At 29.1% G+C, this 72089-nt stretch overlaps 2 protein-coding genes and 1 pseudogene across 4 annotated transcripts; all 3 read left to right on the forward strand.

The window, feature by feature from the left end:
* Positions 1 to 19689: 19689 nt before the first annotated feature.
* Positions 19690 to 21628, forward strand: LOC140672020 (uncharacterized; annotated as a pseudogene).
* Positions 21629 to 22215: 587 nt separating this feature from the next.
* Positions 22216 to 35280, forward strand: LOC140671908 (proto-oncogene tyrosine-protein kinase ROS-like). 3 transcript variants are annotated; one of them, XM_072903624.1, is made up of 18 exons: positions 22216 to 22279; positions 22528 to 22561; positions 22770 to 22985; positions 25332 to 25575; positions 25798 to 26073; positions 26155 to 26352; positions 28451 to 28804; positions 28918 to 29087; positions 29178 to 29538; positions 29653 to 29919; positions 30011 to 30316; positions 30777 to 30879; positions 30995 to 31630; positions 31839 to 33256; positions 33413 to 33496; positions 33654 to 33868; positions 34166 to 34636; positions 34822 to 35280. In XM_072903624.1, exons 3-18 carry the CDS (start codon positions 22851 to 22853, stop codon positions 35182 to 35184), a joined length of 5601 nt encoding a protein of 1866 aa, XP_072759725.1. In that variant the 5' UTR covers positions 22216 to 22279; positions 22528 to 22561; positions 22770 to 22850; the 3' UTR covers positions 35185 to 35280. The 3 variants fall into 3 exon arrangements, with proteins under 3 accessions (XP_072759725.1, XP_072759724.1, XP_072759726.1); XM_072903623.1 differs by lacking the exon at positions 22216 to 22279 and adding an exon at positions 22297 to 22416; XM_072903625.1 differs by lacking the exons at positions 22216 to 22279; positions 33654 to 33868; positions 34822 to 35280 and having other exon boundaries at positions 22312 to 22561; positions 34166 to 34401.
* A 3360-nt stretch (positions 35281 to 38640) lies between these two features.
* LOC140672021 (uncharacterized) lies at positions 38641 to 58776 on the forward strand. The gene is given in 27 exon segments (XM_072903817.1): positions 38641 to 39543; positions 42347 to 42590; positions 42813 to 43088; positions 43165 to 43368; positions 44485 to 44844; positions 44956 to 45125; positions 45216 to 45576; positions 45692 to 45958; positions 46050 to 46346; positions 46742 to 46844; positions 46962 to 47594; positions 47803 to 49241; positions 50532 to 50732; positions 50792 to 51019; positions 52066 to 52419; positions 52531 to 52700; positions 52791 to 53151; positions 53266 to 53532; positions 53624 to 53649; positions 53651 to 53933; positions 54281 to 54383; positions 54501 to 55136; positions 55373 to 56793; positions 56950 to 57033; positions 57191 to 57405; positions 57701 to 58171; positions 58361 to 58776. Coding segments are annotated over 27 exon segments (9726 nt in total). The 5' UTR covers positions 38641 to 39366; the 3' UTR covers positions 58736 to 58776.
* Positions 58777 to 72089: the final 13313 nt, after the last annotated feature.

Raw genomic sequence — 72089 nt, forward strand, 5'->3', positions numbered from 1 at the left:
AATAATATACCTAAAAAATACATACACGTGTAAATTATTGTTAGTATAAATAATAACTGTCTTTACAATTTAATTAACGAAAAATAGAAAACCGGAAATATGAATTTACGCTCTTTATATACGAATTACGCTCTACTATGTAATAGTATTATTCGATGCGTCGTCAAAGATCAATAACGAATAATTATTGCAAATATATCATACAGTTTGATTAATTTTTTCCCGTTTACACAAAAATAATAAATAAATAAATTAGTTTTAGCAATTTCTCTTAAATTAACTTTTGCAGTGTAAAGTAACATGACATATGTATAAAGTGACATTCTACTTTTGAATTTTTGACATCCACGAAAGTGGTATTTTATTTTTGCGATGAGAACCGCTGCGGTATCAGCTGTTTGAAGGATAGCTTGCGTTCCACCAACGCTCATTCACGTTCTCCTGGTAGATTGCTTTACTTGATGGAAACTTGGGCACTCTCTATAATCCCCGCCGAAAGAACCGGCACACTTCTTTCTCGTTCCTACATATCCTGATTAAGATTTAATTGCGATCCGGCCTACCCGACCGGTTCAGTCTGCCAAAAGGCATAGGGCACTACGTGTATGGGACACTTATATTCTGCTTGAATCTTCCTTCAAAGCGCAGTGGTTGGCATACGTGTATGAATAAATTCCTTTTCCTTCAATTTGGATCGTATCGTTTATTACGTTATCGATTATTTGTTCGTTCTTATTGCGACTACCGAAAGACGCAAAATTCATAACTACACAGACGATATTTATGATAAATAGTCATAAATACTTTTAAATTTATTTTTTTAATGTTATTTTAATATTTTATACATATTTTATATATATATATATATATATTAAGGGAAAAAAAACATAAAACTGTATTCAACATTATTAAAATATAGATTAAATATTTTATATATAATATTTGTATAATAATATTTTATAAATATGTCTTAAATATACTGAGATATTTATTATAAATCTTCATAATCTGTTTAATTTAAGATTACGAAAATATTTCTTAAATAATTATTATAAATATTATATACATATATATGTATTTTAGAAATATTGTGTGCTATCTGAGTAATCTTATCTAATCATCTTCGTAATCTCACCAATCGTGAAATTTATTTTGCAAGTAAAATATTAATATATCATTAATATCAGGATTTAATTGCGTCAATTATTATTTTCACGCAGTTGTGAATCATTTGACAGAAGCGTCGATTTCGCGAAAGTACGCGTTTGGTTTTCGACACATAATATAGCTCTTTATCTTTCGTACTTGCAAAGTTTCGCCATAAAACATTCCTACGAGATGGGGGACAATAAAGTATCTTTTCCAAAGTACGTGTTATTTATATAGTGCAATTCGCGCGTCTAAATCTCGCCATTTCCTGCAGCGATGCGTTACGTACGTACATAATTTGAGAACCACTGTTATAATATATACAAGCAGCACCAAGTGCACATGCCAACTCGCTTTCCTGACCGCCGGATTCCGTGCAGGCTGATATTGCTCAACAGGTTATTCTCTATGTGACTTTCTAAGCGTCGAGTCGGTGACGTCACGCTCATCCATTTACAACCACGGTTCTCACGCACAAGCATTATGAAGCGAAAAAAATTACTTACAATCGCTTACGCAGAATCCTATCTGACAGAATTTCGCGAGCGGGCAAAGTTTCCATAATCTTTTTTTTAAACGCTATCTGTCACCTTTTTCTATTTTATTATTTTTTGTATTATTATTCCTTTGTTATCTTGTCGTGAGGGCTTTCATCGTAGTGAGAGACACTGCGCCCCAGTGAGGTTTACAATTTTATACTCGCCTAATAATATCTCGGCGTTGTCGAACATTGCGCACATCCCTCGGATTCATCCGCGCGCGCATATCACGTTTGAAGCTTCTTGCGCGTCTGACCACGTTCTTCCTACATCTACTGCATTACGAATATACTTCAAGTTTTGCAAAAATGTGACTTACTAACGCATAATGACCCAGATTCTCGTAACAAGATTTATAATTGCTTCATAAGAAAAAAAAAAATAGTTAATCATAGTTAACAACAGTTAATAGTTATGATAGTTAATAATTTAATAGTTAAACATTAATAAGTTAATAATAGTTGATAATAGTTAATAAAAATTAAAAATAGGTAACAATAAGTAAGATAGATTAACAAATATATTTATATATATATATTTAATCAGGTTAAAATTGCACATTGCCAAGAATTCTTCCTGGTGAATAATTTTTCTCAACTACCGTTCCTCTATTATTCATGAGATCCCGGAAGATCCTCCGAAAGTAGTAACCGGCTTTATCGAGATATTCGATTAAGAGAATGACGCTGCTGATAAACGGGATTCGAATACTTGTGAAAGAAAAAGAAAGAGAAAGATTCGACACCGCACACTCACTTTGCCGGCGAAAGCATTATACATATGTATGAGTGAGCGCGAGAACAGTTATCCGGTGCGAATTTGCGAATCACTTCCTTGCCCAAGATGCTACCTTGCTACGGAGTTCGCCAATTCGAAGGCCTGACGGTGTTCCCGGACCCTTTCCATGTTTCGCACATGGTTCGGACACCGGCACCGACATCCAAAGAGGAGAAGGAGAAACGGCCGGTATATGATATTATATGCTTGTGACTGCCCAGCTCACGTGGAGGTGGATTCGAGCCGAAGAGCCTCTTGACGTAGAATAGTACAGACGTGACACTTTTCAGCTGATCAGCTGATGCCTCGCTGATTTATATTTCTGTGTATATAATATCGTTTCTCTGGCGCATGGTTATATGATTACTACATAATGTGTACGCGTAATAATGATAGATATTGAAATGTCAATATGTCATATACGCGCGTGTGCGCGAATTTAGTTTTTTGTAAAAATAATTATTATTTCCTTCTTCCTTCTTCCTTTTTTTCGGTTTTCCGAATAGATCTGTAGAGATGTTACCAATATTGAATTAAAAAATCATTCAAGTTCTGATTAATGAAACGATAATAAGACGTGCGTGATGCAGCGCGTCAGTTACGAACGTGGTGAGTTCGCGACGCGCACGGTGAGTTCGCTTATCAGGAGAGCAGATTCGTGTGGAGGATTTGGAGGTGACGGTTCTCTTATCATTCTCTTTCTCACAGTTCCGACATTAGATAATTGCAGTGGCGTAATAATGGCGTATCTCAGAGAGAGAGAGGGAGACAGAGAGAGAGAGAGAGAGAGAGAGAGAGAGAGAGAGAGAGATGCGATTGAATATTCGTATATAACATGTGTATAATATGAAAGCATTTAATTATAAGTGCATAAAAGAAATAAATATCACATGATATAATATATTGTATGAGAAAGAATTAAAATTATAAAAATAAACATTCGTAATTCAATAAGAGGACAGATCCGATTCAAGCCGAGTCTCTCTGACATAAAAACGTTAATATTTCTAATATCACATGTTACAAAGTAATCTTCGAGAATGTATTACATATTAATATTTGCACGTGTGTGTGTCTCTTTTCGTCGGACGAAATAATAAATTATAACTATTAATTAATTATTATTTTATTTTATTTAGAAATTAAGATGTATTTTCTACTTGACATAACGCAATACCATTCATCAGAAATACGAATCTATGCAATAATCTATAATATTCACTTATCATTATGTAATATATTATTATATATTATAAAATGATAATGATATAAATTAGTAAAAATGATTAAAGTACATAATGTAGGTTATAAAATGTACTACTAAATATGCAGTAACAATGTGTTATTTTTGTGCAATTTAGAGATAATCGGATAAAAACAATGGAAATCACTTAATTATATAACATATATACATATTTTTTTTGAAAGACTAATTCAAATACTATATAATAATCAGATAAGTCAGCGAGACGTAGGGCGGGAAATTCCATTTTACTACGTACTGTTATGAATTATTATACGTCAGCAAAACAATAACGCGACGCGGGATTCTCTCGAGTGTCTCGTGAGAAGGATGAATTTTTTTATCAACACCGATCTCCTTGACTCTTGTTTTCGTAATGCAACAACTTCTCGATGAATCTGATCTCCTAGTGACGTCGACTGGGTAACTTCAGTCAAGTGTGACCATCTGTATAAAGTGCCGTTAATCATGGAGAACGCATTTTCTTACGTCACTCAACGAGTCTCAAACAATTACACGTCAAGTCCCGCTGTAAAGTTACACGGTTCAAGACGACATTCCCGACAATTTGCAATTTACCGAATGTACTTCTCGAATAATCGTCGCTCGCAAAACTCTAAAACACTTATTTTGCAACATAAAAGAACTTTTAAAAGATAAGAACTTTAAAATAAGTATTTTTAGATGCTACGCAGAGTATGCGTCATTTTTTTTGTAGATAAATTCTTCATATATTGTACCTAAATAAATATAATGTATTTATATCTAATAAATAAATAAATATATATATATATATATATATATATTTATATATATATATGTATGTATATATTTTATACATATAAAAATATAAATATAGATAGAGCATATGTTATAACATTATTCTCGATATATCACATGGAGCAATAAAAATCAGTTATATGCATACTCGTATATAATTTATGAGATTATTATAAATATTTTATTAAATATTTTAAGTATTATAATTCAGAATAAAGTCCGAAATATTTTATTTACATTACGTTATATAATAATATAAAATAAATTACTATCGCAAAGATACATAAAGAATAATTATTTTTAAAAGTAAATTAAAAAAATAAATTTTAAAATACTTAAAAAAAATTTTAAATACTACTAGTCACATAAATGCTACCTCGTAATCAAATGCCTCTTTAGACCTCCTTTTTCCTTCTTGTTTCTTCATATTTAAATATATAAAAGTGTTGTACAATTATATATATTATATATATATATACACATACACATATATATATATATATATATATATTTATTAATCAGATTAATACTACTAATTAATCTACTAATTAACGGTCTATGTAATTACTATTTTTATTTGATTTACTTGATTATGTTATTGTATGTCGCTTTTAATTTGAAACTGACGTCACAATATATAAAACTCTGATAAATAACAATAATTGTAATACTCATACGAGTTTTTTATTGCGATAGTTACTTAATTATACAAATTGTTAATTATAATCATTAATTAATATATATAAGTTTCATAAAATTGCATTTTATGTGAAATGTAATGCGACAAATCGGTGATAGAGGATTATGAATTATATTATTTTCGGATGATAATTATTGCCTTAAATATGCTTGAAGAAAGAGATTCAAATATACGAGTATTTGCTGTTTGAATTCTTTTCATTTAAACTTAAGTTGCTAATCATTTATGCTTAATAATATACGATTAAAAATGCAGAGTAATATAATACGAATCGCAAATCACATTGAAATAACAACCAGCATCACACACATCAACATTAATGTATATTAATTGTTGATTAATAATTAATATTAAAAAAATAGAATATTCTGTGTAAGTATATAATTATCTGCATAAATCTTTAGTAATTACTCTCGAAATGAGATTATGATCACTTATAACTTTTATTACGCAATTAGCGATTCACGCGATTAAACAATTCCTATATAATTAATGATTTATAATTGGTTGATTACAGATATATATTGTTTTAATTCGATATTTATGTTATTAATTATTTTTTTATATACAAATATATCTTGCATTGTGCTTTAAACTTTCTATTCCAGTTTAAATATATAGTTTATGCTCATAATCAATTACATTCACAGTACGAAATAATACATATATTATGAAAGAGTTTAAATAACGGAAAGTTGATATTTATACCTTGTAAATCTCTCATTCAATGTAATCTGTCAAAATGCGTATTTCGCAAGATTTATTTGATCAAAATCTGTTGCCTAACACAATTGACAAAATTCAACTATATTTTTAAATACTGCACAGTTCGTGGAAATATTTTTATTTCAAATTTTAACTCTTATATGCATATATTTATTCATTTATTTATATATATTAATAAATTGTGATACGAGATGATAGAGTTGTTTTAAAAATACAAATATATTTATTAAAAATAGAGATGACATTTTCGCGATATATGTATCGTGTGAATTCGGTCGCGCAATTTTAGGCAGTCGTCGTTTCTCTTCCGTCATAGTATAATAAAGTATGCGTTTTTTATATTTGGAAGTGTCGTACAAAGTATCGCGCGTATTAACTGTGTCGTTTTCGTGAATGTCACAATACAAAAATAAATAAGAGAGGAGAAAGGAAGAGGGAAAAAGGTTTGGCAAGATACTGGTGAAGCAACCATGGAGAAGAAATATATAATTTATTTTATTTATTATTTGCAAAATTAATTACTTTAATTAAGTATAATTTAATTTATACTCTTATAATACGTAGAAAATATGTTAGATTTTATATTTTATATATTTATATTTTAGAAATTGTTAAATGCAGGAGTCAATTCCTAGAATTTTTTAAAATATATATTTGTGTAAAAATCTCAATTATTATGTTTTTATAATAAATGTAACATATATTTGTTGTAATATAAAAATATATTATATATATATATATATATATATATATATTTATATATATATATATATATGTTTATATATATATATATATGTTTATATATATATATATATATATATATATATATAATATATATAATATATATAATATATATGTACATATTTTTTAGATGAAATAAATATTATATATAACCATGTACTGTAACGTTAATATTTTTCAATATATATAGCCAGTTTCTTATAGTTAAATATAAATATTTCCTGTTTTTGTTTTTTCGTGTGCCTTTTTAATATATAATATATAATAATATATAAAATGTATTATTATATATATCTATTATATGTAGTAATTTTTATTTATCTTGACTCTATAATTCTCCAACTCGAGTTACGTGTTTTTTTTACATCACGCTTTCTTGGACATTTTGTTAAATCTACCAAAATTACAAGCTTTTCCCTGAAAAATTTTATATATCGAAGCAGGAGAACAGAACTTCGCTAAAGTCGTGTAACATCGATCCAAATAATTTCGTGTGGTCGTCACCTCTGTTTAACAATAAAGAGAAAAAATTCTCAGCAATTGAACAAAATATTGCAAAAATTTATCTCTTTTGTATGATTGCGAGGCATATTGTGGCCTAATAAATCCTTAAAAAAAATAACAAAAGCATCAAATACACGGATAAATGCTTTCATTTATATTAATGATAATTAACGCTAAATTAAATCATATATATATATATATATATATATATATATATATATATATGTATAAATATATATGTTATCACGTTTATGTAGCGCCTTAGACATGACATTTGAATCACGACACAAGTATTACCGCAAATAAAAATAATTGCAAACAAACGGTTTGTTGTAATTTTTCTGTAACGACGATACAACGTTAACAATTTTTCGCGAGGATGTAAATAAACGCGAAGGCGAGCCTCAGGTTTCCGAAAACGCTCGTCGCGTTCAGTGATTATTTCCCAGCGTCTTTATGCATATATGTATAACACCCACCCGTTCCCTTCTACGATCCGAACGCCTATAATAAGGGTAACGCAGTGTTAATAAACGGCCTCGCGGTAAAAAGCCGATTGACAATCAAGTGACAATACATTTCGTCGGCGATCAGGCCGGCATGCCGTCGATGGAGCTTCGTGGGTCGTCGTGGCCGTCGTGGGATTCGCAGCAGTCGGCACAACTTCGGAGCTGCGAGGTAGCAGGATAGCATGGGATAGTTCCCTCCGAGAGTTTTTCGCGAGTAAAGGAATTTATATCTCTCCCACGCGTCGCGGGATATAATTTATAGCACGTCGTTTAAATCGGTCAGACTGGCGAATGCGCGACAGTTCTCGCGAGTGGAAAACGTTTTATGAGAAGGAGAAAAATAGTCCTGATAATACATTAAGAAAATTTAAGAGATAACATAAAAGAGATTAAGAGAGATAAATTGAGCTCCAAGCTAAAGGGAAGACACTCTGCATTAACGGAATTTTAATGTCAGGCTTCATTATTAAAATGTCACAGACATTTCAGAATTTTATAAAAATACGATCTATCTGACAGTTGGACTATCTGACTATCGGACAGTTTGGTTGACTGTTAAAATTTTCAGAGTACGATCTATCTGACAATTAGACTGTCTGACTACCTATCGGACAGTTTCGTTGACTGTTGAAATTTTATAAAGAGCAACATCTGTATACCTTTCATTAATTCTAGAAATTTAGGTCTCATCATCTCTCGATTCGGCCGATCTGTTGGATTAAATATCAGGCATCTTCGGATTTGCCATTCATCTGGCGACCACCAGGTAATCGCGAAAGGGCGTAACGTAGGAGTGTCTCGAAGAGGCTCGACGCGATCCGCAACGCGGATTCCAACGCACCTGGTTACCTAAGGAGGAAGCGTCCGTGGCCGAGGCCGCGCACAAGTCTGGGTGGAGTTACCCGCGGCGTTGTACCGCCTTTGACAAATACTTGGAAACAGGATAGCAGAAGGAGAAGCCGGGGAAACGGGAGAGAGAGAGGGTGAATCGCCGTCAGGGAACGGAGAAAACGCAGTAACGGATAGTGACTTGACATAAAATTGGAAAATTAATAATAATAATAATAATAACAATCATCAAATTTCTCGTTCATTGCTCAAAATTTTGCTATAATAATATCTATTATTTAAAACATTAATTATTTTTGTTATGTAAAATTTACGTTATATATCTATAACTTTAATGTGATTGTTTCGATTTATCACATTTTCTTTTAACTTTTAATTATAATTTTTTTAATGCGTATTTGAATGGTTTTTAGTTATTTACATCATTGAGAAGAGTAGGATAGATTGGGACAGAAACATTTGGTTCGTAAAGTTCATTTATTGTTTGGGTGAGATTTTATAATTTGTAATTCATTTGTTTCGAAAAGATTATATAATATGTCATTTATCTACTACATTGAATTTGTATTAATTTGAAATTTGTTGATTGTTTTTAATGTCTGATTCATTTGTGTATTAATATTATTAAACTTAAATTACGTAAAATTAATCTGAAATAGTACATTTTCTTTCATCACTTACAATATAACTCGCATCTTATTATAAATTTATTAATTATAATTAATAATAATCAATAAAATATATATAATTATTTATAAATAATATAAGTATAAATTACATACATAATTATATAATAATCAATAAATAATAATAAATATAATCAAATTTTGTAAATATTTCATCTAAATTTATTATCTAAAATACACATTAATATGTATTTTCAAATTTAAATTAATCTTAAATAGCTACATTTACATTTTCTTTCGTGCATAACATACATTGCTTTTTATCATAATTCAGTAAATTAACAGTAATCGATACATTATATATAATTATATATAAATCATTAAATATAAATATTATATATAAATCGTTAAATTATTATAAAATTATATATTAATAATCATAATAATAGTAATCTTTTATTGTCCAATTTCATTTGCCATAAACCCATCTGAATCCATTACATTATAAAACATTAATTTTTAAATTAAAATGACGTTAAATTAATCTTAAATAGCAACATTTACACGCTTAGTTTTCATAATTCTACGATTTTCTTTCAAAATTTCTTTAAAATTCCGAGGAAGAAGTGAGACGAGGTGTATCGAGCCGCCACTGGCTGGCAGTGGAAAGAGAAGGCGCGCGTCCGGCCCACATCTCTCTCGCCGGCGAAGCCGTTTATCGAGCGCGGCGGCAATACCACGTGCCCGGTGTCTGATCGCGCCCCGTGCATGTTCCCCTGCGAATGCAAGACTCGAGTGTGACCCGGCCTGGGGACATGGGCACGTCCTCGGCGAAGGTCAACGGACTTCTACGTTGTGCTCGTATCTCGCGTCTATTGGCGCGGGCGGGCGCTCAGACGACTGGCGCGGCGTCCGCGAACCGTCATCGGGCGCGCGCACGTGGTTAGGAGGGAGGGAGAGAGAGAGAGAGAGCTTGCGTACTGCGTACCAACGTGCGACACGTGTTCTCCTGTTATGTTGCGCGGCGTCTCGACATCTTGCAGTCCACGCGGATTCCTTGCCGCGCGACGACGACGCGCAGCAACGACCGCGTCGGAATGTACGCGTTGCAATGCCGGAGGAGGCTGAGGTGGCTACCTCTAGATTAAATTCCGATTAACTTAATCGGTGATATACTCATCATCCAATATTTCTGCAGTTTTTATCTTAATACAGATGGCATTATTTACTTTGTTTTTATTCTGTTTGATATGTAGAAGAAAGGATTAGGAACGATATATGAATTTTGGTTATTCTATTCTAATTAAATTAATTGAAAGCTTAATCGGAATTTGGTCGCGTGTTAAATGATTTTTTCTTCTCGATAAATTTGAATAACTTATTATATTCTTTTTTAAGTGGATTTTTTACTATTTCTGCTTTTGTTTAAGATCAAATTAGTCATACATTCAGATTTTGAATGAAAAAAGAGAAAAGTTAATAAAAAATTACAAAAAATGTCATTAAGAAATCAGTTTATTTATAATTCCTTATAACTCACATAAAAATTTCATGAATGTTGCAAATAAATAAAAATGTAAAATGCTTTCAAATCTTTTTTTTTCAAAGAATTAATAATGTAAAAACAAATATAAAAACAAATAAGAATATATGAATGCATAATTAATAATTAAAAAAAATATAAAACAAAACAATATATATTATATATATATATATATATACTGGGTTTCCTGTAATTGATGAAAAATCTGCTAATCTTGCACAATCTTGAAATCATTTGAAGTTGATTTTTCCAGCGAAAATATCGAGAGACGCCATCATTTTTTGCAAGTTTCCAATTTTTATTATTATATATCTTTGTAATTAAGCCTTATATTAAAATTCTATTAAAGTAAACTCTACCTGAAATTAACTGAAGAATATAGTTTTAATAATTTTTTAACTCCAAAAAGTTTAGTTTGCAAAAAGCACTTTTTTTCAATCGCTTAGAACTCGGAAATTATTGATGCCTCGACCTTTTCAATGAGAAAAAATCATCGCCAAATGATCTCAAGAATTTGCTATTAGCAGGTTTTTCACCAATTACACTCTATATATATATATATATATATTAATATAATATAAAAGAAATCGATTAAAATGAAATTAAGGAACATTTTCAAAATGCATATTATTAATGTTTAAACTTTACATGTGTGGTAATCGTGGCGCAGTGAGTTGTGTGTCTGTTCTCTGTACCGAATATCCTGGGTTTAAATCTGATAAAATATCGAATTTGTTCGATTTTATTCGATTGCCACCTCTCGAAAGGCAATGACAGCCCCATCGAAAGTATCTTGCCATGAACTCCATTTAATCTAAATCGTTCGGAGTTGACGTTAAAAATTGTAGGTTCCATATAGCTGCAGAAAGACATACTCTGCAGGTATATGTAATTATAAACGCTGCAGATACATTTTTAAAAGTATTTGGCTCTTTCCTGGATGATATGTTTTCAGAAAACATTATTAATGTAATGAAGGCAATGTTAAAAACACGATAATTACTAATAACGCTATAAACAATACATTTAAATTAGCCCAATGCTGTCTTTTTGGATTATAAAAATAAATAATTTATGACAAATCCAAAGCCGAAGATAAGCCATTTTTGATCCAATGGTAGAATTTAAATTAATCAAGTAATAAAGTTAAAAATAAAAGTAATAGTAGGAAATAAAGTAATAAATTAAGTAATAAGATTAAAAATAAAATACATTTAAATTAGGTCAATGCTGTTTTTTTTTGGATTATAAATATAAATAATTTATGACTAATTCAAAGCCGAAGATAAGCCATTTTTGATTCAATGGTAGAATTTAAATTAATCAAGTAATAAAATTAAAAATAAAAGTAATAGTAGGAAATAAATTAAGTAATAAGATTAAAAATAGAATGATCCTCTAACAAGAGGATCATCAGATCTGTTAAGAATGTATTTTGATGAGTGTTAAAAAATAATAATTATTGGTTCGAGGAGAATTATGAAAATCGGGATTCATTATCGATTGTCGAAATAGTCATGTGAAGTGTTTTTTAAGCTTTGTCCATTTATGATATATGTATACTCATGACATGTCTTTAAAATAAAATCAATTTTACATTTACATATTAAAAGCAAATGATACAGATTATGACTTTTTTAGTTTACACAGTATATAGGGTTTTCCATTTTATTTTGACAGTAAAATATGTGGAAAATATGTGGGGTAGAAAAAAATATCAAACAAATATATGATTTTGAGAGATATATTGATCAAATAATAAATTGACAGAGAAAAAATTCCTTCTTGATGACAAGTCATCAATTATAATGAATCAACAGCTGATGAAAAAAGAGAGACACACACGAATGATTTGGAGTCGTCTGTCAATAAAATGCAACATGTTTAAAGAGGATTTAACTAGAGACGTTAAATTATAATTTGACCAATAGGTATAAATAATGTGATATTCTCTTCGCTTTACAATCTTAATCGTCACGCGTCAGTCCAAGCTGTTGATTCGTGCACGACATTTCTTTCAGCAGCTGTTGTTGAAATTGACAGCTTGTCGTCAAGAGAGAGAGAATCATTCTTCCTCTGTCAATCCGTTATCTACTCGATCGATGTTCTTCCTTAAAAGCATACAACGTATAGGTATTATATAAATTAAAAATTATATTTTTTACATTTATTATTTACCTTTCAAAATATAAATGTGCAATTGTTTTATTTTAATTAATTAAAGATAATTAAATAAATTTTATTTTAAATACATATTAAGAGTATAAAATTTAAAAACATTTTATATGACTATTTTAACAGTCAATAATGAATTTTGATTTTTATAACTTTTTCCGGATCCGATAAACAAATAATTGATATTGTCTGTTTGTAGAAGAATCCATAAATAGTTTTGAAAGATTAATTTAGACTCCATTGGACAAAAAAATGACTCTTTCTACATCTTTTTCTAACTATGTATATAATTATTATATTCAATTAAAAAGTGAATTGAAATGTATACGGGACAAAGACTTTAATCTACGTCTACGTTTTAATTCGGTGTACCATATAGTATTGTCTATATAGTACTTAAAATATTTTATGCTATAATTTATTCCTATTCTTGTCACTAATTCGTACGCAAGTTAAGATTGGATATTTTAGTTTGATGTTTAAGAAATCTCTCAGATGTTAAATCTTTTGTGAGGAACAAATCAATTCCTTATAATATTTTTATGATATAGTGTAAAAGGTGCAATTTAAGCAACTAGTTTTCTAAAACATATCTATACAGTGTCCAAAATTTTCTAATATCTTCTTTAAAAGTAGTAAATTTGCAAGTAAATATTAAAAAAGAAATATGAATGAAAAAATAAATTATTTTCTAATATCTATGTATATATATGTATATATATATATATATATATATATATATATAAAGAATAAATAAAGAAACATGCAATATATAATAACTAAAAAATAACATATATTTATATCAATATTAATTTATAGCTTATAGTAAATCATATTTTATCAATAACAAATAAGAAAGAAAATATTCAACATAAAGTAATTATTTTGTGTCATATTAATAATAATTATAAAGTAATAATTGAGACAATAATACATTTTTGCCTATTTTAATACAAAATTTCCTTAAATTGTACTGGTATCGGATTTAAACTTTCTGGAGATATATTTAAGCAAACATATGATTATTTATAAATATTGATTTAATCTTTATAATAAATGTAATATACATATGTATATGTAAAATAAATGTAAAATATTCTACAATAAAAATCTACTTTTAGAATAATAAAAATCTACAGAATAAAACTACATTGTTAAATTATTATCAGTTAAAATAAATTGATTACATCAATCATAATTAAATTTTTTTAATGTTTATAGCACACACAAAATAAGATGTAATCTGAAAACTTTTTGTTTATATTTTTCATTGCTCATTTATTTTTACCATTAAATGTAGGTTTTTATTAATACAAAGAAATTGACGAAATACGATTAGAAGATCAGTACAAAATAGCTCTTCTCAAAATATATATTAGTATGATAAGGAACATTTTTTATTTGAATATATTACCTGTACGCATTGTGACAATTGCGATTTTATGATGTCTGTAATAAAACACACACACACACATATATATATATATATATATTTTTTTTTTTTTTTAAGTAAATTGAAGAATAAATTATTATTTTATAAATATGTGTATGTATTTATAATAATTTCTTCTTGTTCTTCTTTATTTATTTAATGTGTTAAAAACCGTTATTTTATATGATTAGTTAAAATACTTTGAAACAGCTTTAAAATTCAGAAATTTATAATTAATATACTATTTTAATTTCAATTGAAAATTCTCTTCTTTTAAATTCAATTGAATGCTAACTGCGTTCTATTTGTGTCAACTGTTAAAAGGAATAATTTAAAAAGAATTTAAAAAGGAACCATCAAAAATAACTGCGGAGAAAGAATATATATTTTAAAATAAAATTCGTGATTTTATAAATAAGTTTCGAATTTACTTCAATAATGTCGACTTCCAATTTTAAGGAAAAATTTTTGTGTGATATTTTCAGCACTTCTTCGCAATAATTGAACTTCGATTGCAATGCTTTGGAATAGTTAATATAATCGATGATGGCACATTACTATTTAGTACACTTCTACTTGGGTCTCTGCAAATGTCATTACAAATGTTGTTATTTATCGTATAGAAGTGACAGCAATTGAGAAGGAAAGAAAGAGCAAGAGTTGATAAATTTTTTTTCGTTATTTTTCTTGAACTTATGCTTTACTATGTCTGGCTTGATATCTTGAATTTAAATATTGTTCTTTTACATATACAGGTGTATCATTAGTTTTCTACTGGAATGTTTTTAAAATATTATATGATCCAAAAATTGTATAAAATTTTATATGATCTAGAAATTGTTTAAATATTAATTGTATAATAATTTAATAAAAATTCGGAACTTAAAAGTAAAAAAGAATTAATAGTATAAAAGATTGAATATAATTTATTGTAAATTAATAGAGAGCAAATTTATAACAATAATTTTAATATTAACAATACGTACAACGTATAAAATTATTAAGTTTCATAATATTAAATTTAAATATTTATTTGTAAACATATTATTTAATGTATTATTTAATAAATTATATTAATGTATAATTTAATCTTTATAGTATAATGACATAATTTTTAACATATTGATAATATTTATAATAGTATATTATATACCAACAGTCTATGTGTACACCAATAATAATATTAAAAATATTACAATAATATTACAATAATAATAGACAATTGATAAAAGATAAAAAGATAGAAAGCATATACATATATATATAATATTTGACAGAATAAATATTTAATTTATTTGAAAAGTAAATGTTAATATCTGATGGATATGGTAATACGAAACGTTTTTCATACCCCGTACGGTGGTGCCTCTACATCTATTTTACAGCCGGCTGGAACTATATAGCCACGTTTCAATGCTCCTGGTAAAATCGACATTTGGTGCGTGTCCGTGCTACATCAATAAATTATATGGATCAAGAATATACGAATATTTATAGATTTTACGCATATGCAATAAAAGAAAAATAAATGTTATTTATTACAATATAGAAAATATTTGCAATAAATTATTTTCAGTTTTTATTATTGCTGGAATAGAAATATCAAGTTATATCAAATAATGCTTTGTTACAAATTTTTCAATAGTGTGCATTAGTACTTGTTATAGACTGCTGCGTATAAATTTCTCTCTCCTCAGACATGGATTGAGTAAGGTTAAATTTTTCCGAAATGCTAATACAAAGAAAGAAGCAAAGCCTCTTCCTCGCGCTTACGCGTTTGATTTGCAACATATAAGTAAATAAATCTGTTAAAAATTCATTTTATAAAATGTACAGTTTCGAAAGTTACATGTAATTTATGAAAATTCTTTTGTTAAACTCTTTTAATAAATAATGATCAGCGGTTAAAATCTTTTGAAGGTTATTTATTAGGGTCATGACCTTGATAATATATAATATATAATATATAAGATAATATATAAGACAGCAGAATAATTAGAAATGACCAAACTAGCCAAAAAAATTCCTTTATTTAATAACACGACGTTTCGACCACCTGATTGTGGTCCTTTTCAAGTGTCAATTCAAATAAAAAAAAAGGATATAATAAAACGTGTTATAAAAGTAAAAACAATTAAACATTTCGCTCGTTGATGTGAGATATTAGTAAGATAAAACCAACACAGTGAAGAGACACGTCTTGTCAAGACGAATCTTAAAACTAAACCTTATAGAAGTAATTTTTTTCATTTTTTTTAGTATAATGATGCTATATATCTTTATTTTGAATGGAGTTTAAGAAAAATTAATTATTTCCATTTATATAAAGCATGAGATAAGTAGCTATTATTTGTTTTAATACAAATACTTTAGAAATAAACAACTTTGATGAAAATTTCACTAAAATCATGTTCTAGGAAGGAGTAGGTTAGCTTCCTATTCGCTGGATGGCACATTTTTTTAAAAATGTAAGCAATAAGAGATATTTAGTATTATATGTATTTCTTCTGTTTTAAGTGTGTAAGTATATAAACTTAGAAATTGAGAATACGTAAATATTGCAATAAAAAGAGCAAAAATTTCTTAAATAATTATGAAACTATTTTACTAAAACTCAGATTCAAAAATGAAGTTATGGAAAACTAATCAGCGAACAGAATTGTATAAACTTAAACTAATTTTGATTACAAAAATAAAGTACGTTTAATCTTAAATTTAACAAAAATATTACAAAATACTTTTAAAAAATATTATTACATTTGTAATGTATAAAATATAATTTTATTATTGTTATTTTATAATTGTATTGCATTTATATTATTTTATAATTGTTACAAAAACTGGTTATAAAACTATGTAAAAAAAATTAGATTTTTTGTACAATAGGAAAATAAAAATATTAATATTATAATTTGATACCAGTTCGTTATATGTTGACGATGATCCATTTATTTTATTCATGATAATTCAATACAACCTCCGACGATTGCTTTAAATAAAATATAGAAGAATCAATGTGAAATTCGAGACTCTCTTCTTTGTAATATATGTTACAGATATAAAATATGGTTTTTGACCTAATTTGTAGTGAAGCTCGTTCGATATTTTAATTATATTGTGTCACGTTTACCACGGGATAGTATAAATGTTTAAGAAAGGTATTATTTTCATTTTAAATTAATGTCAGTATATTTTGGTAATGTATTATGTGTAATGTCCGATAAATTATCGAGAGTTGTTCCATAAGTTGATCTGGAAAATATGTTAAGTTTGTAAAATTTTACATTGATGCAATGAATACCACACAACATTGATTCACATTAAAAAATATAAAATTATGATAATTATTTTAGTTTTTAATATAAAATTTTTCTTCAAAATTATTGTTGAAAAAGATATAGGTTTTTTATGTCTAGAAATCTAATTTTTACAAATACTTTTTTTTAAAGATCAATTCAAATAAATGATTTAAAAACTTATTCTCTTTATATTATTATTTGTGTAATTATTTACAAATCTTTTCTCTTTGTAAGTTACAAGATTAATAGAAATTAATAGAACAAAGAAGATGTTTACATTTTTTTCAAAATATTTAAAATTTTTAAAAGTTAAGTACTTTAAATTAGTCGTCACAAACTCAGGAGTTCATTATTAAGAACAATAATATTCATAATGTATTAAATTATATGTCCAAAATTATATTTTTTAGTCTATATTCCATTTTTGTTTTTCATGAACTTTTATTTTTTAATAAATTCTTTATAAACAATGAATGACGGCGAAAAATTTTTTAAAAGTTACTCAGGCGTATGACTTTAATAAATATCAATTTTATCACAATAGAAATCTTTTTAAAGCTGATTATGTAAAAATAAAATAATTTATTTTAATTAAAATAAAAGGTTTTTCGAATAAATAATGCAATAAATAAAAAACAAAATTATTAAAAATGTATTTTTTTGCTTTTTTTTTTTATTACGTAAACATTGTTGCAATGTAACAATAAATAATAAGTAAATAGTAAATAGTTTAAAAAAACACGCATATAATGTTTTTTTATTTACCATAGCAACAATAAAAAATTTTTATAACTTTATAATTTTATAATATTTATAACTTGACATATCTATATGTCTATGACAAGTGAGATTTTCAATGGGCATATCTTTTACCTTTCTCACTATAATAAAGTAATAAAAAAAGGAGAGGAAAGAGGAAATATTATGACTGCGTATAATTTTCATTATATGTATATAATTAGTACGCAAAAATCATTAGCAAAACTAAGTTTGATCGTATACAATTAAATACGTCGACATCTAATTGTATAAGATTTGTACAATATTTGGTCTCAAATATGTATGTGTTATAAGCGTGAATGCACCGATAATTAAAGATATAAAAAGTACACTTTATTTAATTACATATACATATTGTAGATATTACATTTAATGTGCATCACTTAAAAGTAACGGCGCTAAAAAACTTAATGTTATTCACACTTTGTGTATGTGTATATTATAATTAACATACTGTTAACGAGTGAAATGCTGTTTCTCGATACATTTAATTAATATTTAATATGTAGAAAAATATTTTTTACATGTACATGGTAGAAAATAATTTGTCTAATTATAGATTAAATATTTTTTTACCGCCACACTTACATGTATACATATATGTCAATATTTTTCGCTCAATATTATTTTGTATACCAGACGACTTTCGTGCTTATGTTTACTACATTTTATCGCAAGACAAATATATATTATTTTCTATATAAATAAAATTGATAATCAATATATAATTAGGTATAATTGAGAGAATTAAACATGACCAATTCTTCAGTTAAAGAGTGTTATATATATCTTTTTTATACACAATATTTGCGTATATATATATATATCATCTTAACGCAAAAGTGTAAGTTTGTGCAAGATTCATAATATCATAAATGCCATATAATTTTGTTTTATACATGTTATACAGCTGTAACAGTAAATATTTTTTATCGAAATTGATTGTATTAGTTTGCTTTATTAAATTGTCAAAAATGCAAAAGAATGTATTCCTTAACAAATGTGGAAAAAAATTATGTGAAACAATACATATTATCTATAATCTATATTATTGTGCGTATATAATGTAGACTTTATAAATATCTCCGTACAAAATGTGTTAAAAGTCGCTTATTCGATAGCGGAATATAAAATTTATTAGATTGATATCACAAGAAATTTAATGACATGGGAAATGAACGAAAATAATATTACAAAGATAGCTCATCTTCAAAATAATTCACACAATCTCTGCATCGACTGGTAGCAAGAAATCTGTATTGGATGGAATTTGATATTGAGTTATATATAAGTGTTATTATGAAGCTCGACTTAACAATGTGGCAAAACGGCATAGTTGAATTTAATAAGGTTTTAATGATAACAAAGTCCTATGGTTTAACTGTACTGCCAAATATGGGGTACGTTAACTGTCATTTATCTGGAAAAAATGAACAAATTTTCTATTAAAGATTTTTAATTTATCAATAAATTCATGTAACTTGAAATAATGTTCTATTCTCGAAAAAATGTATCATATTATATCTAAAATATTCTGTATATTTTTTAGAATTTTATATTGGAATTCGAATCAATCAAAGTTAATGCAATTAGATTTCGATGGAAAGAACGCACAAATCCTTAGAATAAATTTATCCAATATATACCTACTAGATTTATCAATGTTAACAAGATATTCCTCCATGACAATTGACAACATGAATATTGAAAAGCTAATTTATTGGATATAGCGAAATTTCGTGATTGTGACAGACATTTATGGTTGTATGCGCAATTCCATTTGGTATGTCAAAGATATTAGCTATGAAACAAGTTTCAACTTTTTAATGATTGACAAGACAAACATATACATTTCTACAAAGATTTCGACAAAGATATTTATGTTATGAGAAAAAAATATGCACTTCTCAATACAAAGGATATATTTAAAAATATTCAAAAAATAAAAATATCTTACTCAATTACTGGATTTTATGCTTTTGGTAAATCTTTATAATCATATCCTCCGACAAGATGTCTGACACCTGAAGAAAAAGTTTACATTAAAGTAATAGAAGTAATAACGGGAGCATTATTGTAAATTTTATGAAACCGGTTCCCAAGAGTGGTTGTAAAAAATACAATTTACCTACTATTCTATATACTCTCTACATAAGCTATTGTGTGGACAACAATGGCATTAATAAATCCGAGGAATTCAAAGTGCAGACGTATGAGCGTTATTACAAAATTCAGAATTTAACACCACTTACAGAGTACGAGTTATAGTTAAACCTAAGCAATTTTTACGTAGATCAGTTATCGATGAATCCTATATTAGGTTCGGATGACACACTATTTATAAGAACTAAGCTGGGCAAGCTTAATGCACCGGAAAACATAACGGTTCAAACTCTGACACTTATTATAGTGGCAGTTCAATGGATGCCGTCCAAGAAACTGAACTGCGTTCCTGTTACCTACGAAGTGTATTGGAAGTCACTTATTTTGATAGACGGAATACCATACACGGGCGAACAAGTAGTTAAAATACCTTAAAATATACGGCAGATGACATGTTTTTTTACAAAAATTCAGTTGCTCTCTGCATATGAGTACTTGATATATGTGCGTGTATATCCAGTTAATTTCAGCGATTTTTACAACGATAGTTCAAGTAAGACCATTCGCATATACTTGGAACCGAACAATATTACTTTGAGCGGAGTATAAACACCATGAACATATCTTAGATTCCGAGTACCAATCTGACGGTTCTTTGTGCGTTAAAATGCAATAATAATTCGACAGAAAATTAGCAAACAACAAACAATATTAAGGTGAACTATAAAGAAAAAGTAACATTCTACATAAAAAATTTACAACCGGAAACTTCATATCAGTTTCGCTTGATACTAAGATATCTCGAATACGAGGAAAATATTACATGGCCGTCTGATGGAAGATTTACTTTTTCAACATTAAGTAAGCAAGAGAAGATACCATAACACATATTAAATGTTTATTTAAAATCTAAAAATGATTATCAAATTTTAAAAATTAGAAATAATAAAGTTACAAGAAGTAGAAGTAAGTTTTGAAACAAAAATATTAAAACCATATTTTAAACTTTGTTTGCAAAATATTATAGCATTGATAAAGGACGTAGAAGATGCACTACTGAGTATAGTGGATATTACATAATCAGCGCAATTATTAATTATGTAAATAATGAAATTTATATGTATGTATATCACTGCCAGTTGAAAACAAATTTTGACACATCTATGATATATTGAATATGTCGCTATTATTATATGCATGAATGTTTTTTAAAGACATTCATACACTTTTATATTTCATTTTGAATTGTATGCATGTATACTTGTATACAAAATGTATATATTATATAAAATAATAATACATTAAATAAAATAATATGTAAATTATTAAATATACAAACAAATATGTCTGTAATTGTACTGAATACCTATAAGAATAATTAAAAAATATTTTTATACAACAAACGTGATATTTGAATATCAGAGAAAAAATTTATCAATAAATAAAGATAAAACATTTAGAAAAACTTACATATTTATTAATTATAATTTTTGATCAAACAATTCTTAGAAAACAAAACCCTTTTTGAAGTAGCTCCAAGTATCTTTCTGAAAGAAAATTACAATCAGAACGAAAAAATCGTGATTCAGTCAAAGTGTTTACTTCAAATCGATTACGCACATTGCCACTAATATGCTAATAATTTCAATAATATGCCCAATATAATCAGCAATCACAAAGCAATGGAAGCCCGTTATACGTCACTGTCCTCGAACCGCATTAGTCATATATTACAGACCATCAAGAGCAATAGGCATGGATAGTGGGTCCTCAGAGCACGCATGTGTACATAAGAGAGACAATCGTCAGTTATAATTTTTAATATATATATATAAAATAAAATACATAGAAAATATCTAGGTAGATTAAAACTTTGTGCGTGAATAGTGGTAGTGAAGATCTGTAATTCTGCGAGTTTCGGATTGTCTGTAATTTATTCAAGTAATAATTATATGTTAATTTTAATTGATTACTTATTTATTATAGTAAAAGGAATTACAGAAAGGAAGACTAACATTTTTTTGTTTTCAATCGAATATATGTACGTTTCAGTTCACAGCATCTTCATCAACTTTCGTCGAAGAAAGTAAGCGTTTATTTACCAAAAGTTTTATAATTTGAGCGTATATAAGATACATTGTAATCGGTTATAAAGAAAAATTTTGAAAAGTAACTTTGGAAAATATTTTACGATTAATATATTTAACAAATTTCAAAGAATAATAAACGTAAAAACATTATTTTGATTAGTACATTTGCATTATCCATAATATCGATAAAATTAATATTTATAGCTAAACCGCCAAGGATTATTTACTTGCACGAAAGCTGATTAAATTCAAGTGTTACAAAAGGAGAAATCTATTAAGTTAAATATGATATTATGTGTTTTACTGAAAGTGTTAATGTTAGCGAGAGTGGCCATCTTGTCGGATTCAAAAGATAGTATAGCTCCGAGCAACTTCCAGAAAGAGTGCTTTCCTATGTGTCCAAATGAAACTTTCACACAGGTAAAAGATTGTTTTGTTAATTAAAATTGAATGTATTGTAAATAATACAAGTTATTTGTGTATATTTAATAATACAAGTATATTATTTAAATTGGTATGTTATAATATATTATGGTATATTATAATATATTGTTATGTCCCTGGGTATAATGTTCAATGTCATGTCTTGCCGCTTGATGTAAAGAAGGATTGAAAGTTGTATCCGGGATTTCGCGCGAGTTTCTTGTCAATAACGACGAATTTCACAGATTTTCGAAATAACTGTCATGCTGTGCGGCCGTATCTTTAACTGCTCCGCTCTCTCTAATTCAAACGATTATTTATTCCGCATTGTGTTAGTGCTTTGAACTATGTTTTTATTAAAGTGATTATTTCTAATAAATCGCTTCTTCATTTAACAACTCGTGAGTGCTTTTCATGCCGTGCGCGTTCGATATATATATCGATCCGGCGGACGTAATAATATTATAATATATATGTATATATATAATATAATATAAGTTATTTGTGTCTATATAATTACAATTATATAATACATAATCAAAACGTTTGATATTATGAATAAAAATGTATATTGTTTGTTAACTTTTCATTTTAAAATTATGACACAGTAAAATTAGATATTATATAATATTAAATTATGTTTAATTTTGTAGCAGTACATTAAAATTTAATCGTAATGTATGCTTTTGTAATTGATGTGTTTAAGAATAGGAAGTTTTGATATTAATGATTTTGTTGATTCTGCTATAGTCTTTGTTACATTTATGACACATTCTCTGACACTTTTTCTAATTTATATTTTACTAATTTATCTGTAATGTCTAAAACAGTTCTCTAAATATTTATGTATTTTTATAATTTTCTATAACAAATTTAGTACCAAATTATATTTAATATTTAACAAAATCAATATATATAAAATCATCATTTTTTTGAGTTTCGGATAGTTGCATGTGTATATCTAAATATCGATATTTGTAAAATATTAATATTTATATTAATATTTATATCATCCCAATTGGAATTTCAAGTATCAATTAACTTTGAGATCAATATTTCAATCATATGCGCGATAACAGCCAGCACTAACTGCCACTTGATCTTATACGCAATTTATCTTTCAATGCATATCAATTTATATTTTGGTCGAAAAATAGGAGTCAATTGATAACATTATTTCTCATTAGGATTTAAATTAAAAATATAATGAAAGAAAAGTAAAAGTAAAATTTTTAAATACATGAATAAAAATATTAAAATTAAGTATTCAACAATCAATTAGCATTGTGGAAAAGAAAACTTTAACGCTTAACTTTAACATACACAATATAAACATACATAAAATAAATGGTACGTGCGTAGCGCGCGCTTAAATTGTTCTAGTAATAATAAAAAAATATATATTTATTTTTGAAATTTGAACATTGTTAAAATTTTTAATTATAACAATTACACTTTAAAAGGGATAAGTCAAAGTGGAGTTGTTTATTTGAAAAAATTAAAACCGAATTATGAATAAAAGAAATCAAATTATTTATAAGTACAATTTTAAATGCAGCAATTAGAAAATGCTAAGCTTCTCGTGAGCTATTTGCCAAAAAAAATAATCATAAATTATTCTTATTAGTTCTTTTATTAATTTATTCTTATGTAACTTTCTTTTTAATATACAAAATTTATTTGATACATGTTATGTTCAAAGAAAGATGATTGAAGGGAAAAGGCAATTTATACTATTTGAAAAATAGATGCTTAAAGACGCGTTCTTAGATCGATTAAATTGACACTTCTGAAAAACAGATCAACGAAAAAAATTGATCCTTCTTTGTTTTGAACGTTCACTCAATGGTTCTTTTTTTAGTTAAATAATTAAATCTCTATTGGGTGGAACAGGATTCATCTTATGTGATATTCCAAATTTAAACAATATTCCATATTTTATATAATAAAAAATGTATACATGTTATGTATGTTTTAAAAAAAATATAGATATTTATTCTTTAACCAATAAAATTATTAATTATTTGATGTTCGTATATCAAACGTCATTTGTAGCAAAATTCTCTATCAATGCATCAACGGCAGTATTATAGATTTGTATCTTTCGTACGTTTTTTGGGGACGCACTGTTTCCCAGTATGGATGCACTACAATATGTCTACAATGTATCAGAATTCATAGAATAATCGAATATATCCATATCAACATACCATTTGTCCCCAATAAACAAATACCTTTTAATCTTTAGATTCTCACTTGAAGCATTTCAATTTTGAGTGAATAATTTTTCAAATATGATATATGCGTGCAAATTAACGGCAATTCTTACGTGCTTTGCCACAGGTCACATACTCGGCTGATCTCGCAATCGAGATACCAGATAATCTAAACCAGAATGGGTCTTGGTACCGTTTAGATTACAGCCCACCTGTTGGTTTTCCACCGCCAAATACTACTATAGCCGTCACCGAGATCGGTGATGTCATAAAGTTTAAGGGCTTGCCTGGGACGAGATACGAATATTGGTTGTATTACAGCAATAGCACTCTTCATGACTGTCTGACGTGGACCGCCTCGATTACGACTCGTACGTGGATCAATGTTGTGCGATAAAATTATTTTTAATAGTGCATTTTTTTTACAGTATTCCCTTATATAGATATAGACAATTTGTTTTCTTCGTTGCTTTTCGAATTAAACAGTTTTATCGTCTAAAAGCACAATTTATTTACTTAAATAAACAACTAAAAGACATGCGATAGAGATTCTTAAATAAAAGTTTGATTAAAATAGAATTTCATTCTTTCAGCACCCGACCCGCCTAGAAACTTGGTGGCATCGGTACGAAATGGAAAAACCGCGATTATATATTGGTCACCTCCGGCCCAAGGGAATTATTCCAGTTTCCGGTTGCGGATGCAAATTATCAGCGACAACCGATATCTCAAGACCAAGGTCATCTCAGTCGACTCGGTGCCATATACATTCCGAGATCTTACTCCTGGTGCTACGTATTCGCTTCAGCTCTTTACCGTGTTGAACGCCAAGGAGAGCATTGCTTACACTAGCAGAAACTTTACAACAAGTACATATAATTGGGAATAATGCCTAAATTTTTTTTTCTGTAAATTTCGCATACAAATATATCGCATTGAATTATTTTTAGAACCAAATACTCCGGAAAAATTTATGCTCTGGTTCAGGAACCAAACGGTGTTTGTGATGCTATGGCAGCCACCTTATCCTACCGGAATATACACGCACTACGAAGTTAGTATAAATCCACCGGACGCCATAGAATCTGTTCTCTACGTAGAGAAGGAAAACGCTCCTGCACGTGCAGTTTACCAAGGACTCATTCCAGGTCAACTGTTTGTTATCACGTAATTATATGTTGGAATTTATGTTACAAAATATTTTTACACACGTGTTGAAATTGAATCGGCCTTATCGTTTCCTTTTTTTGGATATACCAAGCGGAATTCTTTTAAGTACACCGCGGAGAAAATATCTGCAATTAAATAGCACAGCTCATAAATTCCAGGATAAGTAAATTGTACAATTGTACAACAGTAAATTGTACAACAGTTGGCCGGCTAGAAAAGATATATCACTCTAAGTACAATTGTATCAATACTTATTTTTTCCAAAAACAAAAAACACAAATCAATTTAAAAGACTTTAAGTAAGCCTGAATATTTAATATTTAATATGTAATATTATATAATAAACCCAATTATATAGAAAATTTACATATTGTAACATAGAACAAATACACATAGATTTTTGACAATCAAAGTTATTTAGTTTAAAGTTAAACCTTGTTATAAATCAAGAATTATTAATGACTATTAAGTGTTACGTCCTGTCGGCTCCACGTTTTTTCTCCCACGAAAATGAAACAATAATCGTTCGATCGGTCACAAAAAACGGGTCGCGCAATAAAAAAAAAGCCGTTATTATCAAATAATGTTTAGACATACTAAAAACGATATCTAAATAAATACCGGAAGGGATCAATAGTGAAATCCTCTAGAACAACGAAACAGAACAAACACAGCTATATAATCTTAAGAAACAAACAAATAATGCCGCTACGTACTGTCGGCATAAAAATGAAGCAATAATCGTCCGACCAGTCATAAAAGGGTCGCGCGACGAAAAAATGTTTTAAACATTGAAATCGATGTTCAAAGAAACAACCGGAAGGGATCGATAGCGAGATCCTCTAAATAAATAAATGGACAAACACAGCTGCATAATCTCAGGAGATAACCAAATGAAGAATCTCCAAATTTCCTAAGAGGCCGTACAAAGCTCACCAATCAGCAACAATCAAAAATAAAGAGGAGAAGGATCTCACCAAACGACAGCTTTTCACACGTCTAAATCTCAAAAGTATTCCCGCCCAAAATCGTTAACACGTCCTCAGGATTTACTATAAAAAGGGAATACTCGCGCACTACATGATCACATTAATTTTCGAACCAGTCAGTAGTACAGCACTAGATTCATTCGGCACCGTTAACTCTCGCTCAATTAAACTTTTGACTTATTTCGGTCGTTCACTGATCCTAAAAATTCACGTCACATACCAAGAGCTCTGCTTAAACCCTAAAATAATTAGTCAGTGCGTAACGACGACCACCCCCCCGAGCAAGAGCCACAGCCGAACCACGACTAAACCAGCTGCCGAACCACGACTAAATCCGCCTAAATAGTAAGTCTACTCGAAATCGCGTTGTAACACTTATCACACTTTTCGCAAATTTTTATTTCTTTTTAATAAACTATTGTAACAAATATCAACCAGGATAAACTCTAAAATCGCACTCGTTCCCCTGTCCTTCTGGTTGATGACCTCCGTACTTATGTAACACCCGCGATCCACACACACATACACATACTCATACAAATAATTTTAAGGCCGATATTGAAATTACAAATGATAAGATTCAATGTATAGCGTTAATAGAATAAATGTAAACAAAAATAATTAAATGATCGGCAAGTTTATTTAACTCTCTCACTCTCTCCGCATAAGATCACACTTGGTCCCGTCCCATGTAAAAGAGATTCGATTCTCTTACTAAAAAGGGACCACCGAGAGAGCGTTCGCATAAACAGAGTAATAACGACACCCGTCGTTTACCTGTTTTGCTAACCTTCAGCTCGCTCGATCGAGTCACTCGTCGATAAGACTTTTGACATCGGAACAGTTCCTGTTACGCCCTTCCTCTGATTCATCCTTTCCACGGGCCTGGACGTAACATAAAGTTAAAGAAATAAAATATTTATTGTTTTTATTTATTAAATTGCGATATAAAATATAAAATTTTAATTAATATTTAAACATAAATTGATATATCATCTTTTATAAAAACAGTAAAAAAAAGACGATTGTTATAAGTAAAAATTAACGAGCCATATAATTATTTTTCTTAATTTTTTTCATATTACAGGCAGAGCATACAACATTTCCGTGAAAACAGTTTCCGAGAACGAAACGTCCGCGCCCCTCACAGCTCAGCATCGCACTATGCCGTTGCATCCCCTCAATGTAACCGTCGATAAATCTTCCGTAACGTCGACTTCCTTTCGCGTGTTTTGGAATCCACCCAAAGGAACTTCCGAGTTCGACATGTATGAAATATCGCTCGATAGTAATCAGAATCTCGCGCCAATCAGGCGAAACAGACACGACAAGAACAAATGGGAATTCAAGAACTTAGAGCCTGGCAAGACGTATAAAGTGAACGTGGAGACGGTTTCTGGCAACATCAGCAGTCGGCCGGCTAGAGGGAATGTTACTCTGAGTACGTTGTCGATATTTTCTCTTAATTTAGAGCCTGCTAGAATCGATGTACTTTTCGCATAATTATTTAATAAAAACAACGTTTCTTGATTTCTTTTTTTTTTGTATTTTTAGAGCCACTACCTGTTTACGATCTTAAAACGATCGATGAAGAAGCTGGTCAGGTGACAGTTGTCTGGACTCCGAAGAGTTTCAGTACACAAGACAGTTACAAGTTACAATACCACGAGGTGGAAACAACGATTGGTGACGATACTAATACTTTGACGACTGATAAAACAAAGGTTTTAAAAAATATTGAATAAAATAATTTTTTTTAATCGTTGCTTAATTCATTTCTATTTATTTTTTTGACGTAATTGTTAAATTTGCAGGTTACTCTGTCTTTGCTGCCCGGAAGAAATTATTCCATAATAGTACAAGCAATTAGCAATAAAGTCGAGTCAAACGAAACCGTTTTATATCAAGCGACACGCCCAGCCAGTCCTGTAATCGTAGATGTAAAGTCTATTGAAAAGGGTTTAATTATCTCTTGGAAGAACGATGTCATTTCTAAGAAGGAAAAATATGGAGTAATTCATAAAAGGGATGACACGGGTAAAAGTGCAAATGTCACTCTTACGGAGTCGCATATCGTCTTAAGAGATCTTTATCCTGGTGCAAAATATAAAGTCGAAGTTTTCGCCATTAGTCATGGACTTCGAAGCGAGCCGCGTGTTTCTGTACAAGCTGTTTGTAAGTAATAATCATTCTCTAAACTCTTTAGATTTTATATTTTATTTAAATGCAGTATTTAGTATTAAACACACAAGTTTGTTAGTCTTATTAATAATGAAAATTATTATTTAGTGCCTCATCCACCTCAAAATCTCAGTATCGAGAAAATCACAAGCAATAATTTTGTCATATATTGGAAAGCTCCGACGGATTCAATATTTACCGAATATCTCGTCAGATACCGTACGCAAGACGACCATAGCTGGATCAAATCCTTAAACGTCCGTGCCACGGAAGTGAAAGTGGATATGACACCCGGTGAGAAATACATTATACAAGTAAACACTGTCAGTTATGGCGTTAAAAGTCTGCATTCATTGCAAATGAATTACACAATCAGTAAGTATAATACATATATACCATAATTTTTAATAATAGTTAATAGTATATTTAAATAATTAACAGCGCGACTTTGTTTTTGTCATTTTAGGGCCTAATCCAGTTTCAAATATCAACTCATATCAAATCATCAACTCTACCAACGTAATTCTCGAATGGCTACGACCAAAAGGTCGTATCGAGATTTATTTTATAAGATGGTGGCCAATAAAGAATCCAAAAGATAAGAGAACGAAAAACGTCAGCGAAAGCAACGATATTAGTTTTAATGAGAATACTGTGCAAATCAGAGAGGTTCTGCTGGACAACTTAATGCTTGAAGAACAGTATGTCTTTGTCATCCATACGGTGTCTTATGGTTTAATTGGTGACATTGGTAATTTAACCACAAAAATAAGTAAGTGCACCAGCTTTTTTCTGTCCATCTTTCATGACAGACTTAAAATGCTAACAAAAACCAAAATTATTTTACTTTATATTCTCAATGTCTAATAATAAGCGTTGTACGGACTCAGAAAGAGTACACTTAAAGTATAGAACAAAAAATAGTTGACGTCTTGCATTTCTTTTTATATGAGTCGCATCAGAATTTGGACTACGTAACGTGACGATTGTGACGATTGTGACGATTGACTGACCAAAAAGATTTGAGGGCAAATGCTGTATCGAATGTCATCGATCGCACAACACGTGTATAGTTGTGACACTTTGCTGCATAATCGTGAAGTAATTACTGTCTTTAATGGCAGACTTAAAACATTACAAACAATTCGTTAATTCGAATAATTTTATATTTAGTTAATAATATTAAAAATTTGTATATAATTGTATTAATATCCAAATATTTAAATTTGTAGAGTACATTGCAGAGAACATTTCGAGCAAGCCAACATCTCCGAGAGCATTCGTAGAATTCCGCGATGGATTTATAAGTAAAACAGACATTTCTCTGACATTCAGGTAACATAATAAATTTTTAGAATATTTCTTTCAAATTTAACGATGATATAAAAACGTTAATTCTAATATAAATTTACTACAGATGAAGCCAATAAAATTTTGTTTTCTTGGGCAGATGGAACCAACCTGAACTTACACATGACGTAATACAAGGTTACACAGTGCAGTGTTGGTTTATAAAGAATCAAGAAATGATTCCAATCTGCAACAACAAAATTCCAGCTACGAGATTGGAGAACACAGTGCAGTATTTAACATCTAACGCGACATACTATTTTAGAGTACGAGCGCATACTAAAGTTGGTGTTAGTGCTTACGCAGATTTAAATGTATTAACCATACATGAAAATCCAATACCTCAATTAATAACAATATCAGATAACGGTATCGACATATGGGACCTGGATTTAAAAACCAATAAAACTACTATTCCCGTACAAAATGTATCAGAAGTCGCTTATTCGATAGCGGAACATAAAATTTATTGGATCGATATCACAAGAAATCTAATGACATGGGAAATAAATGAAAATAATATCACAAAAATAGCTCGTCTTGATAATACTGCAAACAATCTCTGTATCGACTGGATAGCAAGAAATCTATATTGGAAGCAATTTGACTTTCATTTACTTAGGTTTGTCATTATGAAGCTGGACTTAACAATGTGGCAAAGTGGCATAGTCAAATTTGATAAGATTAAAATCAACGAAACATATTTCCATAGTTTAACTGTACTGCCATTTATAGGGTATGTTAACTGTTATCTATCTAAACAAATGAATAATTTTTCCATTAAAGATTTGTAATTTATTCATAAATTTATATGACTTTAAATTAACACATACTTATAAAAATTTTGAGTATTCACTATATGAGTTTTTGCAACTTTTTAAATAATGTTCTATTTTCGAAAGAAAATATAATATAATAACTAAAATAATCCATAAATTTTTTAGAATTTTATATTGGGATATGTATGGACAAAATTTAATGCAATTAGATTTTGATGGAAAAGCCACACAATTCTTTCACATAAACGCATCCATATGTTCTTGCCCATTTGATGTATATACGTTATCAACGTATTTTTCCATGACAGTTGACAACACAAATATTGAAAAGCCACTAATTTATTGGACATCGAGAGATTACGTCATTGTGACAGACATTGAAAGTTGTATATGCAATTTCATTTTAAATGTCACAAATATTAGTTATGAAAAAAGTTTCAACTTTTTAACAATTGACAAGACAAACATATACATTTCTACAGACGACAATGATATTTATGTTTTGAGAAAAAAATATGCACGTCTCGAGAGCACAAATGCATTTAAATATATTCAAAAAATAAAAATTTCTTACTCAATTACGGGATTTTATGCTTTTGGTAAATCTTTGCAATTATATCCTCCGACGAGATGTCTGACACCTAAAGAAAAAGTTTACATTAAAGTAATAAAAGTAATGACGGACAGCATTATTGTAAATTTTATGGAGCCGGTTCCCAAGAGTGGTTGTAAAAAATACAATTTACCTACTACTCTATATACTCTCTACATAAGCTATTGTGTGGACAACAATGACATTAATAAGTCCGAGGAATTCAAAGTGCAGACGTATGAACGTTATTATGAAATTCAGAATTTAACACCTCTTACAGAGTACAAGTTACAGTTAAACCTAAGTAATTTTTACGTAGATCAGTTATCGATGAATCCTATATTGGGTTCGGATGATACACTATTTATAAAAACTAAGCCGGGCAAGCTTAATGCACCGGAAAACATAACGGTTCAAACTTTGACACCTACTATAGTGGCAGTTCAATGGATGCCGCTCAAGAAACTAAACTGCGTGCCTGTTACCTACGAAGTGCATTGGAGGTCACTTATTTTGATAGACGGTATACCATACACGGGCGAACAAGTAATTAAAATGCCTAAATATACGGCAGATGGCATGTTTTTTACAAAAATTCAGTTGCTATCTGCAAATGAGTACTTGATATATGTGCGTGTATATCCAGCTAATTTCAGCGATTTTTACAACGACAGTTCAAGTAAGACCATTCGCACATACTTGGAACCGAACAATATCACTTTGAGCAGAGTCAGCATAAACACCATGAGCATATCTTGGATTCCGAGTACCAATCTGACGGTTCTTTGCGCGTTAAAATACAAAAATGATTCGACAGAAAATTGGCAAACAACAAACAATATTAAAGTGAACTATAAAAAAAAAGTAACATTCTACATAAAAAATTTACAACCGAAAACTTCATATCAGTTTCGCTTGATACTGAGATATCCCGAGTACGAGACAAACTTTACATGGCCGTCTGATGGAAGATTTACTTTTTCAACATTAAGTAAGCAAGAGAAGATACCATAACACATATTAAATGTTTATTTTAAAACTAAGAATGCTTATCAAATTTAAAAAATTAGAAATAATAAAGTTACAAGAAGTAGAAATAAGTTTTGAAACCAAAATATTAAAACTATTTTATTTTTGCGTAATTAAGGTGATGATATTTTGACCACTGCAACAGTGTTTGCCGTTATAGTTATTGTCGTTATACTAATTTGCGTCTGCTGCTTTTATTATTGTAAGTATATTTGATACGTTGCAGTCATTAATTACAAATTATATTGAATACTATATGTATAGAGATTTTCTGAAAAAGTTAACTTATTGTTAGATGTAAATATTACATATTATACATATGTACATATTGGTAGATAAGTATATTATAATTTTAATAGTATATCGACAACGCAAAGAAGGTAATGGGCAAGTTTTACCTCCTATAATGACCGACATCGAATTAGCGAGTTTAGATTTGATGCCTACTAAGAATACTATTCAGTTCAATACGTCATACAGACCTATGTTGCAATGTAATTCGAATAAATTGATGAAAATCAAACGTGAGCAAATTACAATAACAGAATTACTTGGTAGCGGCGCATTCGGAGAGGTAAAAATTAATTTCCTAATGCAACGTTTTACGCCATTTGTTTTTAGATTACAAGAAATTAAAATAAGATATGTACATTCTTTAATAAAAATAATTATAAAATAATTATAATTTTTGCAGCAATAACCTTTTATGAGAGAGATTAAGTAACAAAATTTTTTGAAGCAACATACTCATTTATTCTATTATTTTTAATTAAATTATACTATTATTTTAAATGAAATATATTGTACTTTACATTAAACTATATATTTTTTAATGATGTTTTTTTTTAAATTAATGTCAAACATCTTTTAGGTTTATCAAGGAAAAATGAAGAATTTAGAAAATCCGAGTATCGAGATGCCTGTTGCTATAAAAATGCTTCGAAGAAATGCTTCTTTGCGAGACAAAGAAAAATTTTTAGAGGAGGCCAGGCTAATGAATCGCTTTCGATATAAACATGTGCTAAGATTGTTGGCCGTGTGCTTAGACAAAAATTCTCCATTAATCGTGTTGGAATTAATGGAAACTGATCTGCTGAAATATTTGACAGAGAGTCGAACATTGCTACCATCAGATTCGCACGCTCTACGTCTGCAAGATTTGCTCGCCATGTGCGAAGATGTTGCGCGAGGCTGTTGCTATCTGGAAGAATTGCGTTTTGTACATAGAGATCTTGCTTGTCGAAATTGCTTAGTATCCGGGAGAGATCGTGAGAATCGTGTCGTCAAAATTGGCGATTTTGGGTTAACTAGAGATGTTTACAGAGATGAATATTACCGTATGGTAAATACAATTATAAAAAAAAAACTATTCAGAAATATTTTTTTATTCTCTTTGAAAAGAAAATTTAAGAAAAATAAATTACTTTTATATATAAAACAAAAAATAAGTGTATAGTATCTGTTAGCATATTTATGTTAAAAATCAACAACTTTAACCAGAAGAATTTCGCTGAAATTATGTTTTAGAGAAGTGAAGATCTGGTTCCTATTCGCTGGATGGCACCAGAATCTATGGATACCGGAAAATTTACTTCCCAGAGCGACGTTTGGTCATTCGGGATGTTAATGTGGGAAATTACATCATTAGGTGAGAAACCCTATGCTGACAGAGCTCCTTCTGAAGTGATAAATTATGTACGCGCAGGAGGCAGATTGTCGAGACCTCTCAACTGTCCATCAACATTGTACCAGTTGATGGTGTGTTGTTGGAATGTAGAGAATCCTAGACCGAATTTTAAACGTTGTTTGAAAAATATTATAGCATTGAGAGAGGTCATAAAAAATGCACTACTAAGTGCAGTGGATAATGAACAACCGGCAAATGATTAATTTTTTAAATAATTAATTTTTTGTATGTATATCACTGCCAGAAAAAGTGAATTTTTGCATATCTATGAAATATTTGAAAAAATGATTATTTTTATATACGCACAAATGTTTTTAAAGGTATTCATACAGTTTTATAATTTATACAATTGTATGCATGTATTGTTGTATGAAAATGTACATATATTATATAAATATTAATAAATTGAATAAAATAATATGTGAATTATTAAATATTTAAACAAATATTTTTGTAATTATACTGAAATTTCATAAGACTAATTAATCAAAATATCTTCTTGCATATCAAACATGATATCTTTAGATCAAAAAAATAATTAATTAAAAAATTAAGAAAAAAATTTAAAAAACCTTACATATTTATTAACTATTATTTTTGATCAAACAATTCTTAGAAAGCAAAATTCTTTTTGAATTAGTGCTCGGTATCTTTTCGAAAAAAAATAAATTACCAGCAGAGCAAATTAAAAGTAACATAGTTTAGCCAAAGTGGTAACTTCGAATCGATTACTCAGACTATCACTATGATTTCAATTATAATATGATCAATAAGATCACCAATCACACAACCACAAGCACGTTATAAGTCACTCTACTCGAACCACTTGACACTCATATTATAGACCGTCAAAAACAACAGGCTCGAATAGTGGCTCTGAGAGTACGCATAATATGTACATAAAAGAGATAATTGTCACAGTTGCAATTTTTAATCAAATAAAATATATAGAAAATATTTAAATAGATTAAAATTTTGCGCATGAATAGTGATAGTGAAGATCTGTAATTCTGTAATTTTTGGCTTGTCTGTAATTCACTCAAGCAATTATTACAATATATTTATTTTTATTTGATTACTTGTCTAGTATATTAAGAGGAACTACAGAAAAAGTTTAATAACATTTATAAAGTTTTCAATCAAATGGGTATGTACGTGTCAGTTCGCAATACCTTCATTGACTTTCATGAAAAAAAGTGAGCATATATTTACAAAAAGTTTTACAATTTGAGCGTACATACAATATGCTTTGTGATCGGTTATAAAAAAAATTGTGAAAAAAATAACTTTGAAAAAATATTTTATGATTGATATACTAAACAAATTTCAAGTAATAATATACGGAAGAAAACATCAATTTGATCAGTACATTTCTATTGTCCAGAATACCAATAAAATTAATATTTATACCTGAACCGCCAAGGATTGCTTGCACGGAAGCTGATTAAATGCAAGTGTTACAAAAAAATAAAGTTATTATGTTAAAAACGGTAATATATGTTTTACTGGAACTGTTAATGTTAGTAAGAGTGACCATCTTGTCGGATTCGGAAGATAGTGTAGCCCCGAACAGTCTCCAGAAAGAGTGTTTTCCTATGTGTCCAAATCAAACCTTCACACAGGTAAAGAAGATTGTTTTGTTAAATAAAATTGAATGTTTTAAATATACATTAAATATGTCTAAATAATACAATTTATTTGTGTACATATAATTAAAATTGTATTACACATAATTAAAACGATTGATATTTCGAGTAAGAATGTGTAATGTTTATTAATTTCTCATTTTGAAATTATCACACAGTAAAATAAGATATTATATAATATTAAATAAAGTTTAATTTTGAAGCAGTTCATTAAAATTTAATCGTAATGCATGTTTTTATAATTGATGTATTTAAATATTTTTGACATTAACGATTTCGTTGATTCTGCTTATAGTCCTTGACATATGATCTGACACTTTTTCCAATTTATATTTCATTATTATATAATTTTTCTGTAATATGTAAAACATTTTTTTCTAAATATTTATTTATTAATTTATTTTCGTATAATAAAGTTAGTACCAAATTATATTTAATATTTAACAAAATCAATATATATAGAAAATCAACATTTTAATATATTTTACCCTAATGTAAATTTCTATAAAAAATGATTCTTATTAATTTACAGCAAAATAAATCTGCTTTTATTTATTTTTCTCTCTTTATTCTTCTTTTATTTACATTCTCATAATTTCTTTTGTTTTACTTTTTGTTTTTAATTATATTTGATGAAATTTCAGAAAGGTAAAATATAATTGATTTAAATGCTGAGAAACATGTTTATTTAGTTATATTTAGCTTTGTTATGTCGTGATTTTACACAACAATCTTTAATTAATTAGTAATTAATAAAAATTTTTTTTATGAAATCAAATCGACGAAAAAATTACCATTGATTTATAGAATATATAATTTAAATTATTCGGTAAATATGATCATTTTTTAATCTATTATTCTGAAATAAATTTATACTTTTATGTCTTAATGTGCATTTGATGGCCGTTTCTTGAGTTACAGAATTTGTTAAATTTAATATTCAAAGTTCATATTTTTCTCGAAATCTTTAAAAATTGGCTATTCTTTCACAAATCTTTTCACGTTTTGTAAGATGTATTTAAAGTAAGATAAATTTTTGGAGTGTAACTTTTTATAGCATAAATTATAATTATACATGAATAAATGTCAAAATTTTTTAAACTCATTTTAGAATATAATTCCGTCCTTGTTAAGTATTAAATAATACTATTAAGTATAAATAATAATCCATCAATTTTGAACTTTTATCAGTTTTATGTATCAGAAAAGTACATGAAACAATTCATCGCGTTTGTTATGTATTAAAGAATGTTCTTATGCTTTTATCTTAACATATTACCAAACATAGATAACAGTTTGTTTAAATCTTGTCCTCTTTATTTCTCTTTCGAGTCTCATTGTATAACACTTATTTTAAATTAACAGTATAACAGTATTTTAAATTAAAAAATAAATTTAAAAAATTTATTGACAAGCAAAATAATTGGTGAATAAATTTTAAGACACATTGTTTTTTACATTTAACATATTTTTGTTATTCTGTTATCTTTAACCATTTTTAGTCGGATCCAAACCGTATTGAAATTCTATAAGAATGATTAATATGTAAGAATATCTTCTTACATATCAAACATTTTATCTTTGATTTTATCAAAGAAAAAATAAATTAACATAAAAAAATTTTTAAAACTTATTTATTAATTATTATTTTTAATCAAACAATTCTTAAAAAGCGTAATTTTTTTTAATAGTGCCAAGTATCTTTTCAAAATAAAATTAATTACAAGCAGAGCAAATTAAAAGTCAAAGTGGTTTAACCAAAGTAATTGTATATTTCGAATTGATTAGACTGAGATTGTCACTATAATTTCAATTAATATGATCAATAAGATCATCAATCACACAACGCAAATACGTTATATATTATTTTACTCAAACCACATGATACACACATATAGTGCATATTCGTTTATACAACAATCAGCGCAGCCATGTGTACTACCCAGTGAGAAATGACCATCAAATCGACATCAAATTGATATCGAATCGATGCAATTTATATCAATTCGATGTCGACTCGATAGGTCCTTTCTCACTGGGTAAAATCCGTCCTTTTTCCTCTATATTAGTAGAAGAAAGATAAACTCTGAACCAGTGCATATAGCGCCGCCGACCGCTGCATAAACGAAGGCACCCATACAGATCGTCAAGAAAAACAGACACGAATAGTAAGCTCTGAGAGCACGCATAGTATGTACATAAAAAAGAATTGTCACAGTTGTAATTTTTAATCAAATAAAATATATAAAAAATATTTAAATAGATTAAAATTTTTACCATGAATAGTGGCAGTGAAGATCTGTAATTCTGTAATTTTCAGATTGTCTGTAATTCACTCAAGCAATAATTACAACATGTTTATTTTTATTTGATTGCTTATCTACTATTATGTATTAACAGAAACTAGAGAAGCGGACTGATAACATTTTTGCTTTCAATCGGATGTATTACGTGTCAATTTACAGCACTTTCATTGACTTTCATGGAAAAAAGTGAACGTTTATTTTTCAAAAGTTTTAATTTGAGCGTATATAAAATGCATTGTGATCGGTTATAAAGAAAAATTTTGAAAAGTAACTTTGGAAAAATATATCATGATTGATATACTTAACAAATTTCAAAGAATAATATACGTAAGAAAACAATTTGCTTAGTACATTTCTATTATCCAGAATATCGATAAAATTAATATTTATAACTGGACCGCCAAGAATTATTGCTTGTACAAAAGCTGGTTAAATGCAAATGTTACAAGAGGACAAAATTATTATGTTAAAAACGGTGCTATGTGTTTTACTGAAAGTGTTAATCTTAGCAAGAGCGGCCATCTTGTCGGATTCGGAAGATAGTGTAGTAGCTCCGAAAAGCCTTCAGAAAGAATGTTTTCCTACATGTCCAAATCAAACCTTCAAACAGGTAAAAAACTGCTTTATTAAATAAAATTGAATATATTGTAAATAATACTAAAACGCTTGATATTATAAGTAAGAATGTATAGTGTTTGTTAATTTCTCATTTTGAAATTATATTACACAGGAAAATTAGATATTAGATAATAGTATGAAATTATATTTAATTTTAAAGCAGTAAATTAAAATTTAAACGTAATGCATGTTTTTGTAATTGATATATTTAAGAATAGCAATTTTTGATATTAATGATTTCGTTGATTCTGCTTATAATCTCTGTTACATTTATGACATGCTTTGGCACTTTTTCCAATTTATATTTCACTAATTTTGCTGTAATATCAAACAATAAGACATTTTCCTCTAATCTAAATATTTATTTATTTTTGTATAACAAAGTTAGTATCAAATAGTATTTAATATTTAACAAAATCAATGTATAGAAAATCAAGATCTTTTGAGTTAAAGATAGTTGTAAATGTATAGCTAAATATCGATATTTGTAATATATTAATATTTAAAACAGTTTTAGATGTCATTTCAATTTATATTTCAAGTATCAATTAACTTTGAGGTCAATAGTTAAATCATGTGCGCAATAACAGCCACTCTCTGCCACTCGATTTTATGTGCAATTTATCATTCAATGTATATCGATATATATTTTGAACAAATATAAAAATCAAAAATATCTAATATCATTTTTCATTAAGATTACAATTAAAAATACAATAAAAAAAAGAAATTTTGTAAAATTTTTAAATACTCAAATATTATCTTAAATATAAAATTTTTAACTTTGTAACAGTACATTACAATTTAATCGTAATGCATGCTCTGTAATTGACATATTTAAGAATAGGAATTTTTGACACTAATAATTTCGTTGATTCTGCTTATAATTTCTGTTACCTTTATGAAAAATGCTCTGAGACCTTTTCCAATTTATATTTCACTAATTTTTCTGTGATATCTAAAACAGTTTACTTTAAATATTTATTTTTGCATAATAAAATTAGTACTAAATTATATTTAATATTTAACAAAATCAATATATAGAGAATCAACATTTTTTTAGTTAAGGATAGTTGTATGTGTACATCTAAATAACGATATTTGTAATATATTATAATAATATGTAAAATAGTTTTAGATGTCATCTCAATTTGTATTTCAAATATCAATTAACTTTGATGTCAATAGCTAAATCATGTGCGCAATAACAGCCACTCTTTGCCACTTGATTTTATATGCAATTTATCATTCAATGTATATCAATATATATTTTGAAGAAATATAAAAATTAAAAATATCTAACACCGTTTCTTCTTATGATTTGAATTAAAAATACCATAAAAAGAAAAAATTTAGTAAAATTTCTAAATACATAAATTCATGCGATTTTTATAATTCCGAAAAAATAACAAATAAAAATGAAATAATAATAATAATAAAAAACATATTTATTTTTTAAATAAATATAAACATTGTTAAAACTACAATGATTTCAAACACACTTATAAGAAAGATGTCAAGTAAAATTGAAGTTGGATAGTTGAAAAAGTTAAAACCGAAGTAAAGAAACTAAATTATAAGTTAAAAAAATCGAATTATTTTATAAGCAAAAGTTAAAATACAGCAACAATAAGAAAATGTTGAGCCTTTTATGACTTATTTGCTAAAAAAATAATCATAAAATATTCTTATTAGCTCTCTTATTAACTCATTCTCATGTAACTTTCCTTTTAATATACAAAAACTATTTCACATATATTTTATATCTATACCAAAAAAGATTGTTGAAAAAAGGCAACTTATACTTTTCGAAGAACAGACGCTTAGACGCGTTCTCGAATCGAGTAAATTGACAAGCCTGAAATACAAGGTCAACAAATTAATCTTTCGCTGTTTCGAATATTTACTCAGCGGTTCTTTTTTTATTAAAGAATTAAAAGGTTAAATTACTATTACCTAATCCTTCTTATTTGATATTCTATATTCAAGGCATATTTTATATTAATGAAAAATTTATACATATTTTGTCTGTTTTAGAAAAAATATATGTAGATATTTATTCCTTCACAAATGAAATTAATAATTATTTGATGTTCGTATACCAAACATCATTTATAGCATCTATCAACACGTCAACAATAATGTTACAGATTCGTATCTTTATCACGTTTTTTAGGAACGCGCTGTTTTTCGGTGTGTATGTACTACTATATCTCCGCGATTTTTTGACTTGACAAGCCTGAAATATAGGTCAACGAGATGATCTTTCGCTGTTTCGAACATTACTCATTGTCAGTTTTTCTTCTTTAGTTAAAGAATAATTAAAGAATTAAATGTCTATTTCGTAGGACTGGATCCATCCTTATGGATCCATATTTAAAAGAATATTCTATATTCAATGGTTTTTTTATGTTATGTGTTTTAGAAGAAATACAGCTAGATATTTATTTTTTTACGAATAAAGTTATTTTATTAATTATTTTATGATCGTACATCAAACATCATTTATAGCAAATTCTCTATCAACGCGGCAACTAAAATGTTATAGATTCGTATCCTTCCTACGTTCTCCGAAGACGCATTGTTTCCTCAATGTGTACATACTACTGTAAATCCGCGATGTATAACAAATTATACTTATATACATATATGTATATCGATATACTATTTGTTTCCAATAAACAACTGTCTTTCAATTTTCGGACTCTCACTTGAATTTCAATTTTGAGTGAATAATTTTTCAAATATGATATATGCGTGCAAATTAACGGCAATTCTTATGTGCTTTGCCACAGGTCACATACTCGGCTGATCTCGCAATCGAGATACCAGATAATCTAAACCAGAATGGGTCTTGGTACCGTTTAGATTACAGCCCACCTGTTGGTTTTCCACCGCCAAATATCACGATAACCACCACCGAAATCGGCGATGTCATAAAGTTTAAGGGCTTGCCTGGTACGAGATACGATTATTGGTTGTATTACAGCAATAGTACTCTTCATGACTGCCTGACGTGGACCGCCTCGATTACGACTCGTACGTGGATCGATGTTGTGCGTTAAAATTATTTTTAATAGCGCATTTTTTTAACAGTACTCCCTTATATAGATAAGAACAATTTGTTTTCTTCGCAACTTTTCAAATTAAACAGTTTTATTGTCTAAAAGTACAACTTACTTATTTAAATAAACAATTAAAAGATATGCGATGGAGATTCTTAAGTAAAAGTTCGATTAAAATAGAATTTCATTCTCTCAGCACCCGATCCGCCTAGAAACTTGACGGTATCGGTACGAAATGGAAAAACCGCGATTATATACTGGTCACCTCCAGCCCAAGGAAATTATTCCAACTTCCGGTTGCGGATCCAGAGTTTCAGTGACAAGCGATATCTCAAGACCAAGGTCATATCAGTCGACTCGGTGCCATATACATTCCGAAATCTCACTCCTGGTGCTACGTATTCGCTTCAGCTCTTCACCGTGTTGGATGTCAAGGAGAGCGTTGCTTACACCAGCAGAAATTTTACAACAAGTATATATAATTGAGAATAATGCCTAATTTCTTTTTGTAAATTTTGCATCCAAATATGTCATTGAATTATTTTTAGAGCCGAGTACTCCGAGAGAATTTTCTGTCCGGTTTAGCGACGAAGCGACCCTGCTGGTAATATGCTATAGGCCGCTTTTCTTTGACGGAATATACACGCACTACAAAGTTAGTATAGATCCACCGGATACCATAGAATCTGTTCTCTATGTAGTGAAGCAGGCGTCTGGTGCGGCACACGCAATTTTTAAAGGACACGTTCCAGGTCAGCTGTTTGCTGTCTTGTAATTACATGTGCTAGGCACTATCGAATATACCAAATTAACAACATTGTGTGTAATTTACGTAAACGTATTTTAAGACACACTGTTACGTTATGTGAAAAATCAATTTTAATGAAACAGGAAATGCATTTGTTTTTCTTTCTTTTAAGTTGCAATGTGTATATGTTACAAAATATTTACACGCATTGAAATTGAATCGGCCTCATTGATTTCTTTTTCTGAATATACGAATCGAAACTATTGTAACAATAAGCAGAATCGCGGAGAAAGTACGCATCTACAGTTAAATAGCGCAGGTCATGAATTCCAAAACAAGTAAATTGTACGTTTGTACAACAGTAAATTGTATAGAAGTTGGTCAGCTGGAGGAGATATCACTCTAACAATAAGATAATTGTATTAATACTTACTTTTTCTAAAACAAAAAACAAGAATCTATTTAAAAGACCTTAAGCAGACCTATAAAAAGAAATTAGATACGTTAGGGAAATTAATTTATTCATTATATAAAACAAATAATTAAAAAGCATTCATTTAGGTTTAATTAAGTGTATCAAATTCTACTTAATATATTGCAGATGTTTAATTTACTTGATTGTACAAGTGCAATGAAATCTGTTATCACAACTGTTATCTGCGGTATTTCTTAGAAAGTTAATTAAGTCATAAGAAAAGCGTATGAAAATTTAAAGTAAAATTGCTTGGCTTTTGAAAAGTTTGAATCGAATCAATACTCAATAGTCTATTGATTTATATTCATGCTTTTTTCCAATTCTCAGATATGCTTGACGTAATCAAATAACACTTAAATAATACTAATAGTTAAATTATTAACTCAACTTGATTGTGTCTTATGTATTAAATATTTAATATTAATAGACTTAATTATATAGAAAATTTGGAACAAATACACAGAGATTTTGGACAATCAAAGTTATTTGGTTTAAAGCTTGTCATAAATCAACCATTATTGATGACAATTGAGATTAAAAAAATAACATAAATAGATATATCTTTTTATAAAAATTACACAATTATTGCAAGTAAAAATTAATGAGCCATATAATTATTTTTCTTAAGTTTTTTTCATATTACAGGCAGAGCATACAACATTTCCGTGCAGACAGTTTCCGAGAACGAAACGTCCGCGCCCCTCACAGCTCAGCATCGCACTGTGCCGTTGCGTCCCCTCAATGTAACCTTCGATAAATCTTCCGTAACGTCGACTTCCTTTCGCATGTTTTGGAATCCACCCAAAGGAACTTCCGAGTTCGACATGTATGAAATATCGCTCGATAGTAATCGGAATCTCGCGCCAATCAGGCGAAACAGACACGACAAGAACAGATGGGAATTTAAGAACTTACAATTAGAGCCTGGCAAGACGTATAAAGTATTCGTGAAAACGGTTTCTGGCGACATTACCAGTTTTCCGGTTAGCGGATATGTCACTCTGAGTACGTTGTCGATATTTTCTCTTAATATAGAGCCTGCTAGAATTGATGTACTTTTCGTATGATTATTTAATTAGTACAATGTTTTATGATTTTTTTTTTTTGTATTTTTAGAACCACTAGCTGTTTACGATCTTAGAGCGATCGAAGAAATAGCTGGTCAGGTGACAGTTTTCTGGACTCCGGAGAATTCCAGTACACAAGACAGTTACAAGTTACAATACCACGAAATGGAAACGACCATTGGTGGTGATAGTAATACTTTGACGACTGATGAAACAAAGGTTTTATAAATTATTGAATAAAATAATTTTTCTTCATTGTTGCCTAATTCATTGGGATTTAATATTTTGCCGGAATTGTTAAATTTATAGGTTACTCTGACTCTGCTGCCCGGAAGAAATTATTCCATAATAGTACAAGCAATGAGCAATAAAGTCGAGTCAAACGAAACCGTTTTATATCAAGCGACACGCCCAACCAGTCCTGTAATCGAAGATGTGAAGTCTATTGAAAAGGGTTTGAACATCTCTTGGAAGAGCGATGTCAATTCTAAGCAGGAAAAATATGGAGTAATTCATAAAAGGTATGACACGAGTAAAAGTGTAAATGTCACTCTTACGGAGTCGCATATCGTCTTAAGAGATCTTTATCCTGGTGCAAAATATAAAGTCGAAGTTTTCGCCATTAGTCACGGACTTCGAAGCGAGCCGCGTGTTTCTGTACAAGCTGTTTGTAAGTAATAATCATTCTCTAAATTCATTAGACTTTATATTTTATTTAAAATTCTGTATTTGGTATTAATCACACAGGTTTGTTAGTCTTATTAATAATCAGAATTATCATTTAGCGCCTCATCCACCTCAAAATCTCAGTATCGAGAAAGTCACAAGCAATACTTTTGTCATATATTGGGAAGCTCCGACGGATTCAATATTTACCGAATATCTCGTCAGATATCGTACGCAAGACGACTATAGCTGGATCAAATCCTTAAACGTCCGTTCCACGGAAATGAAAGTGGATATGATACCCGGTGAGAGATACATTATACACGTAAACACTGTCAGCTACGGCGTTAAAAGTCTGTATTCATTGCAAATGAATTACACAATCAGTAAGTATAATACATGTATACTATAATTTTTAGCGATAGTTAATAGTATATTCAAATAATTAACAGCGCGACTTTGTTTATGTCATTTTAGGGCCTAATCCAGTTTCAAATATCAATTCATATCAAATCATGAACTCTATCAACGTAATTCTCGAATGGCTGCGACCAAAAGGTCGTATCGAGGCTTATTTTATAAGATGGTGGCCAATAAAAAATCCAAAAGATAAGGGAACGAAAAACGTCAGCGATATTAGTTTTAATAAGAATGTTGTGCAATTAAGAGAGGTTCTGCTGAACAACCTAATGCTTGAAGAACAGTATGTCTTTGTCATCCATACGGTGTCTTATGGTTTAATTGGCGACATTGGTAATTTAACCACAAAAATAAGTGAGTGCACCAGCTTTTTTCTGTCCATCTTTGATGACCGACTTAAAATGCTAACAAAAAGCAAAATTATTTCACACTCTCAACGTCTAGCAAAAAATAGTTAACGTCTTTTTATATAAGTCGCATCAGAATCTGGACTACGTAACGTGACGATTGTGACGATTGACTGACCAGAAAGATTTGAGGGCAAATGCTGCATCGAATGTTATTGATCGCACAACACGTGTATAAGTTGTGACACTGTGCTGCATAATCGTGAAGTAATTACTATCGTTAATGGCAGACTTAAAATGTTACAAAGGATTTGTTAATTCCAATAATTTTATATTTAGTTACTACTATTAAAAATTTGTATATAATTAATTATATTAATATCCAAATATTTAAACTTGTAGAGTACATTCCAGAGAACGTTTCGAGCAAGCCAACATCTCCGAGAGCATTCGTGGAACTCCAGGATGGATTTATAAGTAACACAGACATTTCTGTGACTTTCAGGTAAAAAATATACATTTTTAGTATATATTTCTTTCAAATTTAACGACATATGAAAACGATGATTCTGTTATAAATTTACTAAAGATAAAGCGAATAAAATTTTGTTTTGTTGGACAGATGGAACCAACCTGAACTTACACATGACGTAATACAAGGTTACACAGTGCAGTGTTGGTTTATAAAGAATCAAGAAATGATTCCAATCTGCAACAACAAAATTCCCGCTACAAGATTGGAGAACACGGTGCAGTATTTAACATCTAATACAACATACTATTTTAGAGTACGAGCGCATACTAAAGTTGGTGTTAGTCCTTACGCAGATTTAAATGTATCAACCACATATGAAAGTCCAATACCACAATTATTAACAGTATCGAATAACGGTATCGATATATGGGACCTGGATTTAAAAACCAATAAAACTACTATTCCCGTACAAAATGTATCAGAAGTCGCTTATTCGATAGCGGAACATAAAATTTATTGGATCGATATCACAAGAAATCTAATGACATGGGAAATGAATGAAAATAATATCACAAAAATAGCTTGTCTTGATAATACTGCAAACAATCTCTGCATCGACTGGATAGCAAGAAATCTGTATTGGAAGCAATTTGACTTGCGTTTACTTACGTTTGTCATTATGAAGCTGGTCTTAACAATGTGACAAAATGGCATAGTCAAATTTGATAAAATTAAAATCCAAACAAATTTCCATAGTTTAACTGTACTGCCATTTATAGGGTATGTTAACTGTTATCTATCTAAACAAATGAATTATTTTTCTATTAAAAATTTGTAATTTATCCATAAATTTATATGACTTTAAATTAACACATACTTATAAAAATTTTGAGTATTCATTATATGACTTTTTGCTACTTTTTAAATAATGTTCTACTTTCGAAAGAAAATATAATATAATAACTAAAATAATCCATAAATTTTTTAGAATTTTATATTGGGATACGTATGGACCAAATTTAATGCAATTAGATTTTGATGGAAAAGCCACACAATACTTTTACATAAACGCATCCATATGCTCTTGCCCATTTGATGTATCAACGTTATCAACGTATTCTTTCATGACAGTTGACAACACAAACATTGAAAAGCCACTAATTTATTGGACATCGAGAGATTACGTCATTGTGACAGACATTGATAGTTGTATATGCAATTTCATTTTAAATGTCACAGATATTAGTAATGAAAGAAGTTTCAACTTTTTAACAACTGACAAGACAAACATATATATTTCTACAGACGACAATGATATTTATGTTTTGAGAAAAAAATATGCGCGTCTCGAGAGCACAAATGCATTTAAATATATTCAAAAATTAAAATTTTCTTACTCAATTACGGGATTTTATGCTTTTGGTAAATCTTTGCAATTATATCCTCCGACGAGATGTCTGACACCTAAAGAAAAAGTTTACATTAAAGTAATAAAAGTAATGACGGACAGCATTATTGTAAATTTTATGGAGCCGGTTCCCAAGAGTGGTTGTAAAAAATACAATTTACCTACTACTCTATATACTCTCTACATAAGCTATTGTGTGGACAACAATGGCATTAATAAGTCCGAAAAATTCAAATTGCAGACGTATGAACGTTATTATGAAATTCAGAATTTAACACCTCTTACAGAGTACAAGTTACAGTTAAACCTAAGCAATTTTTACGTAGATCAGTCATCGATAAATCCTATATTGGGTTCGGATGACACACTATTTATAAGAACTAAGCTGGGCAAGCTTAATGCACCGGAAAACATAACGGTTCAAATTTTGACACCTACTATAGTGGCAGTTCAATGGATGCCTTCCAAGAAACTGAACTGCGTTCCTGTTACCTACGAAGTGCATTGGAGGTCACTTATTTTGATAGACGGAATACCACAGACGGGCGAACAAGTAATTAAAATGTCTAAATATACGGCAGATGGAATGTTTTTTACAAAAATTCAGTTGCTACCTGCATACGAGTACTTGATATATGTGCGTGTATATCCAGTTAATTTCAGCAATTTTTATAACGACAGTTCAATTAAGACCATTCGCACATACTTGGAACCGAACAATATCACTTTGAGCGGAGTCAGCATAAACACCATGAACATATCTTGGATTCCAAGTACCAATCTGAAAGTTTTTTGCGCGTTAAAATACAAAAATGATTCGACAGAAAATTGGCAAACAACAAACAATATTAAGGTGAACTATAAGAAAAAAGTAACATTCTACATAAAAAATTTACAACCGGAAACTTCATATCAGTTTCGCTTGATACTGAGATATCTCGAATACGAGGAAAATATTACATGGCCGTCTGATGGAAGATTTACTTTTTCAACATTAAGTAAGCAAGAGAAGATACCATAACCCATATTAAATGTTTATTTGAAATCTAAAAATGATTATTAAATTTTAAAAATTAGAAATAATAAAGTTACAAGAAGTAGAAGTAAGTTTTGAAACAAAAATATTAAAACCATATTTTAAACTTTGTTTGCAAAATATTATAGCATTGATAAAGGACGTAGAAGATGCACTACTGAGTATAGTGGATATTACATAATCAGCGCAATTATTAATTTTGTAAATAATGAAATTTATATGTATGTATATCACTGCCAGTTGAAAACAAATTTTGACACATCTATGATATATTGAATATGTCGCTATTATTATATGCATGAATGTTTTTTAAAGACATTCATACACTTTCATATTTCATTTTCAATTGTATGCATGTATACTTGTATACAAAATGTATATATTATATAAAATAATAATACATTAAATAAAATAATATGTAAATTATTAAATATACAAACAAATATGTCTGTAATTGTACTGAATACCTATAAGAATAATTAAAAAATATTTTTATACAACAAACGTGATATTTTTATATCAGAGAAAAAATTTATCAATAAATAAAGATAAAACATTTAGAAAAACTAACATATTTATTAATTATAATTTTTGATCAAACAATTCTTAGAAAACAAAACCCTTTTTGAAGTAGCTCCAAGTATCTTTCTGAAAGAAAATTACAATCAGAACGAAAAAATCGTGATTCAGTCAAAGTGTTTACTTCAAATCGATTACGCACATTGCCACTAATATGCTAATAATTTCAATAATATGCCCAATATAATCAGCAATCACAAAGCAATGGAAGCCCGTTATACGTCGAATTACAGTCCACCAATTGGTTTTCCACCGTCAAATACCACTATAACCGCCACCGAAATCGGCGATGTCATAAAATTTAAGGGCTTGCCTGGCACGAGATACGATTATTGGTTGTATTACAGCAATAGTACTCTTCATGACTGCCTGACGTGGACCGCCTCGATTACGACTCGTACGTGGATCGATGTTGTGCGATAAAATTATTTTTAATAGTGCATTTTTTTTACAGTACTCCCTTATATAAATATAGACAATTTGTTTTCTTCGCTACTTTTCGAATTAAACAGTTTTATCGTCTAAAAGCACAATTTATTTACTTAAATAAACAATTAAAAGACATGCAATAAAGATTCTTAAGTAAAAGGTCGATTAAAATAGAATTTCATTCTCTCAGCACCCGATCCGCCAACAAACTTGACGGTATCGGTACAAAATGGAACAACTGCGATTGTATATTGGTCACCTCCAGTCCAAGGAAATTATTCCGGTTTTCTGTTGCGGATACAGAGTTTCAACGATATTCGAAATCTTAAGACCAAAGTCATTTCAGTTGACTCGGTGCCATATACATTCCGAAATCTTATTCCTGGTGCCACGTATTCGCTTCAGCTTTTCACTGTGTTGGACGCCAAGGAGAGTGTTGTTTACACCAGCAGAAACTTTACGACAAGTACATATATAATTCAGAGTAATATCTAAACTTTTTTTTCTGTAAATTTCGCATACAAATATGTCGCATTGAATTATTATTTTTAGAACCGAATTCTTTAGAAAAATTTATTGACTTCTATAGCTTCGGAACGACGCTGTTTGTGCGATGGCAGCTATCTTCTTTTGCCGGAATATACACGCACTACAAAGTTAGTATAGATCCACCAAACGCCAATCAAGAATCCGTTTTCTATGTAGAGAAGAAGGACAATCCTCACAAAGAAATTTTCAAAGAACTCGTTCCAGGTCAGTTGTATGTTATCACATAATTATACGTTACATTATATATGTTACAAAATATTTAGACACACGCGTTGTAATTAAATTGCCTTTAATGTTTCCTTTTTCTACGTATATACGTAGCCGAACTATTCTAACAAAGTAGAATCGCTGAGAAAGTACGCATCTGCAGTTAAATAGCGCAGCTCATGAATTCCAAGACATTTGTACCTTTGTGCAACAGTAAGTTATACAGCAGTGGGTCGGCTAAAGGAGATATTCTAAGTATAATTGTATCAATATTTATTCTTTCTAAAAACAAAGGACAAAAAATCAATTTACAAGACATTCAGCAAGTCTGTCAAGGACAATTATATACGTTAGAGAACTTAATTTACTAATTATATAAGACAATTGGAAAATGTATTTATTTAGGTCTATTTAAGTTGTGTATAAAACATACAGTTTTCTACTTGTTAAATTAATTTTACTTGATTTACTTTTGATACAAATGTAAAAAAATTCGTTATCGCAACTGCTTCTATATTCTGTAATATGCGGAATTTCTTAGAAAGCTAATTGTGTAATAGGAAAAGCGTATATTATGAAAATTCGAAGTAAAATTACTTGGCTTTGAACCAAATCAATATGAAATATTTTATTGATTTATAATTACGTGATTTTCCAATTCTCAAATATGTTTGACGTAATCAAAAACACTCAAATAATAGTTATTAATTTAACTTGATTGTATCTCATGTATTATATTAAATATTTAATATTAATAAACTCAATTATATAGAAAATTGAGAGCAAATAAACACAGATTTTGGACAATCAAAGTTATTTAGTTTAAAGCTTGTCATAAATCAAGCATTATTGATGACTATTAAGGTTAAAAAAAGTGTAATATTTATTATATATATAAAATCGCGATATAATATTTTAATTAATACTTAAACGTAAATTGCTATATCATTTTATTATATAAAAATAATAAAAATTACACAAGTTTTATAAGTAAAAATGAACGAACCATATAATTATTTTTCTTAATTTTTTTCATATTACAGGCAGAGCATACAACATTTCCGTGCAGACAGTTTCCGAGAACAAAACGTCCGCGCCCCTCACAGCTCAGCATCGCACTGTGCCGTTGCATCTCCTCAATGTAACCGTCGATAAATCTTCCGTAACGTCGACTTCCTTTCGCGTGTTTTGGAATCCACCCAAAGGAACTTCCGAGTTCGACATGTATGAAATATCGCTCGATAGTAATCAGAATCTCGCGCCAATCAGGCGAAACAGACACGACAAGAACAGATGGGAATTTAAGAACTTAGAGCCTGGCAAAACGTATCAAGTATTAGTGAAGACGGTTTCTGGCAACACCAGCAGTTTGCCGTATGGAGGAAAGGTCACTCTGAGTACGTTGTCGGCTCTGCATGTAGTGCCTCTAAAAATGCCTGCTTCAATTAATGTACGCATGATTATTTAATAAATACATTGTTTCCTAATATATTTTGTATATTTATTAGAGCCACTACCTGTTCACGATCTTAGAACGATCGTTGAAGAAACTGGTCAGGTGACAGTTGTCTGGACTCCGGAGAGTTTCAGTACACAAGACAGTTATAAGTTACAATACCACGAAATGGAAACGACCATTGGTGGCGATAATAACACTTTGACGACTGATAAAATAAAGGTTTTAAAAATTATTGAATAAAATAATTTTTCTTAATCGTTGCTTAATTCATTTCCATTTATTTTTTTGACGTAATTGTTAAATTTGCAGGTTACTCTGTCTTTGCTGCCAGGAAGAAATTATTCTATAATAGTACAAGCAATTAGCAATAAAGTCGAGTCAAACGAAACCGTTTTATATCAAGCGACCATTCCAGCCATTCCCGTGATCGAATATGTAAAGCCTGTTGAAAAAGGTTTGAACATCTCTTGGAAGAACAATGTCAATTCTAAGCAGGAGAAATATGAAGTTATTATTTATAATGACGTTGGCACAGTATTAGAAATTGTCACTCTTACGGAGTCCCATATCGTCTTAAGAGATCTTTATCCTGGTGCCGTATATCAATTCGAAATTTTCGCCCTTAGTCACGGATTTCAAAGCGATGCAAATTATACTTACGGAATTGTTCGTAAGTAATAATTATTTTCTAAATCCTTTAGACTTTATATTTTATTTAAATGCAGTATTTGGTATTAAACACACAAGTTTGTTAGTCTTACTAATGATCAGAATTATTTTTTAGCGCCTCATCTACCGAAGAATCTCAGTATTGAAAAAATCACTAACAATATTATTATCATGTTCTGGGAAGTCCCGACGGATTCAAAATTTACCGAATATCTCGTCAGATATCGTACGCAAGACGACCATAGCTGGATCAAATCCTTAAATGTCCGTGCCACGCAAGTGAAAGTGGATATGACACCCGGTGAGAGATATATTATACAAGTAAACACTGCCAGTTATGGCATTGAAAGTCTGCATTCATTGCAAATGAATTACACAATCAGTAAGTATAATACATATATACCATAATTTTTAGTAATAGTTAATAGTATATTTAAATAATTAACAGCGCGACTTTGTTTATGTCATTTTAGGGCCTAATCCAGTTTCAAATATCAATTTATAAATATCAAATCATGAACTCTACCAACGTAATTCTCGAATGGCTGCGACCAAAAGGTCGTATCGAGGCTTATTTTATAAGATGGTGGCCAATAAAAAATCCAAAGGATAAGAGAACGAAAAACGTCAGCGAAACCACCGTTAATAGTTTTAATGAGAATGCTGTGCAAATCAGAGAGGTTCTGCTGGACAACCTAATGCTTGAAGAAAAGTATGTCTTTGTCATCCATACGGTGTCTTATGGTTTAATTGGCGACATTAGTAATTTAACCACAAAAATAAGTAAGTGCACCAGACTTTTTTTGTTCATCCTTGATGACTTAAAATGGTAACAAAAAGGAAATTATTTTACTTCACACACTCAACGTCTAACAAAAAATATAATAGTTGACGTCTCATCAGAAGACCAGAAAGATTTCAGAGTAAATGCTGTATCAAATGTCATTGATCGCACAACACGTGAATAAGTTGTGACACTTTGCTGCATAATCGTGAATTAATTACTGTCATCTTTAATGGCAGAGATAATATGTTACAAACGATTATTTAATTTTAATAATTTTATATTCAGTATTAGTATTAAAAATTTGTATATAATTGTATTAATATCCAGATATTTAAATTTGTAGAGTACATTTCACAGTACATTTCAAGCAAGCCAACATCTCCTAGAGCATTCGTGGAATTCCACAATAGATTTATAAGTAAAACAGACATTTCTGTGACATTCAGGTAACAAATATATATTTTTAGTGTATATTTCTTTCAAATTTAACGACATATAAAAACGTTAATTCTGTTATAAATTTATTAAATATAAAACCAATAAAATTTTGTTTTCTTCGACAGATGGAACCAACCTGAATTTACACATGACATAATACAAGGTTACACAGTGCAGTGTTGGTTTATAAAAAATCACAAAATGATTTCAATCTGCAACGACAAAAGTATTCTCGCTACGAGATATGAGAATACGGTGCAGAATTTAACATCTAACACGACATACTATTTTAGAGTACGAGCGCATACTAAAGTTGGTATTAGTCCTTACACAGATTTAAATGTATCAACCACACATGAAAATCCAATACCACAATTATTGACAGTATCGAATGACGGTATCGATATATGGGACCTCGATTCAAAAACCAAAAAAATTAATATCCTCGTACAAAATGTGTTAGAAGTCGCTTATTCGATAGCGGAATATAAAATTTATTGGATCGATATCACAAGAAATCTAATGACATGGGAAATGAATGAAAATAATATCACAAAAATAGCTCGCCTACAAAATAATGCAAGCAATCTCTGCATCGATTGGGTAGCAAGAAATCTGTATTGGAAGCAATTTGACTTTGAGTTATCTACATTTGTCATTATGAAACTCGACTTAACAATGTGGCAAAATGGCATAGTCAAATTTAATAAGATTAAAATCACAACAAATTTCCATGATTTCACTGTACTGCCGTTTATAGGGTACGTCAACTGTCATCTATTTAAACAAATAAACAATTTTTCCATTAAAGATTTGTAATTTTTCTGCAAATTTATTTGACTTTGTAATTAAGATCATTTCTCTTAAAAGGTCACATAAATTGACACATTTATAAGAATGAATATTTACTATATGAGTTTTTGCTATTCTTTAAATAATGTTCTATTTTCGAAAGAATGCATAATACAATAACTAAAATATTCCATATATTTTTTAGAATTTTATATCATAATTCAAATCAATCAAAGTTAATGCAACTAGATTTTGTTGGAAAATACGCACAAATCTTTCAAAAAAAGACATACAATATATACTCCTGCATTTTTAATGCATCAACGTTGTCGACGTATTTCTCCATGACAATTGACGATATGAATATCGAAAAGCCGCTAATTTATTGGACATCGATGGATTACGTGATTGTGACAGACATTGATATTTGTATAAGCAATATCATTATAAATACCACAGATATTAGCTATACAAAAGGTTTCAACTTTTTAACGTTGGACAAGACAAACATATACATTTCTACATTCGACAATGATGAAATCTATGTTTTGAGAAAAATATATGCACGTCTCGAGAACATAAATGCATTTAAATATATTCAAAAAATAAAAATGCCATACTCAATTACAAGATTTTATGCTTTCAGTAAATCTTTACAATCATATCCTCCGACAAGATGTCTGACACCTGAAGAAAAAGTTTACATTAAAGTAATGAAAGTAATGACAAACAGCATCATTGTAAATTTTACAGAACCGGTTCGCAAGAATGGATGCAACAAATACAATTTACCTACTACTCTATATACTATACACATAAGCTATTGTCTAGACAATGATCTTAATAAGTTCAAAAAATTCAAAGTGCAGACCTATGAGCGTCATTATGAAATTCAGAATTTAACGCCGCATACAGAGTACGAGTTGCAGTTAAACCTAAGCAATTTTTACATAGATCAGTTATCGATAAATCCTATATTAGGTTCGAATGATACATTATTTATTAGAACTAAGCCGGGCAAGCTTAATGCACCGGAAAACATAACGGTTCAAACTCTGACACCTACTATAGTGGCAGTTCAATGGATGCCGCCCAAGAAACTGAACTGCGTGCCTGTTACCTACGAAGTGCATTGGAGGTCACTTATTTTCATAGACGAAATACCACACACAGGCGAACAAGTAATTAAAATGCTTAAATATACGGCAGATGGCATGTATTTTACAAAAATTCAGTTGCTCTCTGCATATAAGTACTTGATATATGTGCGTGTATATCCAGCTAATTTCAGCGATTTTTACAACGACAGTTCAAATAAGACCATTCGCACATACTTGGAACCGAACAATATCACTTTGAGCAGAGTCAGCATAAACACCATGAGCATATCTTGGATTCCGAGTACCAATCTGACGGTTCTTTGCGCGTTAAAATACAAAAATGATTCGACAGAAAATTGGCAAACAACAAACAATATTAAAGTGAACTATAAAAAAAAAGTAACATTCTACATAAAAAATTTACAACCGAAAACTTCATATCAGTTTCGCTTGATACTGAGATATCCCGAGTACGAGACAAACTTTACATGGCCGTCTGATGGAAGATTTACTTTTTCAACATTAAGTAAGCAAGAGAAGATACCATAACACATATTAAATGTTTATTTTAAAACTAAGAATGCTTATCAAATTTAAAAAATTAGAAATAATAAAGTTACAAAAAGTAGAAATAAGTTTTGAAACCAAAATATTAAAACTATTTTATTTTTGCGTAATTAAGGTGATGATATTTTGACCACTGCAACAGTGTTTGCCGTTATAGTTATTGTCGTTATACTAATTTGCGTCTGCTACTTTTATTATTGTAAGTATATTTGATACGTTGCAGTCATTAATTACAAATTATATTGGATACTATATGTATAGAGATTTTCTGAAAAAGTTAACTTATTGTTAGATGTAAATATTACATATTATACATATGTACATATTGGTAGATAAGTATATTATAATTTTAATAGTATATCGACAACGCAAAGAAGGTAATGGGCAAGTTTTACCTCCTATAATGACCGACATCGAATTAGCGAGTTTAGATTTGATGCCTACTAAGAATACTATTCAGTTCAATACGTCATACAGACCTATGTTGCAATGTAATTCGAATAAATTGATGAAAATCAAACGTGAGCAAATTACAATAACAGAATTACTTGGTAGCGGCGCATTCGGAGAGGTAAAAATTAATTTCCTAATGCAACGTTTTACGCCATTTATTTTTAGATTACAAGAAATTAAAATAAGATATGTACATTCTTTAATAAAAATAATTATAAAATAATTATAATTTTTGCAGCAATAACCTTTTATGAGAGAGATTAAGTAACAAAATTTTTTGAAGCAACATACTCATTTATTCTATTATTTTTAATTAAATTATACTATTATTTTAAATGAAATATATTGTACTTTACATTAAACTATATATTTTTTAATGATGTATATTTAAATTAAAGTTAAATATTTTACAGGTGTTGCTAGGAAAAGTAAAGAATTTAGAACATCCGGGCATGGAAACACCCGCTGCTATAAAAATGCTTCGAAAAGATGCTTCTTTGCAAGAGAAACAGATATTTTTACAGGAGGCCAGGCGTATGAATCGCTTTCGACATAAACATGTGCTAAGATTGTTGGCCGTTTGCTCAGACAAAGATTCTCCATTACTCGTGTTGGAATTAATGGAAACTGATTTGCTAAAGTATTTGAGAGAGAGTCGAACATTGCAACCATCAGATTTACATGCTCTGCGTCTACAAGATTTGCTCGCCATGTGCGAAGATGTTGCGCGAGGCTGTTGTTATCTGGAAGACTTACGTTTTGTACATAGAGATCTTGCCTGTCGAAATTGCTTAGTATCCGCGAGAGATCGTGAGAATCGTGTCGTTAAAATTGGCGATTTTGGGCTAACTAGAGATGTTTACAGAGATGAATATTACCGTATGGTAAATACAATTATAAAAAAAATAAAACTATTCAGAAATGTTTTTTTATTCTCTTTGAAAAGACAATTTAAGGAAAATAAATTACTTTTATATATAAAACAAAAAAATAAGTGTATAGTATCTGTTAGCATATATATGTTAAAAATCAACAACTTTAACCAGAAGAATTTCGCTAAAATTATGTTTTAGAGAAGTGAAGGTCTGGTTCCTATTCGCTGGATGGCACCAGAATCTTTGGATACTGGAAAATTTACTTACCAGAGCGACGTTTGGTCATTCGGGGTGTTAATGTGGAAAATTACATCATTAGGTGAAAAACCCTATACTGACATAACTAACGTTGAAGTGATAAATTATGTACGTGGAGGAGGCAGATTGTGGAGGCCCCTCAATTGTCCGTCAACATTGTACCAGTTGATGATGTGTTGTTGGAATGTAGACAATCCCAGACCGAATTTTAAACGTTGTTTGAAAAATATTATAGCATTGAGAGAGGTCATAGAAGATGCACTACTAAGTCCAGTGGATAATGAACAACCGGCAAATACTCAATTTTTTAAATAATTAATTTTTTGTATGTATATCACTGGCAGAAAAGGTGAATTTTTGCATATCTATGAAATATTTGAAAAAATGACTATTATATATACATGAATGTTTTTTAAAGTTATTCATACAATTTCACAATTCATATAATTGTATGCATGCATAGAATATACAATATATGTTATATAAAATATTAATAAATTAAGTAAAATAATATCTAAATTATTAAATATATAAACAAATATTTTTGTATTAAAGTTTAAAATTATGTAATTTATATGATTACTAATTCTTCCTCACAAAACACATTCACGTATAATAAATTATAAGCTATTTTAAAAAATTGATGCGCTATTTTCTTTTTTCTATAAAAAGGTATTTTTTAAATAGCAGTAACTTGTTGCAATAATCAAATTAAGATTAAAGTTTTTGGTTTTAGAATCTTTTAGTCAATTTCAACTTTATTTATTTAATTGAACAAATTTTTTCAAAAATTTGTCAAAGGCTGTCAAATAAGAAAATTGTAGTACAATTTTGTTAATTACATTTTAAGGAGCAGAATTTTAATTTGTGTTTTTCATAAATGTTATATAATTTTTTATAGCAAGAGTTATTTTTTATATAGTGTACGTCATGTATCATCGTTATTTTTCATTCAAGTAAAATCGATCTATTACGTTACTATTTATCTATTATGTTTCTTGACTTGTAGCGTAATTAGCGAATTGATACATGAAAGATTGTGTTTGGTGTCCTATTCGGAAAATCTTGTTTCGGCTTCTTTTTCGTCGTAGCTCACATGGAACCTCGATATCTCCGTTCCCTACGAGTGTATGTTCTGTCACTTCTCTTTTTTTGACGTTTTACTTTTATTTTTTCTGCGACTTTGATGGACTATAGAATCTATACTATGTTGTGCCTAGGGGTGTGAGGCACGGAATATATCGGGATCGTTCGCCGGGAAATGGGAGGTTGCGGGCCGTGGCCGGATTAATTTATTCACAGCGATAGTTTTATATTAAACTCTTACTTTATTAAACTCTCAAAAACGTATCTTGTTGTCGAGTTATTCACTTGCACTTAACTAATATCGTTTAACGATTCTCCGCAACCGTTATACAATAATTTGACTATGAATTTATATATATAGGTATATATATAGTTATTGTATATATTTAGGGCTATAACAACCATTACAGTAAATTTTTTTCCCAAAAAATGTTTTCTAAAAGTTATAAAAATATTTATCTTATATAAAATACTTTCTTTTGTAGAAAATCGATTTCTGCAACAAAAAAAGTTTAGCGTCCTGCAACAATAAGAGATTATAAAGAAGAGCATTTTTAAACTCCACATCTTGCTAAACAATGTATTGAGTTAGCTGCAAGAAAAGTAGCCGAATATAAAAATTGTTTAAATGCTTCCCGAAAACAAATTGAAAGGTTGAAATCAAAAGTATAACACAGTTGAAGATTTAATATATAAATTAAAAGGTAAACAATTATTATCAGAAACGGCAGCTCAGATTTTATTGGTACATATATCACATATATTTTTATTTACAAATATTAAATATTTATCTGTAAATAGTAATGAGTGAAACTCATACTAATTTTTCAATACAATTGTATAAATAATTGTATTTTATATTTGTTGTTAATAAAAATTATATAATACTAAAATTTTCTCATAAATATGAAATAATAAATTAAAAAATTAAATTTTTTACTATAATAATAAATACTGTAATAAATTTTAAAAATTTATTTCATTTGATATATTAACATATAATTTATGAAGCAAAGTAACATTTTGTATCAAATAGTTTTACAGACGATAATAGTATAGTTTCATGATTTATATACATATTTTCTCTTCAGTTTTTTAAACTGAAAAACGTTCTTTGTGCACGAATATATGAGACAATTAATATTACTTTCTTTACATAACGCTTTTAACTATTTTCTTAAAACATTAAATAGATATTAAATAATTAGTTTTTGAGAGTTTTCTTACACTATATTACTATACGACTTACTAATATTTTACGTAATTTTTCACATTTGAAAAAGACTGTTTCAGTTTAATAGTATAATAGTAGTATAATAGTATAATAGTAGTATAAGCAGTTATTGAGGATAAATAATATTCATCATTGATAAATTATTGTTTTCTGTATTGGTGATTAAGGCTGATATTCGTATGATAAAATATTTATCGGATGTATCAATTAACTAAAGAATTCTTAGAATCTTGATAGACTCTAGAAATTCTCTAGTTATGTTTGATATTTTTCGTGTAACCGTGGGTAACTCCGCATGCGACGCAAACGAAGTGAAGGACTTCTGTTTTTTTTTATAAAGACTAATGACTCCAGATAAAGGATAAATTGATGCGACTAGAATTTATAACATTAATGATAAATTTATTCTGAGTGTTTCGTTAGTTACAACTTGTCGTCACGACGGCTGGAGCCAGAATGATCGCTCCATTCGTCCTCTCGGTTCTCTCCAATCCCGCCGATCGTCGTCTCTGACTTTTGATTTTTAAAAATAAATGTCCGCAATATACATAAGTATCAGTGAAGCAAATATAGCACATCACAAGACAAAGAATTTTTTTTATGACAATGAGTCGACTAATAACATACTAATACAAAATAAAATAATATAAATAAATACAAAAAAATAATATAAATTAAATACGAAACATCGCCCGCCTTGGAAGACTAACATAAGTCTTACAATATTCGTACACCATTCTATAATAAAATTCAAACTAAAGAAGACGAAAAAAAATTAACAGATAAACGTTAGTTTGAAAATGATTGACATACTTGATTATTCTAATTATTACTCATCGGTGATTGTCACAATTATTTCATTGAATATATTTGCAATATATACTTGATTAATTTTAATCTTTGTCAGTGTGAATTAGCTAAATCATTGTCAAGTTAAATGTCGTTTAAAATTACAATATTATCAAATTACATCTATTAATATTTATTCATTGTCTAATGGTAAAATCGCTAATTTAGACATTGGTCTTATGATGATTCCCTTGGTTGTAATTATCGTCGCCGACCGGGCAATGTTATCCGATCCAAGGTGAATCTTCTTTACGCGGTCCATCATATTTAATGCAGCGGTAGCAGTCCCTGTTGTTTTATTAGTACCATTTGGCCGATCTTTAATTGTTCGCCTTTATTGATTGAAAATTGGAAAAAATTTATTAAATTCAATGCTCTTGAAATTTCGCCGTGCGACACATGAATATTTGTTCCGTTAGGCGTTTGATAATACCTTCTGAGAAATCGTAGACAGTAGGCAACAATTCGATACACCTTATTCAATTTGGAGAATTTATAGATCAATTTCACAAAAAGATTAATGATTGTTGTACGTACGCGATAGTGCTTATCTTACGCAATTCGAGTAATTCCGACCAAAACCCGTGCAATTGTAAACTGGAATAATCATTAAAGATTCTAACGCACCGTGGAACGTTGAGATTGTTTAATTCAATTAATTGCTTTTTCAAATTTAACCATCTTGTATAAAGTTCTACTGAAACAGACTCATCCCCAATGAAGTTTTAATTGCCAAATCTCTTGCATTAATAATTTTAAAATAACAATCACCGGGCCTATCAAACTAAGAGGATCAAATAATTTTGAAATTTCCGGTAAGATTGTACAGAGTGCTTCCGCAACATACAGATCAGTAAGTAGTTGGGTTGCCTATCTGACAATCGGCAGAGGCATGTTTTACCGACCTCGTATAATCGAAAATTAATAAAATCAGGGGATCGATTACGTAATTTTTTCTTTGTGAAAAGTGAAAAAGTTACATAATATCTTAAATGCAAATCCGGTAATGAATGAGAAAACTGAAATTGGCTTTAGGCTGTTAGGCTGGCACACAGAAAAATGTTTGAGATTACACACTTAATTTATTTATACACTCCGATATCAGTCTACCCATTTTTTGCTTCTCAAAGTCGACCTCTATATTTTTATTTCATTAGAGAACAATCCAAACTCAATAAGAAATTTGAATATCTAATACGTAAACAATAAAAAGAACATAAGTTAACTACCCAATTTATTTGATATTTCTATCAATATAATGTGTCAACATGTCAACAAAAATCGACCCATAACCATCCTGTTAAATGTTTCTTACTCTTTAAATAAACCTCTTTACGACGAAAAAATTGACAAAAAAATTGAAATCTTACCAAAATTTGACAATCTTAATCAGAACAACATATTTGACCTAAAAGAGAATTGGTTTATAAACTTATCTTCTACGCACTTCCCTAAAGATATACAATGCTTTCTACAATTAGGCGATAATTTTAGCGTACCATCCAACTCTATATCCAAGATAACAACTGAATTCATCAAAAATTTTGAAAACAGTTTAAAAAAAGTTCCTGCGGAAAAAGGATGTTGGTGAGAAGTCGAACACAGACCATCATAAAATCTCTTCCTACATCATTCTTTCCACACATTGAAACTATCAGACAACCAATCAAATTACAATCTACCACTAACATCTTCTTAAAGAAAAACGCGAATCTCATCCTTACTAGAGCGGACAAGGGTAACGTAACTGTTGCTCTGGATAAAGACATATACACCCAAAAATTCGAAGATTTATTGTCGGATAATGACACTTATGTTTTATTAAACAAAAACCCAATTAACAAACTAATTTCAAATCTCCATGAGATACTTAAAAGGTGGGAAAAACATGAATACATTTCAACTACTGAATACCGAAAAATGTACTTTAGTGAAGGAAATTTACCACGAGCATACGGGTTAGGTACCCAAAATCCATAAGAACAACATCCCGTACAGACTGATTGTATCATCTATCAATAGCCCATTATATAATTAAGCCAGTTGGTTACAGAAAATCTTGTATGACAGCTTTCCGAAACCAAAGAGCCACATTGCAAATAGTTTCGATTTGGTCAACAATTTATCTGATTTACATATTGACAGTAATTATGAGTTATTCTCGCTAGATGTAATTTTGCTGTTCACTAACATCCCGATTAATTTAGCATTGGAAAGCATATCAAATAGATGGCATCATATTACACAAAATTGCAACATCCCTGAACCCGAATTTTTAACAGCAATAAACTTAGTTTTAAACTCGACATACTTCACTTTTAACAATAAATTTTACCGACAAACATTTGGCACACCAATGGGCTCCCCACTCTCCCCTATTATGGCCGACATAGTCCTACAAGACATAGAGGAAAAAGCATTGACGTTACTAAATTTTACCCCCCCCCCCCCCATTTATTTTAGATACGTTGACGACATACTAATATCTGTACCTTCAAAATTTATTGACCAAACAGTGAACATTTTCAACTCTTTTCACAATAGAGTACAGTGGAAAAAAATGTCCACAACAAAATTAACTTCTTAGATCTCACGATCATCTTAATTGATAACCATTTAAAACTTGACTGGTACCATAAGAACACGTTCTCGGGTAGATACCTCAATTTTCATTCCCAACACCCAAACAACCAAAAAAGAGGCACAATAATAGGCTTAACCGATAGAGTATTCGTATTATCACATCCTATGTTCCATGAAAAGAATTTTAAATTTATAATAAAGATTTTATCAGACAACTCCTATCCAACCGAATTTATTTTCAAAACAATTAACAACCATATAAAGCACTTAATTAACAACAGATCATTCAACAGAGAATCACCAACACCCAAAAACAATTCATACTTTACAATTCCACATTTACATGTGGTAACTGAAAAAATTAGGAATGCTTTAAAAGATGTTGACATTAAATTAGCCTACTACAGTATAAATAAAAATAATAAATTTATTAAGACACATAAAGATCCTATCCCTATTCCCATGACAACAAACATTGTCTACAAAATTAATTGTTTAAACTGTGACGCTTCATATGTTGGCCAAACGGGTAGGAAACTAAACACTAGAGTTAAAGAACACAAGACCAACATAATGAGGTCCGCTAACAACAGATCAGTGACCACCGCTTAACATACAATCATGACTTTGATTGGGATAATACAGAAATACTAGACAATGAACCCTATTGTACAAAAAGACTGATATCTGAAATGTTACATATTAAACGACAAAAAAACAGCATAAATCTACAAACAGATACAGAATGTTTGCCAGCTATTTATGATAATATAATAAACAAACTTCCGAAGATCTAAGGTCACCTAACTAACTCTTTCTATTTTAAAATGCTTTTTCGCTCTTGAGCTCATTACTACCTATTCCTCCGTCATAACTACACGTTATACATCATTGCGAGACAAAGATACCATATATTCAACAAACACGTAAACGGAACATATCATTCTGTAAGCATTTTTCTGAGTTATAATCAGTGCACATAAAATAGCGGTAAAAACATCACTATAAACAGGTATTTATCACATTCAATTTCGTAATATAGATTTATCCGTCCAACTTAACTGAACATCTCTCGTGGTCTGGAAACCTTGGAGAATTGCTTCACGGGATTAATATGGAAACCGTACGATTAAAGAGCCGAACAGTTTTGAATATACATTCTAAAGAACAATCATTTACAATAAAAAACAGCACTAAAATTACGATCACATGTATATTGTAGACGGCATTTATATTTACGAACGATGTAATTGTACAACTATACACGCGATAAAATATGTACACGGGGTCTCAAGAAAACGATTTATCTAATCAGGCGTATGCGATTATGATTTTCAGTTACACAATGCTTGCGCTTTATCTATATGATGCGTTCTATTAATCCTATCTCAAATTATATATAATTATACATTCCTTTTTCTATATCGTATGTTGAAGAAAATTCAAAAACGTGAATCGAAACGTCCATTATTTTGTATAATTTCTGCCTTTTTATAGAATTTTATAGAATTTTACCAATGTAAAGAATCGTTAATATATTTGTGACACACTATCTACAAAAAACTTATATTTCCATGCATATCTCCCCGCTCCTATGCCTCTTTTTTAATCATCTATTGAAATTGGCTTTTAACATACAGTATAATAGTAATGTTTAATAATATGAATAAAATAACATACACATAGAAAATTTTACATTAAAAATAATTATGGTATGTAGTAACTGTGGACTATTAAGAATATTCCAAGTTAAAATGCTATGTAAAACTGTAAAAATTGGCGTAATTAATGTAATTTTTACGTAAATTACGTCAATTTTTACAGTTTTACACAGCATTTTAACTTGAAATGTTCTTAATAGTCCACAGTTACTATATACCATAGTAATTTTTAATATTAAATTTTCTCCGGGTAGATAACACAATTAAAATAGAATAACACAGATAAAATAAGAAATAAAATATAATAAATTTAAACAAAAAAACATTTTATTTCTTATTTTATCTGTCTTATTATATTTTAATTGTGTTATTATATTTTAATTGTGTTAATTGTGTTATTATATATTTTAATTGTGTTATCTATCTTATTTTATTTATATTATTAAATATTACATTTATACTGTATGTTAAAAGCCGATTTCAGTTTCCTCATTCTCTATCAGATTTGCATTTAAGGTCTCAATTACATAATTTTTTCACTTTTCACAAAGAAAAAATTATATGATCGATCCTCTGATTTTATTAATTTTCGATTATGCGAGGTTGGTAAAGCATGCCCCTGCTGATCGTCAGATAGGCAACCCAACTTACTGATCTGTATGTTGCAGAAACATCTTGTATATGATAATACTAATATAATTATTTTTGCTAAACTAAACATGATTCTAAGTTTCACTTTAATTTGAAACTCTTTTTTAATCTAATAAATAAAGATTCTGATTAAGCTTTATCTCATTTTTTTCGAAAAACATCTAGAGTACATTCAGGGAAACGCTCTATTAGTACTCAAAATGTTGTTTTATTTATTCTTGTCGTATTATTATTCTGGATTTCAGGCAGATGCATAATGAAATTTACTATCCTAATTTTTAAGATGTTTTTATGTGGAATATGATAAGGTTAGTATAAGATGTATTTATATAAAGCATCTTGCGAGCTTTAATTACTTTCAATTGTTGAATTAGGGAAGGATTTTTCAATTGTTGCCTGTCGTGATCTACTCAATTTCTTGAGATGAAGACGTATATATTTAATCCATAAATTTTTGTCTGATTGCATTTGTTAATATACGTTCGATATGTTTTCTGTGCTTATACGTAGTTTCATATTTCTGTTAAATATTATTTTTTGCTGAAGATGGTCAAACAATAACCAAAGCATACAAACTCAAATGTATATTTTAATTAAGAATATTTTGTGTGTATGTGTGTAATCGACTTATCAAAATCAATCCGCATGATTTTTTCAAGATTTTTATTATAAAGTAAGGATGTAGGTGAAGAAAAGACAAAAAATTTGTTTTTATAATAAATACTCTCTTAATAAAACAGATTAAATAGAAAATTGCAATTTTTATATTTAATATATCTTATTATTAAAATAGATTTATTTTATAAATCATTTAAAAGACATAATGTTAAAAAATTCATCAATACGTTTATCAAAAGTAAACTGGCGATTTTGAATAAAAAGTTTGCTAAATATTTAGTACGTATCTAGCAAATATTTATAATGTTTTTTTTCTGTACCATTGTGATAATAATGCAATAACGAGCATATATAAACACGAGTACAATTTAACAACAAGATGATATAAGTACGAAAATTATAATATAATATTTTAAAATCGCGTATCTCAGAAATCGAAAGAAAATGCCACAAAGATCAAATTGTGTATTAATTGAAAATATATCTTCTATAAAATAAAATAAAAATAAAAATAATCTACGAGAGCTATAAGTGAATCCGAACATTTACTTGATGTTTATTAATTATATTGTTACGTCCGGGACTAGAGAAAGATAAGCTGAAAGAAGTGTATAAAAATTATATTTTCAGAAATAGATGCCTGAACGGCACGTGTCTCGGATCGAACGAACTGACAAGCTCGAAAAATAAGTCAACAATCAGAAAGTCATTTTTACACTATTTAAATCAGATGTTCACTCGGCGGTCCTCTTTTAGGTAAAGAAATTTAATTCTTATTACCAAGGGATGGAACCAAGTGCGACCTTAGGATAAAAAGTGATAAAGGGTTTTAGTAGTAGTGAATAAAAATTTTATTTATAATAAGAAATTAGATTTATTATAAATCAAACTAACAAGTTAAATTTTATAAAAGGGAAAACAAATGAATTTGAAATTAAATTTTAGTTATATAAAAATAGGTATATATAATATATTAAAAGTATAAATGAAAAACCTTAGTATATAAAGTATTAACGATTAATATTTAAAGAGAGAGAGAGAAAGAGAGAGTAATATTACAATTATAATTTTACATCATTCTGTAACACCATGTCTGAACGTAAAAGTATGCGTAATGTAATGTAATAAGTGAAATTGAGAAGGTTTACATTTAAAAGGAGGAAAGAGGATAAATTTCCCAAAAAATATATGGAATAGCTAGAGAATGGGATCTAAAAGGAGTCATTCGCGGAATGATGATCTCAGGCGGAGCATAATCACGAAAGTTTGGAGGGGGGATAATTTTATGGGATTAGGGCCGATGGAAAAATCATTTTTTGTGAAGGGACTTGTGAAGGAGATAAGTGGCTGAGATATTTAATTATTTAAATAAGGAAAATTCAAGAGAAAGAATAGGAAAGGTCTTATTTTCTGAGGAGGGTAAATGAGGTAGTTCTCGACGAAATTTTTGAGGTAACCGGAAAGAACCGGACAGTGATTCTGAAGGAAGAATAATAAAGAAAGGTATGATAATCTTTATTCGTCATTTTACATTCTTTACTTTTCATTATTTATTCTTCCTGTTATAAAAAATAAATATTAATACTAACTTTATTCTCTACATCAGTGCTGTTCTTTATTTGCACATTTGGCCAGATTTTAAGGCTCACACCTCTCGCCTCTCCACCTTCTCCTCGCGCATTAACAACGAAATGCTACACACGCGTAATTAAGGAGAAAAGGATGAGTCAGTGGAAGTATGTGACTTACATGTGCCAAAACGCGCTTCTCTTCTCAAGCGCTTCTGATTTAAACAAATTATGCAGAGGCCATAAATTTGACTTGTTCATTTTTCTTTATTTTCTCTTTAATTTTTTCGAATAAATTATATAAAAGCTAAGTGTTTAAAATTTATATGGTTACATTTAGTAATTATTATTAAATAATTTGGTTATATATTTGATACAATAGAACTTTCTATTTACTTCAAAATTCAATAACCTATACTAATGTGTCTGATAGGGTTAATTGTTACCATTTTGAGGGAGTAAATTGTTACACTGTAACAATTTACCCTATTAGGAAAACGCTGACAAAGCTGTAATGCAACGATAATTAGATAAATTTAAAGTAAACTATAGGGTAAAACTAAGCTATCTGAGAGTCACATATCCATTTATGAGTTATCGGCTTGTGATTTACGACAATGGACATATTATCAGATAAATTTAAAAATAATAATTATTAATATATACATAAGAAAAGCTGATAAATTTAAAATATATAAAGCTGGCAAGAGCTCGGCCGTAACGTTAAATATGTAATAAGTAACTTCAAATTCTTCACTATTTTAAGAAAAATAAAATCAATCGCACTTACTTTTACATAAAATTTCTGAAATTTTGATTTGTATTCTTAAAGTTAAAGGCAAATTATGATCAAATGTTTCTCTTTCAAATTATTAAATTATTTTTCAAATTATTAAATTATATATTTTTATATTATAAATAATAAATAAATTATATATATTTTTCAAATTATTAAATCTACTTTTTTCAGCTCTGCTAAATCTAAACACCAATCTAGAAAACGTAAAAAATCTTTGGTCAGCTCAAGCGATGAAGAAGATGAAAACTATGTTTGCTTAAAATGTTTAAAGCCCTGGTCACAGTCAAAGGGTGAACAAGAATGGGTGCAGTGCACCCATTGTAAGAGATGGGCACATGCACAACGAAGTGTTTTATGTTTGCGACAACTGCAACTCTGATTTTGATTAAAATGCAATTATTTAGTAAGAGCCCAATAAACACAAAGTAACAATAATATAACTGTTTAGTTATAATTTCTCACTCAATAATATAACTTACATAAAAGGCATGTTATATTGTAGTTATATTATTATATAAGTAAAAAATTATAACTAAACAGTTATATTACTGTTACTTTGTATTTACTGGGAGCGTGTTAAAATTCTGATTATATTTTCCTGCTTAAATAATTATATCACTGCAATATTTTTTTTGTCTTATAATACTACTAATACATTATATCATTTCCAACAATTTATTATTTTTTCATAAATAAAATATATTCATAAATAAAATATTTTCTTAAATAAAAATGAGTTTTTTACTGTCATTAATCCACTATCAGTAGTGATATTTAGACGACATAGTATGAAAGGACAAAAGGATGTAAGAAATATAAGTCACTTCAGTAAGTGGTACAAAACAATCATTATTATAGCATCAATTTTTTCTTTTTTTAATTCATTTGACAACTGTAACAACTTACCTCCCCAACTGTAACAACTATTACCACTAGGGGGCATTTTGTTACAAAAAACATGCTCTCATATTTTATTATTTATAACATATGTTAATATTTAGACGAGAAGGGAAAAAAAATTGGAACATTCTACAATGTTATACCAAACCAATAGTATAATTTTTTAAAACTCTGGGCTCAAAATATTCGGTTTAAAAATTATTAAGTAAAATTTGTAACGACTAACCCCACTCTCTCCCCTACTAGCTTAGAAAAGGGATCTTGAAGGCTAACTTTTTCTAAAATCTTAGGTTCTGACTGGTCAATATAATGTATAATTAATACGGTAAGAAAATAAAGTAATATCAAAACGTATAAGTAACTAAATGTAAAAATGTATACATTAAGCAGTCAGAAGTATATTCGCTGTATATCAGATTAAAATTAAGAGGTTGAAATTTATAATGAAGTTAAAAATTTATTTTATGGCGCGTAATTGACTGTGCGACAATCACACTGCCGTCATAAACGAATAATTCGCATGCTGTATGACATGATAGTCAAAAATGTACCTCTAAGCTAAAGGCGCTATAAATGTGCGGTGAAAATATGACCAACTTTAGCCGTATTACTAGGACATTTATCAGCGCCTCTAAAAGTGATCTATAAATGTGCCACTAAATGTACGCTTAGAATACGGGCCTTTGTAATCATATGCGACATATATTTTTGTTTTACATATAATTTAGGAATTGCTAATTTGTGCATTGCTTTCCACTCACCAGCAGACATACTATGAGCAAGAGATTCTTCATTTTGCCGTTTCCCAAGTATTTTAAAACACACTGATTTTAATACCTTTTTAGACTGTTATGTCTCGCCGGCTCATCAACACGTATTCATACCAAGCAGGTATCTGATGAGGTATAATTGCATATTTATGGAAATCAAGTATTAATTCGTATTTTAGGTGATCTTACATTACAAAGAATATATCATTTTTTAATTTGTTTTTAATTCATGAATAAATTTCCATTTTACTCATAAAGGAATAATTAAATAAAATGAAAAATAACTTTAACATAGAGAATGAGATATGTATTAGTCTTGTATTTATTCTTAGTACTTATAATTGAGCATTATATGTCTTAAAATAAAATGTATTAAAAAACGTTAAAGTCTAATTTAAAAATTAGGTGTTTGATAGCTATTGATTCAAAAATATTCGTTAATTAATATTATTTGAAGATATATAAACGTTAAATTAGCTGCTCGTTTCGTTTGACAGGATTTCGGACTTTAACGCCACGTTTATGGTCTTACAAAAATAAAGTAGTATTAAAAACTTTTAAATATATCTGAAATTCTAAATATTTTTTTAATTTTAAATATATTTAAAATTCTAAATATTTTTTTAATTTTAAATATATCTGAAATTCTAAATATTTTATTAGCAACTAATTATTATGTATATTTTTTTTAAATTTTTTAAATTATTTTATTTATATGTGGAAGGCCAACGGATCCAACACTGAATTCTAAATATTTTATTAGCAACTAATTATTATGTATATTTTTTTAAAATTTTTTAAATTATTTTATTTATATGTGGAAGGCCAACGGATCCAACACTGAATCTTGAACTCCGACGGGATAGCGCCCTCATCTAAGAGGAACTAAAATTGTCGATAATACTACAATTTTCGTATATATCGTTTTGCTATAGAAAATAAAATTTTTT

The sequence above is a fragment of the Anoplolepis gracilipes genome, chromosome 12, assembly GCF_047496725.1.
Source record: "Anoplolepis gracilipes chromosome 12, ASM4749672v1, whole genome shotgun sequence".
NCBI classification, from domain to species: domain Eukaryota; kingdom Metazoa; phylum Arthropoda; class Insecta; order Hymenoptera; family Formicidae; genus Anoplolepis; species Anoplolepis gracilipes.

Excerpts from the sequence above, each read along its gene's own strand:
- LOC140671908 (XM_072903624.1), top strand. The coding sequence starts at position 22,851 with ATGATATTATGTGTTTTACTGAAAGTGTTAATGTTAGCGAGAGTGGCC. Across the intron at positions 26,074-26,154 it reads TAGCAGAAACTTTACAACAA|AACCAAATACTCCGGAAAAA; the intron begins GTACATATAATT and ends AATTATTTTTAG. Across the intron at positions 29,088-29,177 it reads TGACGACTGATAAAACAAAG|GTTACTCTGTCTTTGCTGCC; the intron begins GTTTTAAAAAAT and ends TTAAATTTGCAG.